Raw genomic sequence first — 72,089 nt, forward strand, 5'->3', positions numbered from 1 at the left:
TCATCTTAAGTATAACCCAAAGTAATTTTTATTTCCAAAAATATGTAACAATCTTGTTCTTAATGCTGCTTAGGATTCACACATTGTCAAATTTTTTGAGGTGTAAATACTTTGTGTTTTGACTTATCAATATTCAATATTGGTGTAAAAAAAATTTGAAGGTGGTTTAACTTGAAAGTGAAAGTCCTCCTGCTGCCTTGAAAATGCTGTTGAAATGCATTTTGTAGCTCAGATTTTAGTCATTTTCTCATCTTTGAATAAGAAAACTTTGAAGACAATGAACAGAACCAGAAACAAACACAGAGAAGCAACCTTCATTTATGCCACACAAATCTGTAATAAACTTGACAAATAATGAAAAATAGTGGGGATTAAATTTAATAAATAAAAACAAGTAATAACTATTTAAAAATGGTTAACAGGCATTTTTGGAAAATTATGATAACATATTTCTTTTTTTTTAAATTGCATTATCTTAACAAAAAACAATGAAAGTTATAGTGGCTGCCTGGTCTATTAGATAATAGACCAGGCAGCCACTATAACTTATGACATCCTGTGCACCGTCATGGAACCATGCTGAACATAATGTCACTCTGGAATTGTCAATATCTCATGTTGCCACTGTCACAAATATTAACTAATAAGTCAATATTAGTGAACTTACCCGGTTTAATAATCAATAGCATTATATTAAGGTCATTGTATGAAAATAATTATAATCCGGAATTGACAGGAGCTTGTCAGCACTGACATACCATGGCAACCGAGTGTCAGTTGTAGTGGTAGGTACCTAGTGGTAGCTATTATCAGCTGTTGCAGAAGAGGTCCCATCTGACAGTGCAGGAGTTGTCTTTCTCTGTTTAAGTCTGAACACCGGCTGTATATTTAAATATGTATGAGAATTATGTTGTAATTAAGATATATTTTATTTCTATTTGTTTGAACTAAAGTTATTCATATGCTACATTCTGTCTGAAACAGATAGAGAATGAGGTTAGCAGCCTGTGGCACTCATGGCCACCTTACTTGTGCCACCTTACCCAGTGGTAAGGTGGCACAAGTGGCACCTTACCCAGAAGCCCGTGGCACAAGTGACAGCTTATGGCAACTGTCAACATGTTTTCACTGAGGCTGTTTATTGGAAACTGAAATTTGAGACTGTATAAAAAATAGACCAGGGCATATTTGCTTTTTTAAGGGAACAGAATACTTAAGAGGAAATGCAATACTTTGTGACAGATCCACCATTATTTTCATTAATTATAAATTCATTCATATTAAATCTGACACAGAAGCTGTCACCAAAGAATATTCTATTCCTATTCTATTGTTTTCCCCACTAAGCATATTTAAATATGCTGAAGTATGTATAATACAATTTAAAATACTTTAAAAATACAACTGTTTATAAATATGGCTGCATGTATAAGGTTTCCAGTAACAAAACAGGGTATTATGAAAGATTAAATGTTCAAATACGTCATTGTGCCTGTTAAACATATAACGCTGAGTGGAGCGGTCGAACGCTATAAGATGGCCGCCCTAAATCTCGTCAGCAAAAATAGGCGAGAGCGGTCCGTGAGGCGTGGGAGGTGCCAGTATGAGGTCGTGGCAACCCTTGGAAGGTGCCGAAGTCAGCCGAAGTCAGCCGAAGTCAGTAGCAACACTGACAGCTAGACCCGAAAACAGTGGCACTAATGGCAGGTGTCAGCGGAAGTGCCAGTACGAGGTGCCGAGGTCAGCCGAAGTCAGCCGAAGTCAGTAGCAACACTTGACAGCTAGACCCGAAAACAGTGGCACTAATGGCAGGTGTCAGCGGAAGTGCCAGTACGAGGTGCCGAGGTCAGCCGAAGTCAGCCGAACGCAGTGGCAACTCTGGCAGCTAATCCCGAAAGCAGTGGCACTTGTGGCAGGTGTCAGCGGAAGTGCCAGTAAGAGGTGCCGAGGTCAGCCGAAGTCAGCCGAACGCAGCGGCAGCACTGGCAGCTAGTCCCGAACGCAGTGGCACTTGTGGCAGGTGTCAGCGGAAGTGCCAGTACGAGGTGCCGAGGTCAGCCGAAGTCAGCCGAAGTCAGTAGCAACACTGACAGCTAGACCCGAAAACAGTGGCACTAATGGCAGGTGTCAGCGGAAGTGCCAGTACGAGGTGCCGAGGTCAGCCGAAGTCAGCCGAACGCAGTGGCAACTCTGGCAGCTAGTCCCGAAAGCAGTGGCACTTGTGGCAGGTGTCAGCGGAAGTGCCAGTACCAGGTGCCGAGGTCAGCCGAAGTCAGCCGAACGCAGTGGCAACTCTGGCAGCTAGTCCCGAAAGCAGTGGCACTTGTGGCAGGTGTCAGCGGAAGTGCCAGTAAGAGGTGCCGAGGTCAGCCGAAGTCAGCCGAACGCAGCGGCAGCACTGGCAGCTAGTCCCGAACGCAGTGGCACTTGTGGCAGCTGTCACACCTGCCACCGGAAGTGCCAGTAGTAGGTGCGGTGTCACGATTTGCGCCTGCTGTCTCTCGGTGTATATGTTTCCTAACTGTGGCTAAAGCTGCTGCTAGCTGGTTTACTCATGATCGGAGGCTGGTTCCTTTGAATACAGTTGGAGAATGGTAAATTGACAATGACTAATAAGGGTTATCTAACACGTAAAGACTGTTTTATAAAATACAGAAAGTGAACCTCTAAATGTTACAGCACTGACAGAGTATATTTTTTCCTAAATGTGGCTAAAGCTGCTGCTAGGTGGTTTACTCTCCGATCGGAGGCTGTTTATTTTATACACAGTTAGAGAATGGTGAATTTACAATGATTAATAACAGCTATCTAACACTTAAATGCTGTTATTATTAAACTTACCTTTTATTATATCCTTAAGATTATGAGAATGCGGGAATTTTTCAGCTTGGTTCCCAAGGCAAAATCACACCGGAAGTAAAGATACCCAGTTTTGAGTTATGGCGGCCATTGTCTGACGTCACTGTGAAAAGGGTCTATTGGGCATAACAGGCCCCGTATGTGTCTGACACTACTCCCAGTGACTCCAAGCTTCTAATTTGAACTTCGCATTCATCATACAACTGTCTCATAGCACTCACATCAGAGGATTTCTTCACAGGAGTCAAATTCAGGAGCTTTGACATGTGAGCCTTTATTAAGTCCTTTCTTCCAAATCTGCTTTTTAGTATCTTAACTGCAGCATCATAGTTACTGTCTGTCAGAGTGAGCCCCGCTACAGCCTTTGCAGCTGTGCCTGTTAGGTAAGTCTTCATGTATGTAAACTTCTCTCGTTTACAAAGAGCTTCGTTACTGTGAATAGCCGTCTCGTATTGGCTCCAAAATTCTTGCCATAAACTAACATCTCCGTTGAATTTGTCAATTATTAGCTTAGGCAGCCTCACTGTAGCATTACTGTGCTGTGTGGAGTTTGCGTTGGTCTCACTCACTCGCGCCTGTCGGGGCTCTGTACTCACAGTTTCTAACGTCCTTATCACTCGTTTAGCACGTTCGTTTGTACTGATGATGCGGTCGTTATACTCCTCTGCGAGTTCGGTCTCCGTCTCCACTTCGTCCAGCGGAGTGTGCTCCTCAATAGCGCGGTTCAGCTCATTCAAACTGTCCCTCTTAGTCATTAACACTGCCAGCATTTCCCGCACTCGTCCGACGTCCGGGTCCGTCCTTTAATAATTCACTATCAATCTGATTCAGTAGTCGCGTAGTAGAACTTCGTATTGTCCGGCGCTTCATCCTTGTTCTTTCAATACGTTGTTCTCCACTGTCCTTACTGTCCTGTCGCTCCATGCCGTTTCCATCTCCGTCAGCCATGTCTCCTGCTTCCCGGGTTTCGGCACCAAAAAATGTTGAATATCCGACTGATTTAATGACGAAAAGGAGTCGGGTGGACTTTCAGATGAACTTTAGTGGATTAAGAATGAACGAAACATACATACATGACAGAGAGTCGGAACTCAGCTAAGATACAAACTAACTGCGGCTGTTAGAAAAAGAATTATCATCACCATGGAAATAGGTTCCCGAGCAACATGGGATACGGAGTCCTTTGCCATAGGCCTCAAATAGTCCACTTTTTAATCAGATACTAACTATAAAATGACAACTAAATCTATGAAACAATTGCAACTAAAATAGTTATATTAAATTATAATATCCCAAATAATAAGTCCTAAGCAAATTCTAGTTAAATCAAATTCTCAACAGCGTCAGTGAAAGAAAAAAAGGACGACCGCCGATTTCTTCCCCAAACTCTGTCTCTTTATTACAAATTCTTGAAATTATGAAATCATTAACATTTCTTAGTACAATCATATTCTTGTGTCCTTCTGTTGTTATCAAACAACCACATAGCATTCACTTCAGTAAATAGTATCAACTCCCACCAACTGTGACAGTATCAAATTGCCAAATTAAACAATTCACCAATTAATTTAGAGCGGACAGATGTACATAAAAAGAAAACATTTCTCAAATAAGAGGATTAATTATGTTAAATAATTTAACATGGACATGTTATAATGAACAAATATACTTTAAGCTACGGTGGCCCTGAGGTGCAAAGCACAACAACTTTAACAAAGCACAATTACAAATTACAAAATCACTACAACATTAACGAAAACACAACATTAACAAAAACACAACAACATTAACGAAAACACGACATTAACAAAACGGAAAAGGTAGGTCCCAGTGGAGACCTAAGAAATCGCTGATTCGACTACAGCTCATTTTACTTCTGAACCGGAAGTTTTTCTGGAGACCCTTTTCACAGAGCCGTAACTCGAAGAGGTGTATCTTTACTTCTGGTGTGATTTTGCCTCGGGAAACCTGACTGAAAAATTCACGGATACTCATTATCTGAAGGATATACTAAAAGGTAAGGTTAATTACAACAGCATTTAAGTGTTAGCCGTTATTACTCATTGTCAATCCACCATTCTCTAACTGTGTATATAATAAACAGCCTCCGATCGGAGAATAAACCAGCTAGCAGCAGCTTTAGCCACAGTTGGGAACATATATACACCGCTGTCTGACAGTGCTGTAACGTTTAGAGGTTCACTTTCTGTATTAACTTTAATAAAACAGTATTTAAGTGTTAGCCGTTATCAGTCATTGTCAATTTACCATTCTCCAACTGTATTTAATGGAACCAGCCTCCGATCGGAGAGTAAACCAGCTAGCAGCAGCTTTAGCCACAGTTAGGAAATGTATACACCCCTGCCCGTCAGTGCTGTTGTTAAGTTTCACTAAAATCACTGACATCTTCCAACAGTTGTTTAGAAAAGCATTTTAAATATTGACTTACTGGGAATTACTTAGCAATAGTAATTTGTTAGCTGGCTAACATTACGTAGCCTTTCTATTTTGGAAATAGAATGTATTTAGGCTCTAATCTTCATCAGATTTTTATAGTATAGACTGGGATTGCCACCTGTCACGTAAAATGCATGATCGTCACCCTCCTCACGTCATACGCTAGTTTCACCACCCTCTCAGTAGCGACATTACCTGTAGTCTCAAGTCCAAAACCTGACAGTTATACCAAACACCCGCTACTCCATCACGTCCTGAGAAGTCAAACTCTTGCTAAGATAAGAGTAGGAAGACGCTGTCTTAGTTAGTTAGATAGATAGATAGATAGATAGATAGATAGATAGATAGATAGACCTATTAAGCATTAGATTAATTTATTTTTTGCTAAATTAATTTTCGCAGATCTAGGTTATGTGAATGATAGATCTATTGTATATTTATTTATGTTTTTATTTTGCTTAGACCCTCCTCCTTGTCAGTCAGCCTCCTGCAGTGATTAACAGGCAGAAGCAGCTGCTGGGGTTGATCTGATTGTTTGGTGAAGGAGTGAGGAGTGAAAAGGTTTTTGTACCACAAATTAACGTTTATATTTGAAGTCAACTCGGACATTATTTTTTGTTACTTTTATTTTTTTTTCCAACATTATCTTTATTGGTTTTACAACAATGCTTTCAATAATATACGGGACATAAGTGTGCTCTCATATCAAAGGAAAAAGAGTAGTTAAATTATTGTCCATCATTCAACTCGCCTTTTTTGCCAGTCAAGACATTGAGATCTCTTAGAGCAGCACTTATTACATATAGAGTTTATAAGAAAAGCAAACCAACTCCCTTAACCCCCTACCCCCTGACAACCCTGAGAAAAAAAACAAAACACAACATTTACGGTAACAACGGTTTCCCTATTTTCAAGAGTTAGTCCAAATTATTTTAGTATTGTATCTGGGTCAGAAAATACAAACTTGAATGTATATTTCAAAGTAAAGAAATCAAGTATACAAATAAAGGACATTATCTTAGGACACTGCACTGCAGGGGACCAACTATCCTTCATCCGCCCATCCCCTCACATCCATGCTCAATATATATTGCATAAAAGGACCCCAAATATTTTGAAATAGTGATAGTTTCCCTTTTATAATGTAAGTAATCTTTTCCAATGGTAATGTTGTGGACATTTCTTTAACCCAGGTAATGAATTTCGGCTTACTGGTACTCTTCCATGAAAGTGCTATGACTCTCTTTGCCAGTAGTAAACATAAATCCACGGCAGTAATTATTTTTCTCGACATATAATGTCTATCAGGATACAAACCTAGAATGAACAATTTGGGGTCCAAAGCTAGTTTTATATCTAATATAGCCTCTAGAGCAGGGGTGTCAAACTCATTTTGGTTTAGGGGCCGCATACAGTTTAATCTGATCTGCAGGGGGCCACACAAGTAAACTCATTGCAAGATTAAATAGAACCAATAAAAGTGGACTTGTTGTTGATTTTTATATTAAACGAATTTCACTTTTACAAAATATATTATGAATAATCTCAGTTTTTAAGAAAGGTATCTGCAATTTCAACAATACTTTTACTCAGTTAAGCATTTATTTAAGTACATTATGCATAAGAACTGATCTCAGTGATTGTACAATGTTGCAAAACATTTATTCACAGTTTTTGGAACTTAAAAACACTGTCCTGCATCACAAAATACAACTGACAAAAACTAAGAAAAGATTTAAAATACATTTTCAACATCTGGGAAGCAATTTGAACAAATTATCTGGCTTCACACATTTGAAATCTTAAGTGTCAGCTGTTTTAAACAGACATTTGATTAAGTACATTTGTTGATGCATAAAATGCATACATATAGAAAAACCCCATATCTGTCCTTCCTCCTGCTTAACCAAACCTCTTCCTCTTCCTTATCTTCTTTTGCCTTGTTTGGTTCCTTTTGCCAGCTCTAGTCTGGCTAAACTCAGAGCAGCTTCAGGCCACACAGGGCAGGTGAGCCTACAGCTCTGTGTGGCTTTTTGTTCCCTCTGCATGTGTCACTGCTTGCCTGTCTGTCTCCAAAATCTGAACTCATTTTGTTTCCTGTGGGTTTTACAAGTAGATCAGACGTGTTGCACTGTATTATTCATCCACTTTGGGGGGTTTTTATGCCATTCCAACAAACCACAAAGGATTTTTACCATGGTGAAAAAGAAGATAATTTACTTCTAAATTATTTTCTGCATCTTTTAATTCAAAGATATTTTATTTGGAATTATTTTTTCATTGAAAAATGCCTTGATTTCAGGAAAATGAGTGTTAAATGGAATAACTAATCAGCAATTTTACTGGTTTATATCAAAAGTTATGCCTACAATTGATGCATTTACCATAATTCTAATGCTGGTGCATTTTCGCTGTAGGTATCGGGAGCTGGAGGAGAAACTGGATTACCTGCAAAAGAGCTCCGCTCAACGGGACAGGACCTGATACAGGTTAAGAAGTATCAGGTTACTTCTTAACCTGATACCAAACCAAGATCATATTTCTGAAAAAAGGGTTTTTTGTCCTTTTTTTAGTACTCTGATTTTTTCTGAGTAAATGTACTGGCTCTTCGGGAGAGATACAGAACAATTTTCGATATTCACCCAAGGCAAGAATGATTTCTCTGTAAAGTAATACATCATAGTCCTCAATTGAGCTGCCCAATAGTACCAAAGTGGATTGGGGCACCTGAGGCCACCTCTGTCGTACGGTAGGTACAAAAGTGATAAACGTAACCTTGGTCTTCTAGTATTCCACAAAAAGCGTATGAAAATCTTTTTTATTGCCGAGAATAAATTGGCAGGAGGCGGCAGTGGGATGTTCTGGAATAAATACAAAAGTTTGGGCATTATGTTGGATTTAAGAACATTAATTCGTGCTATAAGTGACAAGGGCAGGTTGTTCCATCTGTCCACAGAGGCAGTAATTGAGTCTATCATGGGGTTATAGTTAACTGAGATATTCTTCCAAATGTGTTTATTAGATCTAACAAGGCTGGAATAGAATCATTCAGTTTTTCCAAAAAAAGAATGACATCGTCAGCAAATAAAGCAATTCGATGTTCCTGTTGGCCTATTGTCAAACCTGTTATGTTTTTATTAGACCGCACCGCAATGGCAAACGGTTCTATTGCTAGAATAAATAATAAAGGGGACAGGGGGCACCCCTGCCTACATCCTCGCTTAATTTTGAATGTTTTAGATATAACTCCATTTGTTACTATTTCAGCATAAGGCTCATTGTATAAAAGTTTAACCCACCCCACAGCCAAATCTTCTCAATATCTCAAATAAATAGGGCCATTCAACTCTATCAAAAGCCTTTTCGGCATCCAGTGATAACAAAGCTGTTTTTTCTTCCATATAATAAATAATATCCAACACTCGTCTCACATTATGAAATCCCTGTCTTCCTACACAATAAACCCATTTTGGTCACAAGTAATTATTTCAGGCAATATTCTCTCCAATCTTCGAGCCAAAATTTTACATAGGATCTTTAAATCGACATTAAGAAGACTTATTGGTCTTAGATTTTCACATTTATTACAAGATTTACCAGGTTTGGGCAGCAGAGTAATCAGGGCTCCTCTTAAGGAGACAGGAAGAATTCCCTTTTCAAATGAGTCCAAGTACATGTCAAAAAGGGGGTCTAGCAGTTTAGCTTTAAATTTCTTATAAAATTCTGTCGGCAGCCCATCTGGGCCTGGGGCTTTATTTGTTTTCAAATGATCTATTGCTATGGATATTTCTTCTTTAATTATAGCTGCACTGAGATCTGTACTCATTAACTCTGAAATATTGGTAATTTGGAGGGTATCTAAGAAAACATTTTGCTCTTCTTCCTTATACGTTATGTCTGAGCTGTATAATTTTTCAAAAAAGACCTTAAAAATTCCATTGATTTCTAATGGGTCAGTAACAATCTGACCCTCATTGTTTTCAACTGAGGTAATATTTTTCTCATTTTGTAATTGTCATAGTTGCCATGCTAATAATTTCCCTGACTTTTCCCCTTGATCATAGAACGACTGCTTAAGACGTAGAAGTTGTGAGGCGGCTTTAGAGGCAGAAAGTTCGTTATACTGTGTTCTTAGTATTAGAAGTTTTTTATGGATGTTTGGGCATAGCGTTTGATAATAATCCCTCTCAAGCAGCTCAATCTCTGCTGCCAACTCTTTTGTTTTTTGATAAGTTTGTTTTGCCTTATAACATGTAAAGCTAATTATCTGACCCCTTATATAGGCCTTAAAGGCTTCCCACCTTAAGGAGGGTGATGTTTCATTTGTGTTGATTTCAAAATAGATGTTAATTTGATTATCTATGAAAGACATAAATTCTGGGTCTAGCAGCCACTTTTGTTTAAATTTCCATCTAGGAAGGTCTCTCCTTAGTCTTAAATCCTCATAAATTAGAGAATTTGGTGCATGGTCAGATATTAAAATGCTATCATATTGACAGTCTCTTATTTTATGTCTCAGGATGGATGAAATTAAAAAGTAGTCGATACGCGAATATGACTTATGTGTATTTGAATAGCATGAGTATTTCAAGCTCTTGGGATTCATATCCCTCCAAATATCAATTAAATTAAGTTCCTTCATAAAGTGTTGAATTGTTTGTCTGCTTTTAGAATGAGAATTGTCAGTACCTGAACTTCTATCCATTTCTGGGTTCATTGTGCAGTTAAAATCTCCTGCTATAATACAGCTGCCAGACAGTGAGGAAATTGTAAGAAAAAGATTTTGAAAAAACTTTGGGTCATCAACATTTGGGGCGTAAATATTTATCAGGTTTATTTTTTCTGTGATAAGTGTGCCCTGTAGAATAATGTACCTCCCAGCCTTGTCTTTAATAACCCTTGTCACATGAAATGGTATAGATTTATGAATCAAAATCATAACCCCTCTTGCCTGAGAAGTAAAGGGAGCTGAATATATACTGCCCTGCCACCTCCTGCCAATCTTCGCCTCCTGACCAGACAACAAGGGAGTTTCTTGAAATAACACAATATCAGAGCGCATAGATTTCACCCTAGTCATTATTTGTTTGACTTTTTTTTAGTTTTTGTAGTCCCCTGCAGTTCCAAGAAGACATTTTAATTCTTAACCCACAAGACATGCCGTGTAACACTTAATGGGCTTCCTAGTGCGTTAAAGTTATTCAAAGACAAAGAAACCAAGAACCCCTGGATGTTAAAAACTACATCCATAATAATAATGAACATTGAACAGCGTACCCCTTTAGACTTCAAACTCTGTTGCCCACCCTCCTCCCCCTTTAATACTCTGGTACCCATCTAACAGCTGGAGGCTGTTCCACACAAAAAGTGAGGATCAACCGACTGTGTCTGAATATTTCCCCCATCCTGCCCCACCCCGCTACCTAAGAAACTCGTTACTGAATGGATCCAAAAAATAAGAAATAAGTAAACAAAAGTAGGCTATTGGTTGTGAACCTCTGGGATAGCATGCATAAAATACACTGCTCAAAAAAATAAAGGGAACACTCAAATAACACATCCTAGATCTGAATGAAATATTCTCATTGAATACTTTGTTCTGTACAAAGTTGAATGTGCTGACAACAAAATCACACAAAAATCATCAATGGAAATCAAATTTATTAACCAATGGAGGCCTGGATTTGGAGCCACACACAAAATTAAAGTGAAATGTTCCCTTTATTTTTTTGAGCAGTATAATAGGCAAATTATTTATCCTTATTTATTTTTGCTTCACTCTAGAAACCATAATTGTCCATCCCCGTTAATATGTTGCGATGTAACGGTGTCGTCATTGTCTCACCCAGATCCGCCTTCTGTTTTCAGAGTCCTTACAAAGTTCTCTGCTTCATCTGGTTGGTTAAAGATGCGAGACTGACCGTTGTGTGTCACCAGCAGTCGAGCAGGAGGAATCATGCTGTATCGTATCCCCATGGCCCGGAGTTGTTGTCTCACGCCATCAAATTCTTTGTTTTTTGTGCACACCGGCTGCGAGGTCCTCATAAAATCTCACCGGGTGGTTCTTGAATAGGATCTATCCCTTCGTCCTGGCAGCTCTTATCACAGTTACTTTATCCTTGTAATTTAAGAACTTCATAATAAGAGTCCTTGGTGCAACAGTGTTTGAAGTGCTTTTTTGGCCCAGTCGGTGCGCTCTCTCCAGTGTCAGAGTGGTGCGTAGCGGTGCCAGATTCAGAACCTCCGGTGGCCATTTTTCCAAAAAGGCGCAGGCGTCCCCTCCCTCCGCGCCTTCGGGAAGGTTAACCAGTCTCAAGTTTGATCATCGCGATCTGGCCTCCAAGTCCAACACTTTCCCTTCGAGGTCTTTGTTTTTATTTTCAAGAACCTGGACCCTAGCTTGAAGCTTGGTGATGTCATCCTCTGCTGCAGATATCCGCACCTCCGCCTCACCAACCCGCTCAACGCACTCATTAACATCTTTTTTCATATTCTCTATTGCTGACAGAATACCATCCAGTCGGGAGGAGAAATCCGATTTCAAATTTGCAATTGCAGCCAGAATTGCCTCTGAACCAGCCTCAACCGTGCTATGCTTCTCATTTATCTCGCAGTGTTCCTCCTCCATTGTCTCGCACGCGGTGGTGTTAGCCTCACTATTTTCACAGCTAGCTTCAGAGCTCACCTTAGAAGTGAAGTTAGAAAACTTCGATTGAGTCGGCATGCTGGAGTTTTTACTGGGCTTCCTTTGTGAGAGAGGCATCACAGTTGTTTTAAATGTCGCTAAGTGTCACTTGTAACAAGTATTTTCCAGGATTTCACAGAAAGGTAGTGGAGCCGAGGCGAGTACGTCCTCCTCAGCAAGCCGCCATTACCGAGTTAAAGAAACCCCTTTGAAACAGGAGAAGTCTCTGCGAGTGCTTTTTATTTTTTCTTTGAGTGAGTCGAAAACCTCCTAAAAGACTACTCTTGCATTTTTGGACTTTATTTTGATGCAAGAGTGGCCATAACAATATATATTAGCTCATTAACTTCACATTTCTCCAATGAATATTTATCAAAGGTTATGATTAGAAGGATACATTTCTTTTACTTTGTTTTCCTGCGGTTGTAGACTTGGCAGTAGAAAATCGATAATATAGGAATAACACCTTTATATCCCTTTTAACAGGTTACACTTGATTCTGCTGTGGTGCCTGTGGAAACGAAGTGCATGAAGTTTGTGCTCAGCTGGGAAAGCCTTGTGGATCACATGCTTCAAACTGCTCACTACAGTTTACCACTGCCTCTGTCACCCACCAGTTCACTGCAGACTGGCACCCGCCAAGGACCCTACATGGCTACATGGATGTCTTCTTAAATTGTAAACCCTGAGTAGATAATGTTGAAATAAAATTGATATACCTTTTGTAAATAAATTTTCTCTATCAATGACTTAAATTGTTAACTGTGATAATTATGTTTGTGTAATGTAATAAAAAAAATTTCCTTCTCACCCTCCGCGGGTGGTCTCTTTTTCATCCTCTGAGCTCGGGTCCTCTACCAGAGGCCTGGGAGCTTGAGGGTTCTGCGCAGTATCTTGGCTGTGCCTAGAACTGCACATTTCTGGACTGAGATGTCTGATGTTGTTCCTGGGATGTGTTTTAGCCACTGCTCCAGTTTGGGGGTGACTGCCCCGAGGGCCCCGATGACCACAGGCACCACTGTGGTCTTCATCTTCCAGGCCTTCTCCAGTTCCTCTCTGAGGCCCTGGTATTTCTCCAGTTTCTCTTCCTCCTTTTTCCTGATGTTGTAGTCACTTGGTATTGCTACATCCACCACAACGGTTTTCCTTTGTTCTTTATCCACCACCACAATGTCCGGTTGGTTCTCCATTACCATCTTGTCTGTCTGGATCTGGAAGTCCCACAGGATCTTAGCTTGGTCATTCTCCACCACTTTGACCTCAGGGCTTCCAGTCCATATTCGCCACAGATGTTCCTGTACACTATGCCTGCCACTTGGTTATGTCGTCCCATGTACGCTTTCCCTGCCAGCATCTTGCACCCTGCTGTTATGTGCTGGGCCTCCTTGCACAATCTACACCCTGGGTCTTGTCTGGTGTGGTAGATCTGAGCCTCTATTGCTCTGGTGCTTAGGGCCTGTTCCTGGGCGGCCAGGATGAGGGCCTCTGTGCTGTCCTTGAGTCCAGCTTTTTCCAGCCATTGGTAGGATTTCCTGATATCAGCCACTTCAGTTATTTGTTGGTGGAACATCCCATGTAGGGGCTTGTCCTCCCATGATGGTTCCTCCACCACCTCATCCTCTGTTCCCCATTGTCTCAGACATTCGCTGAGCACATCATCCGTTGAGGCTTTGTCCTTGATGTATTTATGGATCTTGGATGTTTCATCCTGGACAGTGGCTCTCACACTCAGTAGTCCTCTGCCTCCTTCCTTACGGCTTGTGTACAGTCTCAGGATGTTGGATTTGGGGTGGAACCCTCCATGCATGGTTAGTAGCTTCCGAGTCTTAACATCCGTGGCCTTTATCTCTTCCATTGGCCAGCTAATTATTCCGGCAGGATATCTGATTACTGGTAAGGCATAGCTGTTTATTGCACGGATCTTGTTCTTGCCATTGAGCTGGCTTCTCTGGACTTGCCTTATTCGTTGGAGGTATTTGGCTGTGGCTCCTTTCCTTGTGACCTCATCGAGGTTGCCATTTGCTTGTGGTATTCCCAGGTACTTGTAACTGTCAATGTCTGCTATTGTTCCTTCTGGGAGTGAGACCCCTTCTGTGCGGACGACCTTCCCTCTCTTTGTGACCATCCGGCCACACTTCTCTAGTCCGAATGACATCCCAATGTCAGTGCTGTAGATCCTGGTGGTGTGGATCAGTGAGTCAATGTCTCGCTCGCTCTTGGCGTACAGCTTGATGTCATCCATGTAGAGGAGGTGACTGGTTGTGGCCCCATTCTTGAGTCGGTATCTGTAGCCAGTCTTGTTGATGATTTGGCTGAGGGGGTTCAGGCCTATGCAGAACAGCAGTGGGATGGTATATGCCACATTTGATGGACACTTGTGCAAGTGGTTTGCAGTTGGCTTCAAGGGTGGTTTTCCACAGCCCCATCGAGTTTGCAATGAAGGCTCTTAGAGTCCTATTGATGTTGTACATCTCTAAGCATTCAATGATCCAGGTATGTGGCATTGAGTCATAGGCTTTCTTGTAATCAATCGAAGCGGTGCACAGGTTGGTGTGTTGGATTTTGCAGTCTCGGGCAACTGTGTGGTCTACAAGGAGTTGGTGTTTGACTCCTCTGCTGTTTATGCCGATGCCCTTCTGTGCCGTGCTCATGTATTTATCCATGTGTCCGCTTATCTTAGCCGCTATGATGCCTGATATGAGCTTCCATGTTGTAGAGAGACAGGTTATTGGCCGATAGTTGGATGGGACTGAACCCTTTGAGGGATCCTTCTGTATCAGTATTGTGCGCCCTTCAGATAACCATTCAGGGTGAGTTCCATTTTGTAGCAGCTGGTTCAGTTGAGCTGCCAGTCGCTCATGGAGGGCAGTGAGTTTCTTCAGCCAGTAGGCATGGATCATGTCAGGTCCTGGTGCTGTCCAGTTTTTCATACCCGAGATTCTTTCTTGGACATCTGCCACAGTGATGGTTACCGGGGCTTGTTCATGGAGGTTGCACTGTGCATTGCTGTTGTGGGACGCCTCCCTTTCCCATATGCCTTTCCAGTATTGTTCAGTCTCCAGCCTTGGTGGGTCTGCTCTGTTGTTAGTACCCTGCCATTGAGAGTACACTTTAGCTGGTTGGGTAGAGAAGAGCCGGTTAATCCTCCTGACTTCATTCTCTCTTGTGTATCTCTTTAGGCGGCTGACCAAGGCTTGGAGTCTTTGCTTGGCAGTTTCGAGTGCTTCAGGTATGGGCATCTGGCTGTACTTCTCAGGTACTGATCTTTTCATTGCACCCCTTTGGAGCTCTGACAGTTGGCTCACTTCCCTCCTTGTTATCTTGATCTTAGCCTCTAACCGTCTTTTCCATGGTGGATATTGGGTCTCGTGGTTGCTCTTATAGCCAAGCATCTCAAGGATCACTGATGCTGAGTTTTATATCAGCTCATTGGTTTCTGTTATGGTGTTGGTAGGGATCGTTCTCAATGCTGCATTCACATCTTCAATTAGACTTTCTGATGGTACTTCACTCAGCCGCTGTAGTTGGCATCGGGGTTGTCTGGTGTTCATTCAGGCCATGATTCTCTCAGGTCAGCTGCTGCCTCGATCAGCTTTGATGGTTCGTTCATTACTGGGGCTACATACCCAGTCTCTGGGGTAGTTGTAGTTAACTCCCCCCTTTCCTGACATCCAGACTCCTCCCCCTTGCCGTAGCATTTGTGTTGTACCTTGTCAATCTCAAGTTGTGATAGCAGTTGCCGTTTGCGGATGTTGGAACACTGAGCTACTAGTTGTTTAGCAGTCATTGTAGACTGGGGATGTTGAACTAACCATGTTTCCCTCATTCTTTGCATGGAGCCTCTCTGGCTATGGTTACTTGAGTAGTAGCATTCCAACAGATCCAGGTTTTCACCTCTCGCCCATTTCCGTCTTGTTCCAGTAGCCCATATATATATATATATATATATATATATATATATATAAATCCATGTACAGTGTTTAATATAATTATTACATAGATGTTTGCAAGAAACGGCCACAAACCTTCTTATGTCTTTGTTCCACAATGGCAGCTTTAATTTTAACATTTCCTCTCCCCCACATACTTCATTGCCAGATGTGTAAAATTTACAAAAAGAAGCAATTTAAATGTAAAAGTTGCAGATATGTAGATTACTCAAGAGAAGCTATTTACAATAGTTTTTACAGAACTCTACACAACATCAATTTATTAATAGATACACATAGATATTAATTAAAGGATAGATACACAAAGATTTAATTTCTAACACAGCTGCAGTATTGAGTGTTCATCCAAGAAGTGGGACTTGCAGGAGCAGGGAGGCTCTGTACTGGTTTCTCCTTTTAAATCAAGAGGCCCATGATAGTTTAACGTTAGGCAGCAGATGTCCCACAGTTGATTGACTGAACCTGCCATGGACAGAGGAAAAAGACCATCCCAGATATGGTAGGTTAGGTCGGCCACTGTTGAGAAAGATGAACAAAACAATATGAGAAATTATGAATCACATCAGAATATGTAAATTATTTGGCAGATAGCGCTTAAGTCAATATTTAAAATGCTTTTCTAAACAACTGTTGGAAGATGTCAGTGATTTTAGTGAAACGTAACAACATTGCACTGAAAGGCAGCGGTGTACGTGTATGTTTCCTAACTGTGGCTAAAGCTACTGCTAGCTGGTTTACTCTCCGATCGGAGGCTGGTTCCTTTAAATACAGTTGGAGAATGGTAAATTGACAATGACTGATAACGGCTAACACTTAAATACTGTAGGGGAGAAATAGTGACGTCTATAATAGTAATAATAATGATAATATTAATAATAATAATTCCCTTTGAACAGATAACACAAAATAACGCATGTTAGGGTACCATTATTTGATCGGGGAGTGGAACGGAGCTAAAAGATACATGTAGCGATCTTCAAAACGGCCGTTATGTACCACGGTAAAGCTAGCCAGCTCTGCGTCCAGCCGGCCCAGCACACGATCTACAAGCGCGCGGTAGCTCAAGACATTATGGTAAACCCATTTACGTGCTGCTTTCACAATAAAAGCGCACACCCGGTCCATGTTTGAGCTACTCAAAATAGGTTCCCAGCCGCTTAATTTGCAAACAGAAAATAATATATTCTGAGAAACTAATACAAAATAAAATCTAATATCTCCCTCTCTTTATATATCATATAATCCATATATATATGAGAGAGAGAGATCGTGTAGATCGTGTGCTGGGCCGGCTGGACGCAGGGCCGGCTAGCTTTACCGCGGTCGTTAACCGACCGTTGTAGCCAAAATGTAGCTAACTGCGATCCTAACAAATCACTCTTTTTTTTTTCTTTTTTTTTTTTTTTGAATGTTTGAGCACGTCTATGTATGAAATTACGAAATCAGATCCAAATTAACTTGTTACTCCACATTTTTAGAGGGGGGACAGCCCTCACCAGCTTCACATTACTAACCTGTAACGATGAACAGCGTCAGTGAAAGAAAAAAATGGACGACCGCCGTCTTCTTCCCCAAACTTTGTCTGAAGAGCAAGGGGCGGGGCTCCTCACTTCCGGTCTCCTGGTCAGACGTTGCCCGAACCTTGGTTACCTTTTTTGTTTTCTTTTTTTATTTAACAGGGTATTTTGGTCAATTTTAAGTGTAAAAAAACACACATATATAATAAATTGCAATACTATTAATTTATTTGGTGGCTTATATTCTTAAACAGATTTTCTGGTCTATCAACAAGTGATGATTAAATTTTCCCATTTTATGGTGTATCATAAATGGAGTAACTCCATGTTAAAGAACACGATGATAACTTACATGCTTTTGACTACATGTTAGTTCACTTTAGCATTGCTGCTAATTTTCAGCATTAGAACGCTGGTTTCCAGCCAAGAGGCACACTTTAGCTTGTCCATTTCAAATTTCTTCAGGGATTTTGTAGTTTAAGGCTTGCGATACTTAACTTCATTTATTTTTATATGTTGCAATAATATATACATTTTTTAGGATATTGAGTTATATGTGATAGTAGGGATTGACCAGCAAGGTATCCCATGATGCATTGTGCCACCAGCAACAGCAATTAAACCATATTTTTATTTGTCACAAAAAATTATTTTAAGATGGTAAAGGTAAAAACATAGACTCCAAAGCTTCATTATGCAATCAGTTCATCAAGGAAGAGGCTACTTTCAGCTAATTGAAGCATGTATTGACTAGTTTTTAGCATTTACATTTTAATATATTAAAATGCATCATGAGGGAGTTGCATGCAAATGACTGTTTTACAAAAAAACAGTGAACAAACTATCACTGCTCTCCATATTTTCTGTTGAAGTTTGAGCAGAGAAACAAATAACAAGCAGGAGCAGGAACTGTTTCAAACAAGGATTTTCTTTTTATTTAAGTAGTTTCTAGTTTTAAAAAAATACTTCTTTTTTTTACATGCAATTGCCAAATTAAAATACAGTAATCAGCAAGAAATCAGGACATTGGTATTGACCAGTAAAAGTCTGATCAGTGAAACCAATAAAGAAAATTATAAAGTTACTACAGAATGGCATGCATAAAAAAAAAGGATTTTAACACAGAAACCGATATTCTAGTTTTATCAGTTTCTTGCAGGATCTACACTCTTCTAGTCACAAAGAATAGAATCAGGACATTGTTGTAAAACGCTAAAGCAGTGCAATTATTTTTTGAAAACTTAGTATATACTCCTTGACAGAAAGTAGTCTTCTTTTAACTCCTTGAATTCCGTAAAATGTTTGTTTCTCCATGTTGAACATACTGTTTTCGTCCACAAGGTGGAGCTAAATTTAATGAAATTGTCTGAGTAAATGTAATTTGTCTTAAGAATTTAAAGTGTGCAGCTTTTTAAAATGGTAGTTTTAGAACTGTATTAATATGCGACAAGAAAAATAATGTTACTACCTTTTCAGCCTTATAAAACTGATCAGGAGTTATTTAGCAGGATGATCGTTCATTTAATTACCCATTTCTGTTATTAGCTGTACAGCTGGAGATTTTACACAGGCAAATGTGATAGTGCACATGCCAGTGTTGTTTATAATCTGGACATATTTAGACTTACTTTGAACCACTGAGGAAGTGAAATGTGTTCACTTCCCCCATGGGGAAGACAAGACAGCAACTTAGGCAAAGTTGCTCTAAGGCGATACGACAAAGACCACAACATGTATGCTTCACTTCACAAAAGTACAAATTTTCCATTTCTCAGTTCACTGACTCCAACTGAACCTGAACTACTCCTTCCAGAAGAGGAACATAAAGTCTATCTCTCTTTAGCTTGAAATGTCACACCATTGCACAATCTCTCTCATGGTGTGTTGAGTATAGTTCTGTTCCTCACTTTACACCTTCAAAAAACAGATAGATTACAACTTTGCATCAGTTCTTCAATTTGCAAAGTTTCTGTAAGTTTTTAAGTCCATTAACTAGACTATATCTAGAAACTAATTTAGCAACAAGAACATGTTCTTGTTGCTAAATTAGTTTCTAAGCAAACAACAACAATAAAAAAACCATGGTCCCTGATTGGTTCCTGGAGTGAAAATCATTAATTAAAAATGAATGAAAAGCTTTTATTGTGCTTAACACAAAAGTCGTAAAAAAAACTTCAAAGAAAAAAAAAAGCTTTTAAAAATAAATAGCATTTAGGTGAATCTCCTAGTTCATTCATATCTAGAGATTTTAGAGTGCTCCTTGTCTTTCATTTTAGTTTTGCATTGACCTTGGTTTTGTAAATAATGACAGACTGTAGTTGGTGGTATGTATTTTTGTATTAATTAATTAAAAATAATTTTAGAATCTGGCATTCTGGCATTTAATTCATTTATATTTTAAAACTCTTGGATAGAATATGACTATATCTAGAATAGAATAGAATATGAATATAACAGAATATACATACTCAGAAGTGGACATCATATAAATATATATATATTGGAAAAGCTTTAAGCATTTTAAAGTAAAATATAGATAATAAGTAAAGTACTAATACTTATTTTGTATTTGTGCTTCCTTCTAGAATGTCACATTTGATTTTATTTCGATTTTGAAACTTTGGTTTTTTAATCATTTTATTGTTTCTGTTTTGGTTCTGCATCTTGTTCTTGCATTTCGCATGTAACAACAAGATTAGGACAGCTTCCTGCAACCACAATCATCTTAGTCTACTGCAACAAAAAATAAATAAATTCATATTATTAAGAATTATATTTGTAATGATGTATTTTGACTACCAATCCAAAAATGTCTGTATTTTAGTTATTGTATTTTCTGGAACTGAGACAGCAAAGCATATTTTTTTTATGTTAGCTATGTGAGAGAGATGTTCTTTATTTCTTGTATCGCTGACATGTTGGTCAGTGGGCAGATTTTAAAAAAAAGGAAGTAGAAAAATAAAGTTGTTAAGGAAGTTGTTGAAATGAGGAAGCCTAAGAACTTATACGTAGCACTTAGACAGAAGGTAGTTTACTCCTGTTGGACCACACTGCCAGGATCACCTGTAACTTACTCACATTTTTGGAGGGTTTATTTTGATATTCTTTATGTTTTAGGACCTGGATGAACTTTGTACTTGGATGACCTGTTCATATGATTAACATTTCTCTGTAAGCCACTGAAGGATCGAAAGAACTGAACTGGGGAAGGACCTGTCTCTGGAACACGTTCTGGTTTTCAGTAAGTGCGTTGAAGCAATTTTCTTTGCCAAAAATGTGTATGACTTTACTGATACTGATTCAAAATGTTCTCAAAAATAATTTCTTTATGAAGCAAGGAAAAACAGCACCAGAACCAACCTATTTGCTCTAAGTGTTGTTTTTATAATCTTAATAAAGGATACTGTTGACAAAATGTCTGAAAACACAGTAAGATTTCTAACAAGTGTTCATATATATATATATATATATATATATATATATATATATATATATATATATATATATATATATATATATATATATATATATATATATATATATCTTATAATATATAATATATAATTTCTTCCCTTTAGCCGTCAAACTCCAGAACTCAAGCTGCACCAAATACAGCTTCATAGCTTCATCCCATAGATTATTTGCACACAGACACATAACTATATATATATATATATATATATATATATATCACTTAAATTACCTTATTATTTATTTATTTCCTGTAGTAAATTTCTTTTGGGACTCAAATCCAAATTTTGTACCACAAACTAGCAAGGTGGTATAAAAATATCCTTGAATCCTTGATACAGTGTCTGCTGAATGTTGAGCGTGTGTTTTAGATCTGAGGTACTTTTTACATCTTAATTTTATTTACTCTGGTGTTTAGGAAGTGTGATGTGGTGGTTAAAGTCTTCTTAGCTCTGCTGGGGGAAAGATATTGAGCAGATAAAAATCAAATGCATGTTTATTGAGATTAAATTAGTTTCAATATAAAATGCATCTTTGAGCTAAGCATGGGTGAGTTTCAAAATGATCAAATTCAAAATGGTCATGTTCAGAGGAAAGTACCCATGTTAATTTGGATGTTTGCATTGATAAATCCAACAACTTCATAGTCTTCACTTTTAAAAGTGTTGATTTACATCCTGAAACAGAAACCCTTGATAAGTTCAAAGTTTAGACTGAACATAAATGTGAAATTATTTATTTGGGAAACTTCAAGAAGCTTTTTGCTGTTACATAAAGTCACATAGTCAAAGCTTCCTATAGGTTTTTGGGACGTGTTATTAGGTTTATTGGTTGCTGGAAACAGAAATGATTACATACAGGAAGTCAAACTTGCCCACAAGATGTATTTCATACCTTAACATAGCTCATAGCGTAGCTAGGTTTTTACATAGGTTTCTTCTGTCTCAAAGTAGGAAGTCACTTTATTTTGCTTGAATAGTTTTTAAAATATGCTCCCTGTCTATTCAATTAAGTTTTTATGGTTATTTTGCCATAATGATAGTAATAGAAATTCTCCTTTCAATTCATATATTGTTTTAATTGCTTTTAAGTACCATATGCATTATTTTAAAAAAGCATTAAATATAAAATTAATTCTGAACTATTTTACTCCTGGTTGAAACAAGACCAAGCACTGAAATTTGCTGATTGAGAAACTCTGATTTTCTGGTTCTTGTACACTGCTAACTTTGTCAACGTGGCTCACAGCATTCTATTGTTTTAGCATTGCTAAGAGTTTAAAAGTTTCAGTGGTTACACTGATTTTAGTCGTAGCCAACAAGTACCTCCATTTGTGCATTTGTGTTTGCATTTGTCATGGTTTATGGAAAGAGTTTTGAAAATTCAAGCTTCGCTTGTAGAAGTGTTGATTTTTTTTAACTGGTGTAGTTTCCTATTGGAGGCAACTATGCTTTTATTCTAGCTCTAGAACGACCTTTAACTTCTTAAAGGTTAAATTCAGTCATTTAAAAACAAGTATTATTAGTTTTAATACTCTTCAAACTAAGTTAGTTTGAAGATTTTTAGGCCATAACAGAACATGAGGTCACTACGAGGTTTTAAAATCCACCTCAGATTGACTAAATGTTGATATAATGATGTAAAACTATCATTATAATTTTAATTTGCCAGTATTTCCTTAACAGCTCTCAAAATGTCCTACGTTTCAACTGGACTGAGAGATAGATTAAGATTCTAACAAGCAAACATTTTCTCCATGATCTCCATGTTCTTTTTTAAATATTAAATTACATTTAAACTTTGTTGATTCTCATGCTCATTCACATAAGAGCAAGAGAGACAAACGGCCAATGTCAGAGTATGCCAGTAGTCATCAGGTAAATCTCCCATTTAATTTGGGCATGTGTTAGCAAGTGAATTATATATTTTAACATCCAGTTTGCTGATTGAAAGTGAGATTGTTAAGTCTACTTTGGAAAGTTTTAAAGTTTTACATTTTTGAGATTAACTTTGTGGGTTGAAGTTTAAGAAAGCCAGTTGTTACCAGAGGAAAAATCTTTAAAACAGGGAAAGTTTCTTCCATCAAATATGCCATTTAAATGAGTTATTCCTTCATTGTTGCATGTTGAAAAGTCAATGACCCTTTTATTTTGCACAATGTCGGGGTTGTTTGAAATATGTGTTGGTCTACATAAGAGAACTGAAGACCTATTCATTTTGTGATATTCCCACCAGGCTGATACAGAAGCATGTTATTGATGCTTTTAAAACAAAAGACAACTTTTTAAAGCGCTCCTTACGTAGCTTTTATATGATGTCTACCCCTGGTTTGTCTAATGGATTTTTAAAAATCCATTATAAGATATATTTTAATCCATTTGAATAGTTACATTTACAGACGTTTTGAAGTTCCAAGCCTCCTAGACATTAGTAAAGTAATGTGTAAATATCCATAAAATGATGGAATCTAAGCTTTTGAAGCAGTTCTGTGGTGGTTTAACTTGAGAAAATACAGTTTATGACAGAGAGAAGTATCATTTTAATAGCAGACACTCTTTCCTCGAGTCAGAAAGGGAGACTTCTCTACCATGTGAGGTCCTTTTCTACTAATATGAGTATTTAGATTGGAGAAATACTTTTAGTTGCAGCTGCCAGCTGCCATTGCCTGACAGGGGCAGACATTTCTTGTATGTTTAGACATCAGTTCATTAAAGTTTGTAATTCTTTGCAGTGTTTTTGGCTGTAGTTCATTTTATGGACTTATTTACATTAATCTCACTTAATTCAGTTGGTTTAGTGATGGCAATTAACATTTTTGAGATCAAATAACTTAAAAATTACAAATCTAGCTACTTGAAGGAACTTTTTGCTTTGACTTTATTTGAAACAATTGTGTTCAATGCCAGTTTTGTATCCTACATCTGACCAATTCACTAAGTTTATCTGACTCAATTTACTAAGTTTTTATAACTTAATTCATTAAGTGTGTTTAACATGACAAACTTAAGTCACTCTTACTCAAATAATTTATTTCTGTCTAATAAATAATTCAGATTTCTTTTATTAAATTCTACAGAAAATCTACTCAAATTTTGAAGTTGTTCCAAACTAAAAAACTAAAATATACACAATTATATTCTCACTCACATTGTACTTAAAGTGCAACTAGAACTTAAATGTATGTTTTAACATGTTATTTAGGTTTGTCAAAGATCCTTTATGCTGAAAAAAGAAAATAGTGTATTCAACTTAATTTATTAAGTTGATTTAACTTAAGGGCTGCACAGTGGCGCAGTGTTGCCACTGTTGCCTTGCAGCAAGAAGGTTCTGGGTTCAATTCCCAGCCTGGGGTCTTTCTGCATGGAGTTTGCATGTTCTCCCTGTGCATGGTGGGTTCTCTCCAGCTTCCTCCCGTAGTCCAAAAACATGACTATCAGGTTCATTGGTCTCTCCAAATTATCCCTAGGTGTGAGTGTGTGTGTGCATGGTTGTTTGTCCTGTCTGTCTCTGTCCCCACTAAGGGACAAGAGTGCACAGAAGGTGGATGGTTTAACTTAATAAATAAGAGGGGGAAGACATGCAGTGATGGCCATGTCAAGGACAAAGACCACTGCACCACCACAGCAGATATAGATTCTGTCCCTGGTGGAGCTTGTGTCACAGCATCAGATGGAAGATACAAACATAATTGTTTCAAAACAATTAAGTTCAATATTGCTTCATCAGGAACAGATGAAGCAATATTGGGTTAAGCACCTTGACACCTTGACGCAGCCGTTGCAAGTTCGTTTCCTACCAGATGACCTTAGCTGCTTGTCTTTCCTCTCTGTCATTACCCACTTTTCTGTCTAACTGAAGTAAAAAAGCGATCATTTATTAGTTTCCTTCTTTATTTGAAATAGACTAAATGATCTGAGTAAGACTTATTTAAATTTGTCATTTTAAACACACTTAATGAATTTGGTAAAGAAAAAAAAATAAATTGAGTTGGATGAACTTAATGAATTGAGTTAGCTGATCGTAATATATTGAGTTAGATATACATAACTTAAGTTGGTTAAAATTAATAAATTAAGTTTAGTAAACTTAATTGAATTACTTGTTACCAATTGAAACAATTCAGTTAAGTTTGTTCAACTAATTTCTTTTCACAGTGCATGCAGTTCTGTCATACACTGCAATTTCAAAAACCTGACGAAAAATCTAGAGCAAGTATGATGGAAGATGTCAGATTGTAATTTTTCTGGCACAACTGAATCATACCAGGAAATATCACACTGAAATATCGGTCCAAGCCTAAAAGAAGTGAAACTTTCAGGTCTCATGGAGTCAAACTCTGAAAAAGGGGGAAAGAGGATGAGGAAAATCAGACAGTTATTATGATTGTGGCAAAAAAAAAAAAGGAAAAAAAAGGATAATAGGAGATCAGTTGAACCAGTAACAGATACATTACTGGTTCTACAATGTGGTGGACCCAGGTTGTAGTGAAATTCTGCTTTTAATGAAGATAAACACAAAATCCAGGTAGCATAGGTGAGCAGTAAGGCTAGGAGCTCAGACACTGGTACCAACTGGAAATACACTAGACTGGAATCAATCAATCAATCAAATTTTATTTGTATAGCACATTTCAGCAGCAAGGCATTTCAAAGTGCTTTACATAATTTTAAACAGTGAGAAAGAAAAAGAAAGTAATAAAAAGATAAAAAGAAAAGATAAAATCACAGCCTAACAGGACAAGGCCTCCAGCCTTGCAGCACCAGGCTCCGTCCGCCTGTTTCGCGAAAATTTTGCGCTAGGACTTTCGCTGTCCTACGCGGATTTTGTGCATTAATTGGTTACCTGTTAGTCTAGAATTTACAGGGTTTTATATACGCGCAATGACTCCCAGTCACTCGCAAATACATAGAAGGCATCAATTGCCATAAGCAACTGTAAACAGGTGGGTTTTAAGTTGAGATTTAAAGGCACCCAGTGTTTCAGCTGTTTTACAGTTTTCTGGAAGTTTGTTCCAAATCCGTGGTGCATAGAAACTGAATGCTGCTTCTCCTCGTTTGGTTCTGGTTCTGGGGATGCAGAGCAGACCAGAACCAGAAGATCTGAGGGGTCTAGATGGTTGGTACAGCAATAACAGATCTTTAATGTATTGTGGTGCTAAACCGTTCAGTGATTTATAAACTAACAACAGTATTTTAAAGTCTATTCTTTGAGCTACAGGGAGCCAGTGTAGGGACTTTAGAACTGGTGTTATGTGCTCTATCTTCCTGGTTCTAGTGAGAACGCGAGCAGCAGCGTTCTGGATCAGCTGCAGCTGTTTGATTGATTTATTAGTCAGACCTGTGAAGACGCTGTTGCAGTAATCAATGCGGCTAAAGATAAACGCATGGATGAGTTTCTCTAAATCGTGCTGAGACATTAGTCCTCTAATCCTGGAGATGTTCTTCAGGTGATAGAAGGCCGACTTTGTGACTGTCTTTATGTGGCTCTGAAGGTTCAAGTCAGAGTCCATCACTACTCCCAGGTTTCGGGCCTGATCCCTGGTTTTCAGTTGTAATGAGCATTGATTCTAGTTCGTTCCTCTTTAGGCCCAAAGATAATAACTTCAGTTTTGTTTCTGTTCAGCTGGAGAAAGTTTTGGCCCATCCACACATTTATCTGATCTAAGCATCTGTTCAGTGATTGGATGGGTTCAGAGTCACCTGGTGACATCGTGATGTAGAGCTGTGTATCATCCGCATAGTTATGGTAGCTAATCCTATTTCCTGTTATAACCTGAGCCAGTGGGAGCATATAAATATTGAAAAGAAGGGGTCCTAGGATTGAGCCTTGGGGTACCCCACATGTGACCTTTGACCTCTCTGATGAGAAGTTTCCAATTGAAACAAAGAAATTCCTGTTCTTTATGTAAGATTCAAACCAGTTGAGCACTGGACCAGAGAGTCCGACCCAACTCTCCAGTCGATTCAGTAAAATGTCATGGTCAACAGTGTCGAAAGCTGCACTGAGGTCCAACAGAACCAGCACTGTGGTTCTCCCACTGTCTGTGTTTATATGGATGTCATTGAACACTTTTACAAGGGCCGTCTCCGTGCTGTGGTGAGCACGAAAACCAGACTGGAAGGAGTCAAAGCGATTCATTATTGTTAAGAAGTTATTTAATTGTTTAAAAACTGCTTTTTCAATAACTTTGCTGATGAATGGGAGGTTGGAGATCGGCCTGTAATTCTGCAGTAGTGATTTGTCTAGATTGTTCTTTTTTATCAGTGGTTTGATAACTGCTGTTTTCAAAGTCTGGGGGAAAACACCTGAAGACAACGATGTGTTTACTATATGGAGCAGATCATTAGCAACGACAGGCAGGACTTTCTTAAAGAAATGTGTGGGTAGGACATCCAGACAGCAGGAACTGGAGCTTAATTGACTTATAATTTCTTCTAGGGTTTTATAATGAAGTAGTTGAGCTGACAAACACATCACATAACATCAGAAACCTCAGAGCACAAACAACACATGAATTTACCTGAGAGAGAAAAAGACAAAAGATGGAAGCGACAAACAAAAAGCAAAGACGTCTTTGGAGAAGTTGCAAGCGCAAAATCTAATGTGTTACTTCTGTGTAGAAAGTTTTATCCTCTTGTATTTAATTTATTCAAATAAGGCGTATCTTTGCTCATCCAACCAGGAGCTATCTCTGACCCTCTCTCAAGCCAGAAACCCCTGCCGTGTTTACGGCCTTTCACAGATGAGTGTGAAAAGCTACAACTTCCACTGTATTGTTTTCCCACAGACAAAAGGCAATTCAAACGATCCTAGCAAACCATCTGCTGTAACTACAAGTAAAATAAAGGTCAATAGGCCAGAATAAGTCACTGATTTAAAACCACAATTTAGGCCATTTGAATCAAGACATGTTTAGTTTTAAAACTAGCTTATTTTAAATTTATTTTCTCAACAAAGCAAACTAACATTTCAAAACTATATTTTTATGGAAGTCCAATCATGGTCTTTTGATTCTTATGGAGATACAGTTAAAGCCAAAACCTCAGTCTGCTTCAAATTTTCACACTGAAACTGAAAATTGAATGAGTTTGAGCATGTATTTTAGTTTTCTGTGTTTATTTTTAGTTTCCTTGTCCAGTGAGTCTCTGTGTTGTTCTGTCTTCCCCCTTGATTGTTCCTCTGCTGTGTCTCGTTCCCTGTGATTACCTTCTGTGTATTTAAGTCCACCTGTTGTCTCTGTGTTTGTCGGATCCTTGCCGTGGATCCGACAGAGACAAGTCGTATGTATGAGTCGTTAAAGTCGTACTGACTTGTCCTGTGTCGGTGTTGGCTCTCATTTTTCAGTTCTGTGTTCAGTTGCTACCGGTGCTGAGCTTTAGCCTTCCGCTCTGCCATGCTGCCTGCTTCCTGGACTGTTTTTGAGCTATTTATCATTAAAACCACCATTTTTCATCCACAACCTGGGTCGTCTGCGTTCTGCCTCACCTCCACCACACCACTTCATGACAGAGCATTTGTATCTTGTGAATTTCATGCTCTTTTTTGAGACATGTTTTAGAGTTGTGCATTTTAAATAATAAAAATATATTTAGCAATTTACTGAATGTGTGTCTTTAAGACTATCACTGCTCATTGTTTTATTATTATTATTATTATTATTATTATCATCATTTTTGTTGTTATCATCTCTTGTCTGAATTTTTGTGTGCTATGCTGGGACAAAAAAAGTACCCTCTGTTTGGGGATCAATAATATATTATTTTCTTATTATCTATTATTATTTTATCTTTGTGACAGAACTTTCAAAAAGAAGCTGCCAAGAAGTCAAGATGGCTGACAATGTGTATGCATTGCCATTCTTCTACGGCAACATAACCAGAGAGGAGGCAGAAGTCTATCTGAGACAGGCAGGAATGAACAACGGCTTGTACTTACTACGGCAAAGTCGAAACTATCTTGGAGGCTTTGCACTGTCTGTTTCTAATTCAGGTCGCTTCTACCACTACACAATTGAAAGACAACCCAATGAAATGTATGCTATTGCTGGTGGTAAGAGTCACAGGTGCCCAACAGATGTGATAGACTATCATTCTCAAGAGATGGATGGTCTTGTATGTCTGTTAAAGAAGCCTTGCAACAGACCCAAAAATATGCAGCCAAAGGTTGGTCCTTTCGAGGACTTAAAGGAAAGACTGATCCGGGAATATGTGAAGCAGACTTGGAACCTGCAGGTCAGTTTGAGCTGGACTCTTTAAATAGTAAAATTGTCTTTATTTTTATGTAGAACAACCATGTTTGTAGCGCAGTAATTACTTACTTGTGACATATTAACCAAAATATCAGCAGTAAAATAGCTAAAGTAGGAAAGTAAGCTGAAATATTTTAATCGTTGTTTTGCTGCTTTACTGGTCATTCATGGCAACCTTACATTTCAGAAACTTTGAAACATGAATAAAATGAAAATTTGTTCCATATTTTCAATATAAATCCATGGTTAATAATTAACATTTGGGTTTCTTAACAACTCTGAAACTTACAGTTTTTGTTGACAAGAAAAATGAAATGACCAGAAAAGAACCCAGTCTGCATTGCTTTCCCTGAACTCCAGTCCATTTATATAGAAAGTCATTTGAGGTGGTGTGAATGCGCAATCAAACTCCAATGAGGACCAAAAGGAGCAAAGTCTGGTCTGCCTAAAAACCTAGGTTCAATTGAAGCAAACTCTGGTGCGGTTCAAATGCATATATGGATGCAAGAGGACCAGAGGCCACCCCAACAACAGGAAGTGAACTACAGTGCAGGGCGTTCTCAGTAAATACAACCAAAACAAATGCGCTAGTCTAGTATCAGAGGGAGAAATGGCTTGTGGTCTTTTACCAAAAACAAAAGAGAAATCCTACAACCAATAAAATCTCATAATTGCTACTCAATTTTTATTTACATTTTGTTAATAAGTTGCGCTTATACAAAGTCCGCTAGGGAACATGGGAGAATTTTTTTCTTTTGCATCACCTCGTAATAAGTTTTGCGTTCCCTCGCAATATGCTTACTGCAATATTTGCTGGACTATTTTGCATACAGTCACATTGAATTTTGAATCTAAAATTTCAAATGTATACATGTTTAAAGAGCCTCAGTGAAAACGTTTTTATTAACTCTTTTGTGCAAAAAACTGATTGAAAATCGATTTATTCACTACATGTTTATGTCTGCTTGTTTAAGGCTGAGATGGAACTGCATAGGAAAACGTCTCTTTAAACCATTCAGACTACCAATACAAAAAAATCAAAACTGTCAGATGACTCATTATCCTGTGATGATAACTCAAAAATAATCCAAATAATTTGGATGTATTTTTTATTTCTTTCCTTTTTATGGAACGTTTCAGTTTACATTATAGGTTTGTGGTGCATTTGTATCCTAAAGAGAAAGATATAAAACTTTAGATATTTCACAACGAGATACTAATGTACATGGAAAAAAACCTTTCGAAAACTTTCTATTATAGCAGAAAGTGCCGCATGAACTGAACAGTACATGATTGCGAGAGAATGCAAAACTTATTGTCAGGGAACGCAAAAGAAAGAAAAATACTCCTGTCCCCTAGGGGGCTCCGTAGCTTCTGTCTTCCTTGGAGGATTTTTTTTTTTTTTTGTCATTTCCATCAGTAATTCTTGATTCTGTGCCCTGTACCAAGGGGAACAGGTTTTTCAACTAGTTTGGATCATTTGACACAGTGCAGTGTGAAAGAGAACCACAACAGCTGAAAATCTAACAAATGTTGCAAATTTGGTCCCCACTAGAACCGAGTTCACCAAATTATCAGGTGTGAAAACACCCTTAGTGTGAGGCATGAGGCTTGACAACTCATTCCTGGTTTATATCTTCTCCTTATTTTAACTTTGATCTTAAAATAAGTCTTGTATGCACATAGGGTCCAGCCCTTGAACAGGCTATCATCAGTCAGAGGCCTCAGCTGGAGAAACTCATTGCCACCACTGCTCATGAAAAAATGCCCTGGTTCCATGGAACAATAACGCGAGAGAACTCTGAGCCCAGGCTTCAGAATGGTTCCCGAACAAATGGAAAATTCTTGTAAGTATTTGAAAATTACTCAAGACCATGTTTATAGAGAATCTGCAGAAATAATAACATCAACACTTCAATATTTTTGAAAGCATATTTCAATCATTTTTACTTGACAGCTTTTTCACTTAAAATTTGTTCTTTTTGATTCAGGTCACAATCAGTCTAATTAAAACAATATTTACTTTCATTCATTAAAATTTTTTAATGAATTAATAAGTTCGAATTATTCTAATTACATAGTATCACTACTTCATGTATATGAAGGTCTTATTTTGAATTTTGACATTGGAGAAGTTGGAAAAAAAAAGTAGTACAAAAAAGTCATTTACCACTCTGTCGTCATATCTATTAGTTTTAAATTTATCTAATTTATGTGTGATATTAACTTTTATTTATGTTTAAACTTCAAAATTTAAGCGGAGGGTGTCAGTGCATGTGTTTTAGCTCAAACTTTAAGAGGCAGAAGTGGTCTAGGCAGAGGAGTCGCATGATCAGACACAGGCACACACGCGCACACACACTCATGCACGCGCACACACACATTCTCTCTGTCTCTTTCTCTGTGGTTTCCGCTTTGACAGTTTGCAAAGGACTTCCTGAAGTAGCCATGTAAAAAGAAGTCTGAGAACAGGGTAAAGTGTGACTGCCCCTTTTTTCGTGAAACATCTTACAGGAAGTGGCCTTTTTCCTCTGAAACATGGCCTCAACTCCATGACATGTTTTATTTTAGAAAGCCATTGCAGTCCTTCTGTGTCTATGGCAAGTATATTTATAGTTATTTTGAAAATATAACTTTAAATATACTTCAAGAAGTAGCGTGTTACATAAATTTAGCAACATAAATTACAGTTATGTATGATGCACAACAAAATTACATAATGGTCTGTCTTTCCTGTGCACTTTAAATGTAATTTTGGGAACACTACTTTTCTCAGCATAACACTGGACATTTATTTGAGTTGCTGTTTAGTTCCTGGTTTCTATTTATGTCATGATGTCTTAGCTGGTTCCTTTTGGCTTCCTGAGCTATGAAAATAGCTTTATCAAGTCACAGCTGTCACTTTTCACAGTTCACATGCTGTGTGGTAACAGGTGTGGTTAAATACTGTTAAAACTAAAGTAAAAACATTTTACAAAATGAAGGACTTGTACTGAACTTTTTAACAAATTTGAATAGTAATCTAAATAAATAAATGAAATTATTGACTATTAATGATTCAGTTAATAGTCAATACTACTGAATAAACTGCATTAAACTACTAATAAATTAGTTCAAAAGGAAATGTAAATAGTAAGGTACTCTGATTATTGTCCAGTTTTTAAAGGAACATTATTCTGAGACATTAGTTTAGAACAGGGTGGCTCAAGTCCAGTTCTCCCAAGCTGCCATCCTGTAACTTTCAGATGCTTGCCTTCTCCAACACCCTTGAATTAAATGAATGGCTCGTTCAGTGAGGGAATTCAGTCAATGGAGAAGGATGCATCTAGACCAGGGGTGCCCAGGGGTGCTAGACCAGGATGCAGGGGTGCCGGCATCCTGCATGTTTTATTTCTCTCCCTGGTGGTAGTAACAACCTCCTCAGCACGTCAATGTTCTCCTTAGGCCTTCTAATGAGCCATCATTTGATGCAGATGTGTTAAACCAGGGAGAGAACTAAAACATGCAGGATGCCGGCCCTCCAGGACCCACTTTGGACACCCCTGATCTAGACGTTGCAGGATGGTAGCTCTCGAGGACTGTACTTGAGCACCCCTGATTTAGAATAAAACTTAATCTAAATGCAATATGTTTGTTGCAATATTACATTAAACTGTATAGTTTTTACCTTGTATTTAGTAGGACATTAAGTTCCTAATTTTAACAAATAAAGTCCCTGTGGTTAATAAATTGATCATTTCTCTTATCTTCCTGTAACAAAATAGATTCAACCTGACAAAATGACAAAGTGAAACAATAGCATACAAATGTTTAATGCTACATTATCTCCTTTGTTTCTTCTGTTTACATGTGTAGAATTCGACAGAGAGATCAAAATGGATCATATGCTTTATGTTTACTGCATGAAGGTCAAGTGATGCATTATCGCATTGACAGAGACAGCACCGGAAAGCTCTCCATCCCTGATGGAAAGAAATTTGACACCTTGTGGCAGGTTACCAGTTTTGTTTTTTTTGTTGATTCTGTGTTACTTAAATTCTATTAAATTATAAATATAAATATGATGGCCAGCATTAGCAGCTTAGTAGATGATGTAGCTTTTGTGACATATTAATTTCTTACAGTCCAAGAATGTAAAGACTTTTCTAGAGCTAAAATTATTTAGAATCAGATAAATTGTTTCTCTGGCATTTGTTGTTTTAATTTATGGTAAATAGTTAACTTTAACCCATAAGGACCCATGGTGACACCGGTGTCACCATGGGTCCTTATAGTGACATCTACTGAACATCTTGATTCAGTCATGTGACTAGGGATTCTTGGTAATGAAGGCACCATTTTCAAATTATCAGTGCACATGGGCAGCTAAAGTGACCAGAAGGCTGATTTGGGAAACTTTGTTTTCTCTTAACAAAGGTGAGTTTTCACTGGTTCAGCAATTCTAATCTTCAGATAAGACATCTTTTCTCACATATGAAATGGTTTGACAGCATTTCTAAAACTATTTAATATAGAATAGATCTGTCAAATATTGCTGCGACACCTGTGTCACATTGGGCATTAAACTCCACATTGTTAAAAAAAACAAACTAGAGACCGTTTCAAAAGCAGGAAGTTAGCAACAGTATAAAACTTTCTGCTCTGCGGGTTAACAAAGACATTGTGTCGGTTGTAATATCAACGGGTCTGCCGACATAGAAAGCGAGGGAAAACAGAATATAAATTGTTTAAAGTTGTTTCATCTGTTTGTGGCGCTCTGCAGCTGCTGTAATTTTTTAAACCTTTAATAAATGACAAAAACGGGACTAATTGCCTCATCTGTTTTAACATAATCATCAAATAGGATGGAGGAATTTGCTTAGTCCTCTCTTGCATCTTGATAGAAACCAAACTGTTTGTAGATTTATATCAAGGGAGAATACTTACAAACATCAGCAACGTTCTCAGCTTTAATTTAAGCCATGTTTATAGAAATCGGGTAAGAAATAAAGGCACTGCGATCATGTTTGTGATTCCTGCTCATCCCGCATTGGAACAGCCTGGTTTAGTGGACGCTGACGCTAAAATCTGACACTGCTCTGTTTTTGCTTACTTTTTGTGAAGAAGGAAGTTGCGCTGCCCTTCTTCAGAGGTTTTGTGTCGATTCCTTCAGTAGTTTTTGGTGCAGCGCCCCCACAAGCGACGGGGGGAACAAGTTTTTCTGTTAGTTTTAGTCGTTTGACACAGTGCAGTTTGAATGCTAACTAGAGTTCTGAAAATGTAACAAATTTTGCAATTTTAGTCCCCAATCGAACCGAGTCTACCAGACTATCCGGTCTGAATACACCCTATAATCACTAAACAAAGCTCGACATAGACTCAGACATACAAGAATAACAGAACCAAGAGTAACTAAAGAATAAACTTAACTAGAAATACTATAGGATTGAAAATAAGGAAGGTAATAACAAGACAATTCTAATAACACTAATTATCTCAAGTAATAAAATCAAAAGGACCATGAACCTAAAGAGAACTAAGACATAATGATAAATAAGATTAAAACCAAACAATAAAGAAACCCAGAGACCTGAAACTGTGGAGGTTGTAACATTTTTGTCCAGAAAGATGTCATACATGTTAGGAAGTTGTAAATAAAAAGTTAATTTTGTGTTAATAAGCAAAAAAAAAAAAAATCTTAGGGAATTAATTTCCTAATATGGAAAAATGTTACCATATATTATTCCCAATGTGACATATATGTCCCAATTCAGATCTGTGCCAGGGGTGGTGCTATTTAAAAAAAACACCTTCAGATAGTGCTACATCTGATCCATTTGATATAATATGTAACTCCCGTAATTTTACTAAAAGTGGAAATAGGTCTAGAGCTAAAATTATTTAGAATCACATAAATTGTTTCGCTGGCATTTGTTGTTTTAATTAATAGTAAATAGTTAACTTTAATTAATGCTATAATTTATGTTAAATTATTTTATTTTTATTGCTTTAGTTATTGTCTTGGAGTTGGGTAATGATAGCTCAAACTTAATTTTTTTCAAGTTTTAGTAAAAATAGTAAAACTATTTTTATGATGCTACTATGTGGTTATTATTTATATTCATTCTTTCTATTAAGACTGTGCTGTCTTAGTGTTTATTTTCAGTTACAAAACATTTTAAACAATTTCTCTTCATATGACAGTTGGTGGAGCATTACTCCTACAAACCAGATGGCTTGTTACGAGTACTCACAGAGCCATGTCCAAGACCTGATGGTGAAACTGGTAAAGACAGACACAACTGGTCAAAATTTGTCAAGATTAGTCTAACCCAAATTGATCCTCATGTTTCAAATTTCTTGTTCACAGTGCAAATAGGACGACCAGTACCTCCACTGAACCATCCTGGATTAGGTTCTGCCATTGTAAGTTATTCATGAAAAAGTTATTGGATAAGCACATTTGATACAATTGTCTTTATGGCCCAAATTTCCAGAAAGGATAAAAGAAAATCCATACTCTTCCAGGTCTCATAACTTGTTTTAAGTTTTTATCACCTTAAAGTAGGTTTAGTAAATAAACTATTTTAAGAGTTTGGTTCATCAGCAGTCATCAACACTCAGGAGTGATCACAAGTTCTTTGACTTGAATGACCATGAAAAGACCACAGTATCTTTTACAAAAACGTTTTTGACATCTTTCATTCCTAGCAAAATGCAGCAGATGGTCTTCGCTCCATGCTTGGTCAGCTCAACATATCTGGAAAAAGGGTAAATACATTTCACAAGCTTAATAGTTACTTCAACAAGCATCAGTGCTCTTACTGCCATCTTACATTTCGAGATGTCTGCCTTGGTCTGATTGATAGATGTAACTGAAAATTTTTGCCAAAAAATATTCCTGCATGTCAACTGGCCTTTGCATGTTCACCCATGAGGAGGTTACCATTAGGATATAGTAAAGATATAGATAGTAAAACAGGTACCTATAATGTCACTGTAGAGGTTATATAGGTTCCCCAGTCAGGTTTAAGTCATGGTTCCTAAAATGTGCAAGACCAACTTATTCCGGTGATGTAGTGAGTATAAAATATTGAATTAAATTGGTGCTGCATGACTGGCATTATTTTCACTTAATCAAATTAATCAATCAAATGTTATTTGTATAGCACATTTCAGCAGCAAGGGATTTCAAAGTGCTTTACATCAGTGTTTTTCAACCACTGTTCACTAGTGTACCGTGAGTGATCGTCAGGTGTGCCGTGGAAATGATCCAATTTCACCTCCCGTATTTTCCGGACTATAAGCTGCTACTTTTTTCCTTTTTTACTTTTTTCTTTTTGAACACATGTTCAAAGTGTAGGACTTTGAACACTTTGAAAGTCCTACACTTTCAAAGTGTAGGAAGCCGCATGGCTTATATGTGGATTTTTCTTCAACCACCAGGGGGCTCTTTAGCAGGAAGTGAATCTTTGGAAGTCAAAATTGAAAATCAAATAAGAACGCGCTAATTTTCATTTGGAACAAGCACATGCTAGCAGCAGGCAGGACGTAAAAATGTTTTCAAACTCGTATGATGCAGCTTCTAAGTTGAGGAGTATCAATCTGGCAGTACAGGAGGGAAATAAAGCCGCTGCACTTAAACTCGGCGTGAACAAAACCGGATTTGGAGACGGGGAACTTAATATATCCAGCAGTTATTAGGACGCAGCCCTCTGCTGCCCTCTGCTGGGTCCGAGAGCGGCAGAGATACCAGCTGCTTATTGCCCTGTGCGGCTGATATGTAAGTTTCCGGGGGGGTTCAAAAAATTTGAAGGTACGGTTTATAGTATGGTGCACTTATAGTCCGGATAATACGGTAATTGGTCTTAAAAGATTTGTTGAAAACCAATTAATTATCTGCAAATAATACCATCTTTGAGTGTCTTTGCTGTAGTAGTAACTAGCGGCGTAATCATGTAATTTTATTATCACTAGATGGCAGTAGGTACCAGAGCATTTTACATTAAAACAAGAGAATTAGTAACATTCACGCATCACACCACAGTGTTGTGGCTGTTCAGGTGCTCAGGTGTATTTTTGAAGTGGACATGTTAAGTGCAATTTGAAATAAGAAATGCAAAATATGATAAAAACAAATGTTTGTGTTTATTTGATTCCTATTCAAGACACTTTGATAAGAATGTAGTATAGGCAGCTACAGAGTATCTTTGTTTACATTTTTGTTTGGTGGTGTGACTAGTGATTTTTTCAATTACAACAATGTACCTTAGCTCAAAAAAGGTTGAAAAATACTGCTTTACATCATTAAACACAAAAACACAGAGTCATGCAACATTGAATCAACAATCAAAAACATTAAATTTCCTGCCGAAATAAAAAAAAAAAAAAAAAAAAAGGGGGGGGACTCCAACCCACTCTTACATTTAATTTTATGATACAGAAATTCACAAGCGGTTCCACATGCATTTCTTGTCATCAACCGTCCAACAATGTCATCATCAGTCACTTGGCAACAGATTGCAGACTAGATGGAGCTTTTTTTTAAAAAAAAAAAAAAGGTTTTATTGGTTCTAGTGGCCTTTATTTGATAGTTAACCCCTGCGCCACCACAGCACGGATGTGCTTATAATGAAGTGAGTGGGACTTCAATATAAGCACAAAGAAAGGAAAAAAGAGAAACCAAGTTACAAAAGCTAGACGCACATTTTGTTCATCTCAGTAGATGAGCTGGACTTTTTTGTTCGTAGCAATTCAGGCCTGCCAGCACAGCCAGAAAGCCGGGCTATTTACAGATAGCAATACTAATTATTATTCATAACATGTGAGTTAGATATAGACTGTTAATGATTGAAAATTGTAGTGGCCCTGCCGCCGAGCTTGTATCCCCTTTTCTCTCTTGGTGATACAGCAGTAATGTCAGGGACTGACACGTTTTTGAAAATCCGCGTTGAACACATGCGAGCCAAGAGAGCGGTACGGTGTCTAGGCATACGTTGGAGCATCCTGAAAGAGCACCTTCCAAATTGTACGAAGCTGAAGTTGGTTCAGTGATCCAGCTTCCGATTTGGGAAATGGCTAATGGGCGATTCCACCTAATTTTTCACTACCTTCTGCATCTTTAATCGACTCTAGTTCAAAAACTACAACACCTAGACTCTTCAAACCTGCACTGGATTATTCTGCTCTAATAGCAGAATATTTATAACCATGTTTGGGATTTCTGAAACCTTTTTCTGATTGTGAACTGCAATAAAGGCAATTTTTACTCCTTTTTTTCGGTCTCGGTCACACGAGATCTGCTCTAATTCCAAATCTACAACACCTAGACACTTCAAACCTGGACCATATTATTTTCAACTTGTAGCAGAATATTTAAAACCATGTTTGGGATTCGTAAAACTTTTTTCTGATTTCTGAAACTTCACTTCACTTAACAGACCGCTGCAGATGGTCTTTCTTTCCAACAGCCATCACCGTCTACCAGGGGTCCCCAAACTTTTTCCTGCGAGGGCCACATAACTGTTCCCTTTTCTGGTCGGGGGCCGGTCTTAGTTATTCGAGAAAGAAACCTTAGAAAACTTTTGTTGACGGGGGTGGGGGGGGGCTGGATTACTGCCGACGACATATTCGTGTTTGTAGATAGATTTTTACCCAGAATGCAAATGGAAAAAAACCGTGAGCGAAACGGTGACTGGTACTGACTAGTATATATTCCATTGAGGGAAACTAAGTTTCACATCTGCTCAAGAGCCCCCCTGGTGGTTGAAGAAAAATCCACATATATATGAAAAACAACACTGAATGCTCTCCGGCATTGTTCAGGGGGCCGGACCAAATGAGGAGGCGGACCGGATCCGGCCCGCGGGCCGCAGCCTGGGGACCCCTGCCGTCTACAATAACCCTTTGAAGAATTGAGTTACACCAACATTTAATTTCCCATTGGGATTAATAAAGTGGTTTTGAATTAGCATTGAATTTGAATTAGAAAAAAACTGCATGGAACAAGTGTGAATCGTCATCTAAACTTTAGTGAAGTTTCACAAATCACATAAAGGTTTTACAAATCCCAAACATGGATTAAAATATTCTGCTATTAGAGCAGAATAATAATAATATAATCTAGGTGTTGTAGTTTTGGAATTGGAGCAGTTTTAATATGAGCTAGATGCAAAAAAGGGTAAAAATCGCATTTTATTGAAGTTTCACAAATCAGAAAAAGGTTTCTTAAATCCCAAACATGGCTCCAAATATTCTGCTACTAGTTGAGAATAATTTAGTCCAGGTTTGAAGAGTCTAGGTGTTGTAGATTTGGAATTAGAGCAGATCTCATGTGACCAAGATTTAAAAAAATGGTAAAATCATCCTCTTTTGAAGTTTCTCAAATCAGAAAAAGGTTTCACAAATCCCAATATCTAAATATTCTGCTACTAGAACAGAATACTCCAGTCCAGGTTTAAAGTGTCTAGGTGTTGTAGGTTTGGAGCTGGAGCAGTTGTAGTGCAACCCAGATGCAAAAAAAGTGGTAAAGTCGCTCTTCACTGAAGTTTCACAAATCACAAACACGGTTATAAATATTCTACTATTAGAGTAGAATAATCCAGCGCAGGTTTGAAGAGTCTAGGTGTTGTAGTTTTTAAACTAGAGTCGATTAAAGACGCAGAAGATAGTGAAAAATTAGGTGGAATCGCCCGTTAGCCATTTCCCAAATCGGAAGCTGGACTCGGAAACCAACTTCAGCTTCATCCAAATTGTCCAGATTGGGTGTGAATGATGGCACATGGTATCTGCATAGAGATACAAAAATCCAGAGATGCGCGAGGCGCTGCGACAGTCAGCTAGGCCAACGTAGGGGCGGGGACGCCGCGCACTGCCACTCATCCTGTTCAACGCATCAGCTTGTAAACCTAGCTTCAGCAGTTGCTAGCTGCTCCAAGCTCCAAAGTGGATGTCAAAATGATCCTATCATTATCCATGGTGCTGAGCTACTTTGAATTCGTGTTGTTTCATCATTAGTGACCATGTAGCCTGATTTTGTTGTTCTCTTGATTTGTTATTCTTCTTGTTCGTTTGATGAATTTCAAACAAACAAGGTGTGAAAGCTTATAAGCCCTACTGTTGTTGGCATGTACATATATGTTGTAAAATTATGTTATCATGAGCTTTATTAATTGGGTATTAAGAGCCCGGTTATTAGCACCGCCTGCAGTCCGACTGATTTGTTCCACCAGTGATAACGCTCACAATATTTTAATCCAAAGCAGGCCTTTTTTTTAAAACATATTTTACAGCACTTTGAGAAGTCGCTTATTTCCACATTCTGTTCTCTTCCTATCTTCAGAGTCGTAGACGAATCGGCAACACGGACCTTAATCCCTATGAAACTAGGATGTCCAAAGGTAAGCTCTGGAAACGCTCAGTTGAATTAAATTCACAAAACATGTTTTAAGAAAAATGTCTGAAAATAAATTTATTTAATCATAAAGAGACATTCCAGTTCAACAATGCAGTCAGTTTATTATTCAGACTGCATTGTTGAACTGTTAAAAAACTTTTAATAATAAACATGCATACATTCTACAGAATGTGAATGTGTGTGTGAAGGGGCATATCACTGAATGTAGTGTTAAGCACTTGGAGTTCTCTGTTCTTGATAAAGTGCTGCACAAGTACAAGCAATGTTTTTTTGTGTGGTTTCACCACCATCATCACACATCATGGTCCCCACTGTCCAACCATGATGTGTGCTGTGCTTGTCATGTTAGATTCTAATTTTCTTACCCACATCCAGAACACAACTCAGAACACTGGTTTTAAATGCGAGAGGTTTATTGCAAAGAAACAAAACAGGAAGGTGAGTGACAGAGTTTTGGTCCAGGATCTCTTCAACGGCACACACCAGATATCTGAGCACAGGAGGACAGGTATGGTTAGTTCAAGCTTCAGACTAGGGAGAAGAAACAGAGTCAGGTGGAGCTTATGTGGTTGGGAGTGGGTCCGGACCAGGGGGAAAGGCGTCTGGGGGTGTCCAGGGCTTGATGGGAGAAAGAGGCTGGAGAGGCGGCGTTGGAGGGTGGACAGGTAAGTGGGGGAATCCACTAGTTAGACGCACAGGTAGCTCGGGTTTCTTGTCAGCGTCATGAAGATCAGGGTCAGAAAACCAACCGTCTGACTTGATTTCAGGATGGTTCACGGCATCTTGAAGGTAGCACCTGAGGAAGAGGCACACAAAGATTCACTAGGAGAATTCTTGACAAGGTCAGAACAGAGAAGAAAACTCTGGGGCCTGAAGTACCAAACATAGGTGACACTCTGGCAGTGAAGTGATGGCGACTCCCTCCTAATATAGGAGCTGACGAGATTAGCAGCAGGTGCGCTGGATCAGGAGCTGTAGACCAACCCTCCAGGCAACAGCCTCAGGACCCCCTCTGGTGTATAAAAAGTGAGACAGCAACCCCACCATCCCAAAACCCTGGGCCCCAACAGTGCTCCTCCTGAGCATTGTGTTAAGACTGCGGCAGGGTTAAGAAACCCAGAAGATTGCATTAGGTCATTGACTTTCAGCAATCACTGTAGCGGTTCTCAACGTGGGCGGTACCGCCCCCCAGGGGGCGTTCAGAGGACGGCAGAGGGCGCTGGCGGACATTTTTACAAAAGGGGGGCGCTGGGATGCCTTTGGGGGGCGTTTGGTAGAAGGTAAGCTTTACACTTTAAATGCACAACAATGCCAGTTTAGACTTTGAGCAACTTGGTAAAACTGTATTGTGTAACATTAAACCATGCTTGGCTGCAACAATATACATGGCAGCTCTTCTTCTACTCAGTGTTTGTTAGCTTCTGTTAGCTTCTTGGCACAGCTCCGTTCTCCTGCTACTGGTAGCTAAAATCATGATCACTGTGTCTCTGAAAAATGAACCCATTTAAATAAAGAAATCCCTCCATAGTGATACCACGATAGAGGGCGTTCATTTCATAGCGATAACACCGGAGCTGTAAGTGGTCCTGTATGAAACTGGGGGTGATGGAACAACACAGCACTTTTAAATTTCAATAATCAGAATACCGAAATTGTTTCCGTTGTTTTAAAAGGTTTATGTCAGTCTGCCTTTTCCCGACCGCCCTGCACCACAGGGGCTTAAAAAAAAAAAGACGCGCACATTGCGCAAAACTCTGAAACAGGAGAAGCGGGACATAAAACGGAGCGACGAACTAGATGTGAATTATGGCATAAAAACAGAGAATCCGACGCTGAACAGTGAAAAGTCAACACATGATGTGAAACATATAATGATTAGGCGGCGCAGCAGGTGATGAGTGAAGATTAATGATGGTGAGAGTCAATAAATAAAAATAAATCTAGCAACAGGAAATAACTAAAGTGGACATAGCAATAAACCAAGAGAGGATAATACTAATCAAAGGAAACTAAATGGAAATGAATGAAGAAGAAAATGCAAGAATAAACTAAGAAACTAAAGTAAATACGGAGGAATAAACTGGTATGGCAAGACCTTTCGATCAATAATTAATACAGAGGAGAGTATGGCAAGAATAAACACACTATTTCCAGATAAAAAGTAAAACAATATTGTTGAAATGTCATGGGTTTGTTGAGACCACATCTAGTACTGAGAATAAATATATCTTACAGATCATAACAGTAAATAACTTATCACTTATTCATGTTTTTAATTAGATTTGATTAAGAACCAGATTTGTTCTTTGTAATTTCTGTCCAGTAAAACTATTAATCTATAAATCAATAGAGAGGTCTATATAAGGATATAATCCATGTTTCTGTCTCATATTTCTATGGCATTAAAGGACCTGGAACTTTTGTTTTTCCACTGAAAGCTCTGGTTTGCACAATAAATGCCATGTGGGTGAAATTTTATGGATGATGCTCTGATGTCCCATTCTCCTGAAGGCAGCACAGAGCTGCACCTCCAGAAACCGACAGAAACACTGAAGAGAAGAAGAGTTATGATTAATGTAGTTACAGATCTATCCATGTTTTAATGTTGCAGAGCTCAGTTGTTTTGCAAATAGATCAAAGTTTAAACTGGCATGTTGAACATCTTTTATCTGATCATTTTGTGGAATATTTAACAACTAGAAAATGGCACAAAATAAGAACATTTTTTCCACTCTGATTGGCTGCTGTTAGGCCTACCAATTTTAAGTTGAATGTTCATTGCATTTTTTTGTAGGGACCTGTGAAAATAATTTCTATTCCCATGGTTTTTTTGTTCTCTGGGAAATTATTTTTGATGATAAATACAGAAACAAGCATAAAAATCAAAACATCTACAATAGTGATAGTAATATTAATGATAAAATAATGGTCAGTGCAAAGTAGCCTGCAAATTTTTTTGGTGGAGGGGCGGTGAGGGACCTGGATAAGGGCTAGGGGGGCGCTGGCCCAAAAAAGGTTGAGAAACACTGGTTTAGAGAAAGTGGCATTGCTTCTTTGGCTTTGAAGCAATCTCTCCTACTGAGCATGCACATAGTGACAGTTGAAAAGAAATTTTCCCCTGACCATGAAGAAACCTCAAGCAGAATGTTTAGGTCCAAAGGTAAGCTCTCAAGCAGAACATTTATAGGAATTTTTACAATTACAATTCCTTTTCATCAACGTAAGAAATAAATGAGGTAGTTTTGGGAATACGACATTTCCAATTCTAGCAATACTGTAAAGGTGATAGAAAAAAGTTATCAAAGTTTGTTGCATTATTACTGGAGGTCAGGTTGATGCTAACTAAACAGTTTTTTAGATGTTCTAGTCTAATAGGGAAAGCCTTCTGTTTTGCTTGAGGTTAAAAGCCAAAGTATAAATACTATCCAAGCTTCAAAACATGCCGGTGATCTATCCAATATGGGACAATTGTGGCGATGGTGGTAGGAGTTTGTCCTATAATTGGTGGGTTGTCAGTTTGATATCTGTTCTGTCTGCCTTCATTGTTGGTAAAACAGATCATCCACATTCAACTGTGGATCACACTGTTGGCTTCCTAAAATGCTGGTGGCTTTAGTTAGTTAACAAAAAGTTATAGTTTTTCCATCTTCACCTCACTCAAATTGCTTTCTGCCTTGGTGAAATTGTGGTTTTTTTTCCTTGTGTTTCCCATGGTTACCATTGTTAATCATTAAATAAGATGATCTGCTCAGTTTGTATTTATGGTTAAATGTGGGCATGTAGAGGGAAGAGCCTGAGGTGGTATCTTGTACGCAAACTTTGAGGTACAGCTGTGATTTATAAAGGCAAATCTCTTGCTGGTACGCATGTGCATGGTTTTATAAATTTGGATTTGTTTTTGGCATATACCCCATTTCTGCATATGTACATTTTAGTATGGATCTGCAGTCCTTCATAAAGGAGACCCCAGAACACTAAACATTGGAGGTTTCTTCCATGTAAGAAAAGGGATTGGTAGAGTGCCACCTCAGGCTGAAGCAGCATGTTAGATGTTTTACTTCTACATTAGCTTCATGGGTTCTTGGGTTCAGTGGTGGTTTATGTGTAAATTGCCACCCTGGATGCTATGTTTACAAATTATACATTTTTTAAAATGTTCAATCTTAACAAAATATTAACAAAATAACACATCACATATTAGTTTGATTTTCACATCCTGTGCTTTTTAAAGTCTCTTTAAGTTATAACTATTTTACTAGATGTCTTCATGGTGAGCATTAGTAGTACAGCAAAGAATTACACATCTCCATAAATACAGTGCCATGTTATTTGAAAATAAAGGCAGATTAATTCTTACATGTTGCTCTTAATAGTATTTACATATTATGCTTCCAACTTTGACATATAATTTCACATTTATTGTAGGGCTAGGGTCATCTTAGAATAAATGTAAAAAATATATGGGGTAAATATGAGTTTAATAATTCAGTTCTTCCCCACATGACAATAATTTCCCTTTAAAAATACACTTAAAGGTGAGTTTTTACATTTGTGATATTAATAATTCAAACTTTTCTTAATGAACTTTAAGTTGTTTGACTTTCTTTAAAATATGTGAAGTTACTCTAATGGATGAGATGACACTTATCAAAGGTATAAAAATGTGACTTGTTTTATTACATGTTAGAGAGCTGTTTTAGCGTTATTAGAGCTCTGTTTTCATTTGAATTTTCAGAGGCAATGCCAATGGACACAGAGGTATATGAAAGTCCTTATGCAGATCCTGATGAACTGAGGAGCTCCACCGTGGATCGCAACCAGCTTTTCTTGGAGGATGGAGAATTGGGCTCAGGAAACTTTGGCACTGTCATGAAAGGAATCTACAAAATGAGAAAGTATGACACAGCACTTTGGTACAAACAACAGCACTCCTGTCTATTTATTCAGAAAACCATGATTAATTACAACCTTCAAATATTCACAAAGTGTTCAGTCAGCACTTTGTCATCACAAATCATTCACTCAAATGAAAAGTCATGGAAATCTTACAAAACCCATCCTTGATCCAAATCAAGGTTTTGCCATAAAACTGAAGCAAATTTATGGAAGTTCAATCAATCAATCAATCAATCAATCAATCAATCAATCAATCAATCAATCAATCAATCAATCAATCAATCAATCAAATTTGATTTGTATAGCACATTTCAGCAACAATGCATTTCAAAGTTCTTTACATCACAAAAACACAAAGTCATACAACATAGAATCAACAATTGAAACATTACATTTAGTCAAGTGCTTAAGATTCTTAATCTATTACGTTTCAAATGCAACTCCAAACAGGTAGGTGTTTAGTCTAAATTTCAAGGCACCGTGTTTCAGCAGCTTTACAGTGTTCTGGAAGTTTGTTCCAGATTTGTGGTGCATATAAGCTGAATGCTGCTTCTCCTCGTTTGGTTCTGGTTCTGAGGATGCAGAGCAGAACCAGAAGACCTGAGGGGTCTAGACGGTTGGTACAGCAACAACAGATCTTTAATGTATTGTGGTGCTAAACCGTTCAGTGATTCATAAACTAGCAACAATATTTTAAAGTCTATTCTCCGAGCTACAGGGAGCCAGTGTAGGGACTTTAAAACTGGTGTGATGTGCTCTGTCTTCCTGGTTTTAGTGGGAATGTGAGCAGCAGCTTCTGGATCAGCTGCAGCTGTTTGATTGATTTATTAGTCAGACCTGTGAAGACGCTGTTGTAATAATCAATGCGTCTAAAGATAAACGCATGGATGAGTTTCTCTAGATCGTGCTGAGACATTAGTCCTCTGATCCTGGAGATGTTCTTCAGGTGATAGAAGGCCGACTTTGTGACTGTCTTAATGTGGCTCTGAAGGTTCAGGTCAGAGTCCATCACTACTCCCAGGTTTTGGGCCTGATTGCTGGCTTTCAGTTGTAATAACTGAAGCTGTGCATTGAAGCTAGATCGCTCCTCTTTAGGTCCAAAAATAATAACTTCAGTTTTGTTTCTGTTCAGATGGAGAAAGTTTTGGCACAATCCACACATTTATCTGTTCTAAGCATCTACTCAGTGATTGGGTAGGTTATGAATCACCTAGTGACATCATAATGGAGAGCTGTGTATCGTCCACGTAGTTATGGTAGCTAATCTTATTTTCTGTTAGTGAGTGGGAGAATATAGATATTGAATAAGAGGGGTCCTAGGATTGAGGCTTGGGGTATCCCACATATGACTTCTGTCCTCTTTGATGAGAAGTTTCCCATTGAAACAGAGAAATCCCTTTTCTTTAAGTAAGATTTGAACCAGTTGAGTTCTGGACCAGAGTCCTACCCAACTCTTCAGTTGTTTTAGTAATATGTCATGATCAACAGTGTCAAAAGCTGCAATAAGGTCGAACAGAACCAGCATCGTTGGACCTTCCAGTCTGAGTTTATATGTATGTCATTGAACACTTTGACTAGGCCAGTCTCAGTGCCAGACTGAAACACATCACAGCATTTTGTTATTGATAGGAAGCTATTTAACTGTTTAGGCACAGCTTTTTCAATAATTTTGAATGGGAGGTTGCACATCGGCCTGTAATTCTGAAGTAGTGATTTGTCCAGATTCTTCTTTCTTATCAGAGGTTTGGCAACTGCTGTTTTTGAAGCCTGAGGAAAAACACCTAATGAAAACATTGAGTTTATTATTTGGATCAGATCATTTGTAATGACAGGTAGACCTTTTTAAAAGAAAGTAGTGGGTGGATATCCAGACAGCAGGAACCAGGACCAGGAATTTCTTTTGGTCTTTTATAATTAAGTAGTTGAAAATAGGTAATTTTTTATGCATTTGTTATGTTTGGGTATAGCATTGGTGCTGGAATTAGTAAGGATGTTCAGATTAATTATATTAAACTAAGAGGATAAGCCCAGCTCCTAAAAAACAACCCCGCACTATAATCCTCCCTCGAAAAATCTTCACAATTGGCACAACACAATCAGACAAGTACCGTTGTCCTGGTAACTGCCAAACCCAGACCGTCTATCAGATTGCCAGACAGAGAAGTGTGATTGGTCACTCCAGAGAATGCGCCTCCACTGCTCTAGAGTCCAGTGTCAGGAGTTTTACAAAACAGCATCTGACGCTTTGCATTGCACTTGGTGATGTATGGCTTGGATGCAGCTGGTTACCATGGAAACCCATTCCATGAAGCTCCCTTCACTGTTGTTGAGCTAATCTGAAGGCCACATGAAGTTTGGAGGTCTGTAGTGATTGACTCTGCAGAAAGTCATACTATGCGCTTCAGCATCCACTGACCCCCTTCCCCCCTCCGAAGGACGGTACGTCAGGGTAAAGGAGCGTAAAAAACATATGCTCGCTCTACCCCCCCCAAGACAAAGACACGTGAAAGGTAAAACTCACGACATTTACCCCGTTATGTGTGTGAGGTGAAGGAACGTAAGGGCGCGCTGAAGTGTATGCGAAGACATCATCGGCGCGCCGCCCCCTCCAGACGGGGTTTTGACATCCCCTCTGGTGCAGCGCCCCTATGCGTTGCATGCGCTGCATACCCACTTTTTGTGCGAATGCTTCCAGGTTCTTATAATACAGCCGACAGTTGACTGTGGAATATTTAGGAGCAAGGGAATTTCAAGACTGGATTTGTTGCACAGGCGGTATCCTATCACAGTTCCACACTGGAATTCACTGAGCTCCTGAAAGCGACCTATTTACGAACATTCACAAATATTCTTAAAAACAGTCTGCCTGCCTAGGTGCTTAATTTTATACACCTGTGGCCATGGAAGTGATTGGAATTGCGCTAATTTGGATGGGTGAGAAAATATTTTTGGCAAAATAGTGTATATATAATTAAATATTACAGAAAAGTAATTTTATTTCAGTCTCTGAATTTTACTAATAAACATATACAGATTAAACACACACACACAAACTATTTGGTTTCAAGCATATATTTTTGTTAATTGTGATGATTTTCTGTCTACATCAAATTTCAGAAATATGATACAGGATGATTGAAATCATCCTGTATCATATTTCCATCATCCTGTGAGAAGAAGAGGATGTTGTAAAGGAGTGTGAATATCACCTGAACAACAAAATGGACTGGGAAGTCCAACAACCAGTCCAATAACAGTGAAGTCTAATATGAAGATGGTTGAAGCAGATTGTACTAGTAAATGTAGTCCAGACGGTCAATTTGAACAGAACAAAAAAGAAGCTGTATTCAGCTTCTTTTTTGTTCTGTTCAAATTGTCAACCCCCACAGTGGCGGGTGCGTTGCTCCAATTTACACACCTCTTCATACTTTTACCCACATTTGGCCAGTGGCGGGTGCTAATTTCCACCCTAGTGTAGTGCAAGAAGTTAATTTTAAGTAATTACTAACAGCAAACTTTAACTACACAACCCTAACATTCTTGCAGTCATTTTCTATGTTGACCATTTCCACATTTTGGCTTCGTCACCAGATACCATTGGGGGAGTTGTAGCCAAACTACAACCAAAGTTTGGCTACAAGTCTAGTCTTTAGACCAGGAGTGTCCAAACTACGCCCCACGGGCCAGTTTTTATTGCCCCGCAGCAAATTCTGAAAATATAATTGAATATATAATTGAAGCTTGAGCTCAACTCTGTTGGACTTCTCGGTTTCAACACTAGATGGAGCCAGCCACAGAAACAAAATTAAGTGAAGAAAAACTTTTACAGTTAGTCACCAGAAATGGCAGCACCGAAGAAACACAAAATAGCAAGTGAGTGTAAGAGATTTCAAACACGGTGGGAAAATGAGTATTTTTTTCAAAGAAATCAACAGAAAGTGTGTCCGTTTGATTTGCAATGAAGATGTTGCTGTAATGAAAGAGTATAATGTCCATCAGCACTATGAGACCAAAATCAGAGCTACACTGACACAATCCACAATGATGGATGCAGGGACTGAGCAGTAAATACGGGATCAGCTTTTTCACAGTCAAACAGGCCAGGGTGAGAGCCAGGGAATCCAAATCCGGGTCAAGCGGTTCCTGATCTCAGGGTCAGACAGACAGGGGGTCAAAGCCAGGAGGTCCAAATCCAGTGAAGTAGGTCAGGATCGGGGACAGGAAGGGCCAACTGGACAGAAGGGAAGAGACAGACAGGTTAGTAACCAGGCAAATCGCTTAAGTAGCTACAGCAGGCCTGAAGGTGTTACCACTGAGGGTTTCACAACAATCTGACGCCATGCAGGAGGAGGATTTGTCCTTATATGGCAGCAGCTGGAGATCAGGGTGATGATGATCAGGTGTGAGTTGTCACACCTGATCCTAGCACAACTGTTTTGCTTAGCATTTTACTGCACATCATATCTCAACCCATAATCAGAGAAGATATTCAATAGCTGCTGAAAACCAGCACTGCTGGGTGAGAGGACAGCCAGGTCATCAGCATACATAAAGTGATTGACCAGAGTATCACCAATCATGCATCCAGTTTTACAGAAGTTAATTTCTTTTGACAGGTCATCCATGTACAAGTTAAACAGGGCAGGTGAAAGACGGACACCGTTACTCACACCAAAAGAAGCAGAGATGTTGTTACCCCATTTTACATGCATTTTCTGGTTTGAATACCAGTAAACTAAAATTAGTATAATATCTGGAGCACCTCTCTGTTTTATTTTATCAAATAACTTGTAGTGATTGACCTGATCAAAGGCCCTAGAAGCGTCAATAAACCCAAACAGATTATTTTTTTCTTAGATATGCTTTTGCCGCCTCTTTCAGGCTATAAATACAGAAATCAGCTCCCAACTTGGCTTTGAAACCAAATTGATTTGTTGTACTAATAAACTGATTAAGACAATCAAGCAAGATTTTTTTCTAACACTTTAGATAATATCACCCTAGCTAAAGCTATTGGTCTGTAGTAATCAAGGCAATAGTCACCACTAATTATATATTTTCCAGGAATGGTCGGTATGGTAAAAAAGAAATTCCTAGAAAAGGAGTGGTTGTCCTGATTAGCTCCATAAATGTTGACCAATGTGATCTGGGCTTCTATTGTTCCCTGCAACATAGTATATTGAAGCTGAACGCTTTGTTATACTTAAATCTGTAAATAATCAACAATCCTGGGTTGTATTAATGATCTGTATGTCAGAGCAAAAACCCTAAAAAAAAATATTTGAACTATACTAATTACAATCACTGGAAAAAGGCTTTCATGAAAATTTTTTCTCCAGCTCTGTCTGTGAGACATGGAAGTCTTTGTTGAATGAAATATTTCCTGTACTGCTGATGAAATTGATCAGTATATATGACCTTGTCATTTTATTGAAGAGAAACTGTATAATGTACTGCATTGAAATATTGTACATTGGCTTTTTTGTTGTTGCATGTTGTCTGAAATCATCCTTTCGCTCTTATCTTTTATGTGATGTGAAACAAAACATTCTAAGGCTAACCTTTCTGTGTTCTAGAACAGAGAAACCAGTTGCTGTTAAAATTCTGAAGAACGATGATAACAACCCGTCGGTGCGTGAGGAAATGTTGCGAGAGGCAAATGTCATGCAGCAGCTGGACAATCCTTACATTGTTCGAATGATTGGTATCTGTGAGGCAGAAAACCTCATGCTTGTCATGGAACTGGCTGAACTGGGACCTCTGAACAAGTTCCTCCAGAAAAACAAGTATGTAATTTCCGCATAGTGGGACAATAAAGGATATTTCTATTCTATTGTATTCTACAAAGGAATGGTTCACAAATAAACGTATAAACGTGTTAGAATGGCCAAGTCAAAGTCCAGACCTGAATCCAATCGAGAATCTGTGGAAAGAGCTGAAAACTGCTGTTCACAAGCGCTCCCCATCCAACCTGACTGAGCTCCAGCTGTTTGCAAGGAAGAATGAGCAAGAATTTCAGTCTCTTGATGTGGAAAACTGACAGACAAACCCCAAGTGACTTGCAGCTGTAATCGCAGCAAAAGGCGACGCTACAAAGTATTAACACAAGGCGGCCCAATACCTTCACTGTATGTGGGTAAATACACCTAAATTTAAACAAATCTTTGATTTGTTTTGCTTTTTCTAGCAAATGTTCAGAAGGTGAACATTCAATTCCTTGTGTTCATTTCTATAGTTAAAACAAATCTCAGAAAATAAACAGTAACTGAGAGTTTGACATTTCAAAAACTGCAAGAGCTCAGTTTTATTGTGTTCCTAAAGTCATATTAGATTCCTAAATAATAGTATAAATCTGTTTGTATTGTAGCAACAGTTGATGAAACTTTCAGCTTCAGAATACTCAGCATTGATTAATATATGACTATACATCTTCTAGGTGTAAATATAGAGGTGTTTTACAGATACTGGATGAAAAGTCATATTACTATATTCTCATTCAAATTGTCTGGATGCAGTGGCGGGCCGTGCATTTCACACCTAGGCCTTCAGTAGTGCCCGGTCTGAATCAATCCAACCCTCAATAACTATTTTATGGCTAGAAAACTTCTACTGCAGGTACAGCTGCGACACACATAAAAAAGCATCAAAAATAACCTGATAAAATTGCAATATTATTTAGGAACATAGCAACATTCTACTCACCAAAAATCCTGATTATTTGTACACAAAATCCATCCTCCTTTCTTTCCTCAAGAAGATTTCAATTACTCTGTTGTGCAGATTATCCGTGCGTTTCAGTTCCATCAAGAAGTCCTTTTCTATCACCATCGAAGCTAATGCTGAAAGTCGAGCCTGCCCTGTCGTATTTCTGGCATAAGTTTTAATTAGTAGACTGAAAGTGGCGGACAAATCCTTTTCCCGGTTGTGACAGGCTTGCTAGCTTCGGAGTTGCCCGACCTTGCTTAACAATGTCCAACTTTTCTTGAAAAGTCCGTCTAGAAAATGGCTTTGACAGTAAATCTCCAATCAAATCCATTTCTTCTCCTCCTTCAGCCATTGTGGGTTGACAAAACAGCTATTAAATCAACACAATATCTTTGCTTGTGCAGCTCGCTACAGATGCCGTTTGCTAGCTCTGGCCAATCACAGCGTGTGAATACGCTGACGTTTCCGTACGCCTGCTAGAGGGCCTTGGTGTCGCCAACTCAAAATCTGATTGGTTGAAGCAACAGTTTGATCGACATTTATTTTATGCTACATGGCCCGCAGAACTGATTGTGAAGGCCTCCAGGCAGATTTCTTTGACCCTGGCAACAAATAGTGGCTGAAATGTGATTGGTTCAATGCTTAAATATGAAAATACACGTCTGGAAGCAGCGCAGCCAGGGGGCGAGCAATGAAAGGAAGCGGATAGACCATTGGGAATTACTTAATACGTATTTATGGACAAAATATAATTAACATCAGTCTGTGATTCAGATATTTTTAGGCCAGCAGAGAAGGCCTTGCAGGCCCTGACGGCCCACCACTGTCTGGATGGTTCAAACCAGTTTATGATTTTACCTGAAGCTTTCTTTTAACCCTAAATTAACTTTCAGTACTTCAGATCCAAGCTGAACATTTTTCTGCTTAAATTTCAGAAACACATCAGTAAAGAACATCACAGAGCTGGTTCATCAGGTGTCTATGGGGATGAAATACCTAGAAGAGCATAACTTCGTTCATAGAGATCTTGCTGCCAGGAATGTACTGCTGGTCACACAGCACTATGCAAAAATCAGTGATTTTGGACTCTCGAAAGCTGTTGCAGAAGAGCAAAACTACTACAAGGTAATGTCAAGACTCTAGGATGTTGAGTTTTTTTGGATGGATCTCTCTTTCTTTTTCTGTGTTTGTGTGTGTGTGTGTGTGTGTGTGTGTGTGTGTTTTCTTGTGTGTGTATTTAGAACTGCCTTGTTTCCCACATTCCCTATATATTTTGAAGGCCATTTCTCCCATTTCTTCAGTTCAACTTCAGTTACTTCCTTTCTCTCATAGCTGAGCCTTGTTTATAATTACTCCTTGTTCACCACCCAACTCTCCTGCATGAATATCAGTCAGACAGCTCAGGTTACCCTTTTTTAGAAATTCAACAACCAGTGTTCAATTTCTAACAAAATTGAATGTACAGATTTAAAACCAGGGGACTAAGAGTTACTTTTATATGGATTCCCTCACATGTAGGAATAAAATATTCCAAACAAGCAAATAAATACAGTATTCACAGCGCTTCACTTTTTCCAATTTTTTTTTATTCCAAAATTTGTTAAACTAAACACTTTCCTCAAAATTCGGGGTTTCCCCCAGAAAACTTTCTAAGCCTGGTGGTCGGACCGCTGAGGCGGTCCACCGTGTTTTTGTATTAAAAGATGTTAAGTAGACAGGAAATATAAAAATATTTCTAATTATATGTTATGGGAAAACATCGCCAGTGAAACGCTATTTAAACCCACAACTAGTCTTAAAAACAACAAATCAAAAAGAAAATGAATATTAATTATTTCCACTTATTTAATCCAAATTATGTCAGCGGCTTCTTAAGGCCCCAGGGCTTCAGGAGCCCATAATGCTAATATTTTAACACAGACCAATTGTTGTTTGAGATGATCAATGCTGTTAAATTTGATTCAATGATTTCATCATACAAAAATTAAGACTTTAAACTGATTAATATTTACATGTAAGATTTTATGGAGCTGGCAAGTTTTGTAGAAGTTGAAAGAACAATGTTCATAGTTAGATTGTTTTGTGACAATTTGATGCTGTGAGTTTAATCTTTGAGTTTGAGCTCTGTTTGTTCACAAATACAAATGAATAAACTGAAATTAGAACTTATTGCTTTTTAGGCTGGCCAGTTAAACTACTCCCTTCTCCCAGATTAAATCTAACACAGAAGCTGTTAGAGATGCTGATGGTTTTAGCATGAAGAGTCGCCCCTAAGTCAAATTCTGCTCAAGGCCTCATACAGCCTTGGACCAGCCCTGCATGATGAGTTAAATCAGTAATGATTAACCAAGAAATCATTACTGACATAAATTTGTTATAAAAGTATTACTGATTGCAGTTTAAAAATTAGGTAACTTTGTTATTGAAGGTAAAGTTTAAACAGTAATGATTTCCTGGTTAATGTCAAGTTGTCATAAAAGACATTTTTAATAATGTCAACTTTGTATTAAAAGTGTCATAATTTACCGAATGACGCTTTATGACAACAGTCATATATTCATGAAGGCTTATTGATGTTCATAACAGGTGTTATGTCATGTTTATGACAGGTGTTATGTCATGTTCATGACAGGTGTTATGTCATGTTTATGACAGTGTCACGACAGTCTTATTCACCCCCCTTCAAATAAAGTGTTACGAAAATCTGATGAACTAGGAGAGAAAGACATGAGGGAAACCATAACAGAACCTAGATAGAAACAAGGCTGATCTAATAATAAGAACTAAGGAACATAGAGCTAGAGAAACTAGAATATCTGTACAAAGAAATAACCTAACTAGAATTACTAAAGAAAGACTAACTAAACCTAAAATGACAAAATAAGAACTAGAAACACTACAGGGGGGAACTAGAAGGATTTAATAAGTTAACTGGAACTACTAAAGAAAGGTATACCTAAATTCCATGTGTTCATCTTTAATCCCTATCCTGACTAGCAGACCCAACTCCAGAGGAGTTGGGTCTGCTAGTCATAGCTGGGAGGGGCTATGGCTTATCTTGGAAAGGATTGGGAGAGGGTGGGTGGACAGTTATCAGGCGTTTTATTTAATAGTACATGTTTATTTAAAATTAATTACTCATGTTGTTTACTAATACAATATTAACAAAAATGATGTATCATTGCATAAGTCACCACAAAATGCTGAGTAGTTATGCTGAGATTTGCATAAACTTTAGCCCATACATTGCAGAAACTATCAATCTCTGAACTCTAAGTGCAAAATCAGACAATGATGTCTGAAAAATAAGATAATAAAATAATCCTTTATTTTTCCAAAGTGAGAAATTTAAGCTGTCAGGGCATAAAGTGGACAAGAACAAGAGAAACAGAAATGGAAAAACAACAAAATAAAAAACATTAGTGTAGGAGAAATCATACAAGCTAAACTAGAAATATCAATTTATATATAAAAATACAGATGTATATATGTAAATATATATATACACACGCATGTTTGCGTGGTTATCTTTGTGGTGACTTTCCACTGACTTCCCTTCATTCCTACAGCCTAAACCTTGCCCTTAGCCCAGAGGTGGGCAACTCCAGGCCTTCATGGCCGGTGTCCTGCAACTTTTAGATGTCTCTACTTCAACACACCTGAGTCAAATAATGAGGTCGTTAGCAGGACTCTGGAGAACCTGACTGCACTGAGGAGGAGATTCAGCTGTTGGATTAAAGCGTGTTGGACCAGGGAGACGTCTAAGAGTTGCAGGACACCGACCCTCCAGGACCAGGATTGCCCACCCCAAATACAGTGTTTCCTCTTGTGGGCTTCAGTCCCACAAGAAGCAGTGGGTTCCCACAATGTTGTATGTGTCAGAAAAATTGTCCCCACAAGGTGTTACAAACAAACTCACATTTACATTTACAAAACATATACATGCACATGCACTCATACATACATAAACTGTCAACAAGGGTAATAATGTGCTGCTTATGGTAGCTATACAGACAAAAAATATTTTGGAGTATGAATGAGAGTGATTCTGAAATATTTTGAAAACATTGTCCTGATAAACAGATATCTTTTTCTCAGCAAGTCATTATCCCTCCTTACCTGAGAAGACTCTGCTGCTTGCCTGTGGTCATCAGTAATCTCCCCAACTTTGCTCTTTCTATTTTGACATTCAAGATTTATTTTAAATATGTGAACAGAGTAATGCATTTCCAGTGACAACATGTAGTGTTTACTGTGACTTCAAATGGCCCAACAGGTCCAGCAGATAGAAAACAACATTAGAGCACAGCTGGTGTAAAACCAGATATCTGTAGCCCATACATTTTGGGTTAAAATATGCTTTTTCTTTCTGACTTGAAGTTTTTTGTATTGGATAGATTATTCAGAAAATATTCTCAAGAAAATATTCTTATATTACATTATATAACAGAGGCATACCAACAAGTTTGACTATGGGTGTAACACAACTCAACACAAGTAATGTGTGTGTATTGTCTTTCAGGCCAAGGGTCATGGGAAGTGGCCAGTGAAATGGTATGCTCCTGAATGTATAAACTACTTCAAATTTTCATCCAAAAGTGATGTCTGGAGCTTTGGTGTACTCATGTGGGAAGCATTTTCCTTTGGCCAAAAACCATACAAGGTAACTAACTAACTAGAGTCGGGACATAATAACATCAACTCACTTACTCATATCCTGCTTGTTGACAGTAATTTAGAGATGCAATTCAGAACATTTTCCTAGGGGTTACCAGGTTGAGATGTTTGGACACTCTCAGGTTCTTAACCTTTTTTGAGGTACAGAACCCACCACTTTCATATGTGCATTCACTGAACCCTTTTTTAGTGATAAATAAAATATGATTTTTTTTTCCAAATTCAAGACATAGGCATATGTTTTTTACTGGTGCACAATATGAGCCATGCATGAACATCACCTTGCTCAAAGATAAAAACCAACACAGTGCATGAACTCACAACAAATTACGGTATTACTTTATTCTGGTCCCCAAAAAATATTTTGGCCCCATAAAAGAATTTCAGCCCCCAAAAAATATATATTTTTTAGTATTTTACTAATTAAAAATAAATTTTGATTTTTTTTTTTTTAAAGAATTTTAATTTTTTTTTTTTTTTTTTTTTTTTTTTTTAAATCTTAAATTTTATTTGTTTTTGTTGTTTTGGGGCCAGAATAAAGCATTGCCCAAATTACATACCTGGAAATCAGTGTGACTTCTGTTGTTTTTGGGAGACCAGTTCAGATATGAATGGCTTCACCTTGGCAAGTGCTACTCTCATGTCATCTTCACAGCAAAGTCTGTTCCTTTTCTTCTTCTTTTGCTCGACATATTTAGTATGGATTAAAATGTTAAGAAAGAAATCACATGATGTACAACTACGACAGATGGCCAAGCGGGGCGTGTCTTCACGACTTTACACAAATGTGTCTTTACCATTTGTAAAGACACATTTGAGACCGACTCATCGAACCCCGAGGGTTCGATGGAACCCAGGTTAAGAACCACTGATCTAGGGGGAAGGGGGGCAACAGCTGATCAGTGTCAGATCAACTTCAGAACACAACATCCATATTTTACAAACAATCAAGTGAAGACAGAAAACATGTTCTTGGTGCAAATAAAACATAAACGTAAATTTATAAATAAATGATGTCTAAAAAATATAGATATATGCTCTTCTCTTCATAGAAACAGCCAATTTCTTGGCAGGGGTGACTGCTGCACAATCCTACCATGTGCAGGGCATTGTTTGAGCAATCCACTGGTCAAAGTCAATATAATAATTTGTCTGTTCTCTTATCTGTTGTTGAGGTTGCTATTTAGAAAATGCAATGTTAATAAGCAAAACTGCAGAAGGAGTATATGTTTTATGTTTTTATTTTTATCACTGTTTAAAACCATTTCAACTCGTATATGGTCGTCTTTATTTTGAATCATCTTCCACAGGGAATGAAGGGAAATGATGTTATGCAGATGCTTGAGAGTGGGAAACGCATGGAGCCACCAGCGAACTGCCCAACAGAAATGTATGACCTCATGACAACCTGTTGGACATACAAGTAAGTCTCATATCGCAATACATTCCTAGCAGCAAGATCTCTATAAGTATGTGTCTTATAACTGAATTAGAATTACCCATATAACTGTGATTCTTGGAGAAAATATATATTAATTATCCACCAGTTTTCTTCAATTTCTGCTATTGTCTTTCCTTACAGGGTGGAAGAAAGACCTGGATTTGCTGTTGTTGAGCCAAGACTACGAGAATATTACTACGACATTGCACAGTGATGTGACAGAATATGTCATTGTCAATGCCAACATGTCAATGACATATCTTCTGTGTTATTTGTATGACATTACTTGGCCAGGAGTGGGCAACTCCAGGCGTCAAGGTCTGGTGTCCTGCAACCTTTAGATGTGTCTCTACTTCAACACAACTGAGTCAAATAATGAGATCATTGGCTGGACTCTAGTGCAGCCACCTCCTAGTGTAGTAACTTCTGTTTCATTGAAGTGTGTTGGACCAAGAAGACATCAAAGAGTTGCAGGACACTGACCCTTGAGGACCAGGATTGCCCACCCCTGAACTAGGCTATAAAAAGTTTTGAAAAAGATGATTTGTCATGTATAAGCCATGTGAAGTAGAGCAGAGATACTGTCATCTTAGTGTATTTAAAGCCAGAAATACACTAAAATGTGTGGTTTAAAAAATGTGAGTGGTTGTACATCACAATCAGCTGTCAGTATTATAACTCAAGATAACATCTTAAATCCTGAAATTGTCTCTGATTGATTCATTCTTGATGACAGAGAAAAGAACTACAGAGGATAAGACCGGGGCAGACTTCAAGGGGTTGCATAAATGTATACTGAACAGGTGAATGTAGCTTTTAAGGTAAAGTTCTTTCTATGACAAAAGGTCAGAAATTTGGAAATTCTTGCAGCATAACATATTATGCATTCTTGACATATAATTTATAACTTATTTTTCTGTCTGATGTTGCCAGTCTTCTGTAAATCACTGTTGTGGACAGCTTCTTAAGACTTTAAATTGTCTGTGCTTCCTTATGAAAAATCTTGGAATGTAAATGAAAATATAATACAGTTTTAGTTTTATATTTATTACATGTCTTAAAGACAGTGTGGGATTGTTTTAGTATGACAGTGAAAATTTGCTTTATTTTACGTTAAGGTTTCTATTTTCATACTAATTCAATTACTGATAGTTAAACTGGAGAAAGGAGTGTGGTGGAAAACTACTATAAGTTAACATCTGCTGATCATGTTATATGAAATGCTTGTGAACTCTCACCAAAAGAACTATTTGGGTTACATGTACAAGGTTGGAAGCTGTTTCCCACAGCTGCATGAGAACCAAACTGTCTCACCCAATTCTTTTGAATTTCTTATCCGTGGTATAAAACTCATGTGTTGTCTCTGCCTGGCAGAGCTTTCCATCCAGACCTGCTTCATGATTGTTTGTCCTACGAACTTTCTGAGGTGTGCACAATTCATAAATAAACCTGATTGAATGATTTTATCTGAACAGTGCTTGGTAATAATTTTTTTCCACAACAGGAGAAAAAATATTCAATTCAAAATTGTGAAAATATTCTAAGATGTCTGGAGGAAGTAGAGGATCAATTTGAATTGTGTCCAATTTTCCTATATATACAATCAGACAGAAATATGCATAATTCTGTATTTCTGAAAAGCTGTCCTGTTGGACCCACCAAGTGAACTACCCAACAGAAATGTATGACCTCATGACAACCTGCTGGACATATTGTTTTTCATTAAAATATGTTAATTACCATATTTTCTAATTCTAAGTATTTTAAAAAATGTGTGATTCATTAAAACATTATCACAAGATTTCCAGATGGTCAGATCTAGAGATGTTGAATAGCTTTAATGATTTATCATGTCCATGAATTCAATAGCAAAATGTACCCTTGATTTTATCGCATAATGACACAAATTAACAAATGAATGAGAAACCTACAATTCATCAGTAAAGTACCAAAATATTCTCAGATGGTCATGTCTACACATATAAATATATTTTTTCACACAATGTCCCTAGAGGAAAAGCTTTGTTATCAGAAAACAGAAAATAACAGAATATAATTTATTGTCCCCTTCAGGAAATTTTCATGGACTAAAGGGTATATATTGCATACTAGCAGCTTCCCAAAAATAAACAACTAGAAATGTAGAACACCAAAACTAATACACATTTTCCAGGCCTCAACGTACAATCTATTTAAAATTTTGATTCAAAAGTTTGATGGAGGTGGTTACAAAAGAGCATTTAAAATAGTTCAATTTAGTAAATAAAAAAAAATATTAACTACCATTTTTACCATAACGACAAAAATTATGAAATAATTATACTGGATAGAGCTAAATAAATAAATTCATATAAAATCCATATATTTCACCAAGAAATTACCAAAATATCCTCACATTGCCAGGTCTACAACTGCAAAAATATGGATTTATCGCAGTGTCCCTAATACTAATACTTTTCCAAATGAATAAACTCTTATAAATATTACAAGCAATAGTAAAATTATCAAAATATTCTGATGATAAAATATACATGTGGAATCATGTATTTTTATGTCACACTTAGCCAAGTAAAAAAATGCTATAATTTATCAAAAAATACCAAAATATTCTCAAACTGCCAACTACATGTGGTATCATATACTTTAATCTTGATGTCCTTGATTCAAATGCTTTTTTAATGAAAACTTGTTGAAATCAACCCTGATACCCAGCTAAAACAAACAAAAAAATTATAAAAATTCAAACCTTATCATAGAATTACCCAAATATTCTCACATGACCATGTCTGTATGTGGAATAATATATATGCTTTATGAAATCTCTACACTCAGTAGATTCTGTACAAAAGTTAACATTCAGAGAATGGTTGCAAAACTGACATATACTCAGACATTTGTTAAAAATCCATAATGCCTAAAAAAATCTCAAAATATTCTTAGGTGACTCTTATTCTGTCCAACTACTTCCAAAAATGTTCAATCATAGTCTAAAAACTGCCACGTGTCCTAGCATATGAAAAGTATACACACCTGCTCAAATACCAGATTTTCATGATCTAAAAACATGACAGCAAGACAAATAATTTCACAATGTTTTCCACTTTTAATGTGATGTATAACCTGTGCAATTCATTTGAAAAACAAAATTAAAATCTTAAAGGGAAAAATTTAAAATAAAACACTTAAAATAACCTGGTTGGATAAATATGCACGCCCTAATATGTTGCAGCACCTTTGGATTTTAATAAAGTTCCTCTTCATCTTCTGCTTTCTAAAGGAAGGCTGAATGTTTTGTGCCAACACTGTCTGGCAAAAAATAAGGAAACAAGTTTGTGTCAAATTTTAATTAATCGAGTTTGATGGATTAAAATGCCACGCCCAAATCAAAATCGATGTTATCGCACACAAACACCTGTTAAATCTGCGTCATAAAATGCTTATTGTAATAAAAGCATATGCTTTGATTTAAATTAATTTATTATCAATAATAAAACAGGCAGCATTCTGGAACCTTCTCTCTTGCATCATATAAAATTAAATTCTTATCAAGAATAAAACAGACAAGATTCTGGAACCTTCTCTTAAATCAATTGGTTAAATACCAATCTTTGCTTTCGTCAACCTATAAAACATTGCTAATCATTTAACATCTTCTGCTTGAGACGGACAGTTCCCTCCTAGCGAAGCACCGCCTCATTTATAAGCTTATCAATTACAAGAGGTGAACTGTCTGTTGGTGAACATTAGTGAACAGATAGTATGTGCAACAAACATTGAAAGAAAAAAATACATATTGTTTTCATATTGATGTGCAGTGAAGACCATTTGCTGAAATCATGATTTAAACAGTTTGAACATTCCTTGATTTTCATGCTTAACTTATTTCCACACTTCATCAAGTTGAGGACTACAAAAATGTTCTTTGTGGAAAGTCAAACAGATGCAATTGAAAATAAACTAAACTGTTCACTGGACCCTTCCTAGCAGACAGAGTTAATACTTAAATCAAGGTTGTCAAAAAACATGTCTTGCAGGGTTTTTGTTGTTGTTTTTTTTTGGTCACCATCTTTTTGATTACACAACACAGAATTTAACAGTATGAATTCACAACATAGATGAATTTGAAAGATCGTACATTTTAGTAGAGAGAAAAAAAATACTTTGTTAGCGTAATGTTTGTGTTTCTGACTTTACTGCGATTACATATTGACGAGCAAAAAAAAAAAAAAGACTGTCAACTACTTTTTAAAAAATAACTTATTACTTGCAAAAGGGAGAAGGTAACAGATGAAAGTTTGTGTCCTGTATGGCTCGGGTCTGGCTGCAAGTAGATCCGTGCCCGTAAACAAAACATGTTCTTATTTCACTGATGCAAAAACTTACATTAGATGAAGCAGAAGGAAGTTTGCTGTGTGGTCATTAGCAGGTTAGGGTCTAATCAAAGTCCTGCCTCTGAGGTAATAAAAAACAATCTACTAAATAAACATTTCAGCTAAAGTGCCCAATCACCTTTTCATCCTAATGAAGTAAACTGTTGGTGATGACATATTGACTAAAGGGATTTATTATAAAGAATGGTTCACTTGTTAGCTTACAAGAAAAAACAATATGAAAATGATAAATGTTCCTTTTTGAAACTTTGTCTGTACTGATTTCAGTAATGAGAGAATTCAACGTGCTAAAACATTCAGACATTAAACTCGAGAGAAAAAAAAAGAAAGTAGAGGGCAGGAGCGTAACAAATGTAAGAAAGTAAATAACCACATATTTCAATATATTCCATTTTCCAATAGATTGACAATTATATGGGATACATGGTTTATAAAGTTAAGGATTAGAAGAAAAAAAAACATCTGAAAAGTGTGGTGGACTTGTGGATCTACTGATACAGTTTTGCTTCAGAATTGCATTTGGAGACCAGGTCTGAGTGGATTTGCTTCTGTGGTCATGTTTTCCTGTTTTTCTTTCCAACTTTTCTCCTTTCAGGGAGGTCTATTTCCTACAACACTTGATGCTAGTACATAACTGCATGCATGTTCCTGCCCCGGTGTTTTGAAGATGGCAGCCAGTAATTGAACCATAGATGGTACTAAATGGGTTTTAGGAAAGATATTGAGGAAAAATAAGGTTGAACAATTGAATAGAATCACTAACAGCATGGGCAATGCATTTTTTATTTATTTGATGGTTTTGCTGCCTCTCGGTGCATAATCACTCAGGATGATAAAAATCTTCCTCATATGTCTTGTGCAGGTTTTGGTAGTTGTGGCGTAAACATAGAGGTCAGGCATACAGCATGTTTCAGTCACAGAAAAAAGAAAAAAAACAACCAAATATTAAAATAGTTTTCCATAAACTAATATTAAATAACAGACTCTTCTCTTTCCTGTGTGTTTAAGCCTGACACACATGAACAAAAAAATCTTCTGATTTTTTAAAGCTGGTTCATTTTGGCTTACAATGAAATGGATAAAGCTAATCTTTAATTACGCATTTATTTTTTATATGGGCTCAGGTTTGACTAGAGGCCAAGCTATCAAACTTCCACTCAATCCTGTCATTCTTGTGCTCTGTCCTAATCTCTATGAAAAAGTATGCTCTGTAATCGTTTGCTAGTGCTAACGGTGTTTTTTTTTCTTTTGGTATCTCTAGATAGGAGAGGAGTTTAAAATGATAAATAGAAAACAACCTGACAGAAGGAAAACAAAACTAAAGACATGGTAAGCAATTCTAACTTAATTTAAAATGATTAACCTGTAATATTAATAATTTTGTGCATGTTTGATGGCTTAGTAAATACCTGTTGAGTTAGGGAACAGTAGAACAGGAAGCAGGACAGCGGCCCTTGAGGACTGGAGTTTGAGACCCCTGTTAACTACATGGAACAAATTACAGCAAAACTACAGATGAAAAGTGACTTCTTAGAAAAATGGTCCCCAATTCAAACACTCATTTTAAATCGTAGCTAAGGGAGATTAGGATCGGTAAATAGGAGATTTTCACATGTGTTTCCTTTTTTTCTTTTCCTCCCCTTTTTTTTTTCTCTCTCCTGACTGTGGACAAGCAAAGCCTTTTATGGAGCACAATATATGAGGCTATACAAGCAGCTTGTAAAATGTACTATATGTATGATGTGTGATGTATGTGATGTGACTTGCACTGGAAAATCTGATTAATTAAAAAGTTCAAAAAAAAAAAAAAAAACTAATTGGTATGGATTCTTGATTGGTTCCTTTGGCTTGTATTATAACATTCAGGGTTCTCCTTATGTTATTAGCACTATGTCAGTTTGGGATAAATCCCGTCTGGTCCGCGTTGTTGGACCTCGCTCTTGATTCGAGATTTTCACATTTAGCTGAGAGGTTAGTTTCTCTCTGTAGCATGTATCGCAGCACTGGATTCAAATATCCAACATATGTAAACAAAACGACAAGTCTTTGTAAATAAAATTGTCCTTCAAGAAAAGGACCAAAGCACCAATCTGAAAGCTTTTATCATACAGTTTGTGGTAGAAAGAGAGAAAAATAAAAAGAGAAACGATAAATTATGCCAATGGAAATTATTGAATTTGTTTTAATTTATCATGAGCACGGAGCTCGGTTCATTGTGCGCGTTGAAGCGGAAACGCAGCGCGGCTCGTGCACCTCTGGATCTTTGCAACTCGGTGCGGATCACGCGCGCCGCTCTCCCAGGCGGCTCCAAAGAAAACCTTAACTATAAACGCCACACCGCTGTCTTGGCTCAAAAAGTGCACTAAACCCGAACTGTTAAAACAGCGACTATAACTCAGCCTTCCAGAGAGAAAAAAAGGAGATGTAAGCTCGGCGGCTGGGCTGATACAGTTTATAATCAGCCTACAGTTAACTCACACTTTGTGAATAACATTAGAGTTGCTACCTGTATATGGAGTTAGATTTGTTTCACAATTATTCAATCAAAAAAAAAATCATGTCAAACAAAAAAAGTAGTATTCAATCAAAAAAAAAATCATGTCAAAGCAAAAATCACTAAGTTTTTTTTTAAACTTTTTTTTTTGTTTTTGGTTGAGTCTCTTTTTTTTGGTTGAAACTTTTTTTTTGGTTGAGTCTCTTTTTTTTGGTTGAAACTTTTTTTTTTGGTTGAGTCTCTTTTTTTTTGGTTGAAACTTTTTTTTTTGGTTGAGTCTCTTTTTTTTGGTTGAAACTTTTTCTAAGTTTTTGGTTGAATTCGTTTTCTTGCTTATACAACTTTATTTGCTTTGGGGAAGCTTACATGAACATTCTGGGCGGGGCTTAAGGACGAGCGATGTAAGACGTCTCCCTATTGGTTAACGCTGACTGAAGCGACAGACTCTGAGCTTTTCCTTCCCAGAACTTCTCCGCCATTTGCTTGCCGCTGTAGCAGAAAGCAAATTGTAAGTAATCTTCACAATATTACATTGATTAATAGCTACTAAGTGTCCATGCTTTATTCAGAGAATAACGTCTTATGCAGCTTATGAGGACAGTTGCTATATCTTTTGTGTGCCGCGCTCCCGGTTTAGTATATCAGGCTAGCTAATGTTAGCATCAGCTGAGGCGCTATAGGGTTGCCACCCAACCGGTACGGTACGCGATTTGTTCCATATTTCTATAAATGCCATATAGGCATGACTATCACAAACAGATCTAAACTAATTATAACAATATTGACAAAAAAAAAAGAGAAAGAAACACAGGAAATGTTACGGTCAGCTAAGTTGCTGTGGCGGGAGCTAAAGGACCCCCAGTACGCAGCCATCACGGTTGCCTAGAGACAGACATAATGCAGCCGTGTAGAAATAAAATACCAAAAAATACCAAATTTAAAAATACTAATTTTTTTCTGGACTAAGTTTGTGCTAAATAAATGCTATATAATCTCTCCGTGTCAATATGCGTGCATATATGAACGTGTAAAGTGGCTGTGAAGCTAAAGTGTGAAAATACACCGGTCCGCTGCACCATAAGTGTGTCATTGGGTCCACAGTAACCTATATCACACACGTCAAGTAGCTGTACAGTGATTATTTACCAATGCTGCAGGTGTAGGGAGATAATGTAACTCATATTTTGTCTTCCAGATCAACATAGACAATTACATGGACAGATCGGGAGCCGAGGTAGGGTGTTCACATAATCTGTCTTCCTTTAGTATGGCATTAGAGTTAAAGGGTCTTATATCCTAATTGTATGTTGTCACAATAATGTTTAAAGTAACCCCTGTTTCTCTTATAACGACAGTAGTTCAATTTTAGTGAAAGTGTTGCTGGATTCATTTTCGGGTTGGGGCAGAAGGATGCTTTGTCATTCTCCCTTGTTTTATAGTAATTCTGTTGAATGGTTTGTTATTCAGAAGTGACACCAAACAAAATGCTACTGAATGACTTTACCTTCTATTTTACACATAATGGAAAACAAAGTTGTCATTTCCAACACTTTTTTTTTGCTGCTGCCTAATTGAATTTGTACGTATTTACTGTGGTTAATACCTACTGTATTAATGCTTTATTACTTGCATGTACAACAGTAACACTGTTGGATGTCCAATGGTTATAACAATGTTGTATTGTCTTTTTTATTTTCTTTTTTTTTTTAGGAATCCATGCGTCATCAGCTTTTACAAAGAGTTCGGAGAAGGGTTGTTTCTGTTCTCAACAGGCAGCCCATTGACTTTGAGTACTTGGACTTAGTTTGTTCCCAGGAGTTGCAGTTTCTTATAGCCGGAGCGGCTTATATTGATCTGGAGGAGACAGTGTTAGAGAATTTTCAGAATCTGAGTGCAGTTGTACGTTCATATGCCTCAGCTAATGCTTCATCCCCAAGACTATTGAATGTAACACAGGTTGAATACAATGGGAATGTAGGGAGACCCAAAGTTAATATAGAAACTGAAACTCTCACTCATCTACTTAGTAGTGGTTTGCCATTGACTACCTTGTGTAGGCTTACTGACATTTCAAGGTCAACATTTTACAGACGTATGAAAGAGCATAATCTGTCTGTAAGAAAACTCTATTCCAGCATTTCAGATGCTGCATTAGATCAGAAGGTTAGGTCTATAAAGACCAGAATGCCAAATGCTGGCTACAGATTGGTGAAAGGGTCTCTTCAAGCAATGGGTGTCCGGATTCCCTGGAAGAGAGTGCAAATGTCTTTGCAGCGTGTGGACGGAGCAGGAATTATTTCCAGAATGGTCCAGCTGTCTTGCATTTCCAGACGACAATACTGTGTTCCGGCTCCGTTATCTCTTGTCCACATTGACACAATGTGGACAAGAGACAACCTGGTATTTAGATATCAGGTTTGTATATCTAAATACATAAGGAATCTACATATATTTTTTGTTTATGATAACAATGTGTATATTTCTAGGTACAACATTGTTATTTTTGGAGCAATTGATGGCTTTTCCAGGAAGGTAAGTTTTTTTATTTTATATTTCAAGTCTTTTCATCACTTGTGTCCATTTGATTTAACTTAATTCTAAAAATTGTTCTATAGATATTTTACTTGAACACGGCTGGCAACAACAAGGCAGAAACAGCGTTTTGTTTCTTCATGGATGGGGTTTGCAAGCATGGATGGCCATCAAGGCAAGTTAATAAATTATGTTTAAATAAGATATAACATTCTATGTAGGATGTTCTTGAATTACCTTGATTCCTTTCCAATGAAACTTTTTTGTGTTAAAACTAGGGCTGTTGTAAACGAATATTTTAGTAATCGAGTAATCTATCGATTATTCTTACGATTAATCGAGTAATCGGATAAAAAAAAATAATAATAAAATGAAATATTGGTAAATCTGGCATAATACCGGTGTTACTATCAGATATCAATATCAGTCCAATTTTTCATATTTGAGCATCCCTAACAGTTGCTTTTTTGTAGTTTAGAAAACTAACCTGTAACAATAATAGCTCACTTTCTAAGTTAACCAGGAGAAAAGTTATAGAAAAATCTGAAATTATATTGAATTTAATAACAAAGAGGCAGGCTCACAAATATGCTTATAAAAAATGTCTACAATCCAGCTTTTAGTTTATGTATTCATCTTCAGTGAGTTTAATAGATTAATTAAACTCACCTTGCCACCTAACCTGTCACGCTTTGGGTTTGAAAATACGGGAAATGCCGCCTGGAGTGGGAGGAGAGGGCGAATGAACGAACGTAAGATGGGGAGGAGGGGAGGAAATAGACCAGCGGACTGACGAACCGTTAGACCGGGGGACGAACACGGGGGGAAGCAATACGGGATATTTACGACACCTTCACTGGTCACACTCAGAAACTCATCTACCAGCCATGTACGATGCGCTCCGCCACCCGTTTCTTCAGACCGGGATATGAAATTTATTGTGCGGTTCGTCGGTAAAGCTACATTTACACGGTAAGCATCAGCTACTCAGCCGCCCGCCCTGTTCAGGCTATCCGCTCACCTCAGCGCTCTTCCCGCCGTTCGCTTTCAACCAGCAGCCCCGGAGGAGAAATGCTGCCGTACTCCAGGCATTCCCCCAGTCATTTTAAGGATGCTTATTGGTTCCCCAAAAACGATAAAAAGTCGGGCATTATCATCAATCAATAAAATCCCCACGGGCCAATCTTGAAGAATGGACTTTATGCCGCTGAGACTTAGCTTTTGTCAACAACTCAGAGGCGGAAGTGAGAGCTCCGCGCAACTGCAAATGAAGTCCCGGCCGGAACACGGTGCGCTAAATAATAAAACATAAATTAACGAAGCTTCGAGGCAGGTAAATTTTCCTCGAGGAATTTTAGTAATCGAGGTACTCGAATCATTCGAGGAATCGTTTCAGCCCTAGTTAAAACATAAACCTGCATGTTGATGGAGCGGAGTTAGGTATGTCCATGTACATAATGCCACTGTCTGCTTTCCTTGATTTTGGTTTGTCTTTTTCTTTTGTTGTCTCTTACCTTTGCGTTTTTTATATTTTCTTTTACATCTTAAACTTCATTCCACATTTCAAGACTGCTAGAGACCTCTAATGTGAGTTTGATGATGTCCTTATACATCAAACATGTATAAGGACATATTGCAGTGAGTGTTGCATGACATAATTTTCCATTTCCCTTACAGAGTTCGAGGGGATCACGGGGTTGAAAATGTGGACATTGCGAAGTGCATGTTTACGGTTCGAGGTACTGGACGTGGCAGTTTCATTGCTGGGAAAAGTGTTCATAACCAGCGGTAACGTACCAAAAAGTGTCTGTCTTTTTCTGCTATTTACAACAATAAAAAGCTTGATTCTTTTAATTTTGTTTTATAAAAAATATCTGCTACAATAACTTTATTTGGCAACATTTCATCATAAAACAATAATGACAAGTTGCTGTTATGCAAAAATGGATAGCAAAACAAGCAACCAAACAGGTTGTGAATGACCAGGGTTGTTCATGTTTTTGATGGAATTTACTGAACTCCTTTGTGGAAGACAATGTATCAACAAGAGAAACGCGTATCTGAAATATTGGAGTAATTTCCTTTTAATACTGACTGAATAATTTGTGTGGAATTACTTTTTTTTTTTTAACTACCATTGAAAACCAAATCCAAATTTCTATATTTGTGATTAGCAGTAGGAAGTAATATCCACTACAAAATTATTTCTAAATAAAGAATTTGACAGTTACAATGTTTTGTCTTCAAATATGTAATTCTTATGTTTCAGAATTGAACGCTTGTGGAGAGATGTTTGGAGTGTAACTTCAAAGTATTACAACATGCTCCACAGTTTGGAGGAAGAGGGTCTCATTGACCTGTCCAACGCTGTCCATCTGTTCTGTTTGGGGTACATCTTTGTACCACGACTAAGGAAAGATCTGCAGATTTTTGAGGACAGCTGGAATGCTCATCCGTTGAGAACTGAAAGAAACCTGTCACCGAACCAACTGTGGACAATTGGAATGCTGCAGGAACCAGTGCCAGAGCCCGACCTCGCAGAGGTGGTTTTTCCATGTTTTACTTGGCTGTAATTGTAACATTCAGATTTCATAGCACAAACATGGCATCACCACATGCATATGTACATCTTTATTTATTGAATTAGATGGTTGGATCGATCGATGTAAATGATTTGTCCTTGACTTTTGTCTAAGCAGATCCTGCAAGGTGCGGAAGGGCTGTCCCTAGATCAACAAAGTACAGAACACGGAATTAATGTTCCAGAAATCCAGTGCCCGCTGTCCACCGAGAGACTGTATGCACTGCAGGAGCATGTAAACCCTTTGGCTGAGTCTACATCACTTGGAGAAGATCTCTATTTCTTAGCTCTTGAGGTGGCCTCTGGTTGATCTGATAGAGCACTGTATATACATAAAACTGCTGGAGATGCACCAGCCCTCCTGGCAACCCTACAGGGATATAGATGTGCTACATAATAAATGGATCTTATTTTTATTTCTGAAGTCAATATGGTTTTTAGTCTGTCGATGTCTTCACAGTTTTGAAGAATTTACTGTAAGGAAAAGATTTACATTAAATAGAACATGCATTATTTGTTGTAAAATGTTATGTTTTTTTTAATAGATCCTGTACATCAGGGGTCCCCAAACTTTTTCCTGTGACGGCCACATAACTTTTCCCTTCTCTGGTGGTGGCCGAAGTCAGTTTGTAACAGAAGAAGTGTGACGATTGCAGGAGTGCCTAAATGTAAAAATGTACTGTTTTCCAGAAAGCACAATCAAATAACCCTCTCTGGGTTCTTCACAGAACAAAAGTCAGGAAATAACTTACACTATTAATGAAATAAATAATTAAATAACCCTCTCTGGGTTCTTCACAGAAGACAGGAAGGATTATAGTTTTTATTTTCAGAAATATGAGCCGCACCAGACTATGAGCCACAACCCCAAAGTTGTTTTTTTTGTTAAATAAACAGTAAACATACACATCTAAGCCTCAGATATCTCTGATGCTCCAGGTTTTCCACAATGATGCAGCAGAGGGAGATGGACACCCAAAATCTGAGTAATAACAGCTCGATTCAATATCACATTTTTTTTTAAGGTTGAAAATGAAAAAGGTGCAAAGTTTATATCTAACTGAACTGATTACGGTAGTTTCCGAACGGTAACTGGAACAGTCAAAGTGCTGATCGGTCGTGTCTGCTACTAGCATGTGCTAAATGAAAATAGGCACGTTCATCCGTTTCTTCTTCTGCTTCTTTAGATTTCAATGTAAGCTTGAATCCATTATTGTTGCACTACTGCCATCTACACGATCCTAATATCTATACCTCTAATTCTCATAATGATCGCATTATTATGTAATAAATAAATAATAAAAAAACGAAATATCTTTTTCCCTCAATGCTATTTAACTGATCAACAATATTACAATATTCTCACATTTCAATTCCCTATTAAAACCTAATTCCGTTTTAATGGGTGCTTTCTTATTTTATTTCCAATTTTGACTTCCAATGATTTACTTCCTGCTAAAGAGCCCCCTGGTGGTTGAAGAGAAATCCACATATAAGCGGCTTATAGTCCGGGAAATACTTTATATGAAAAAAGAAATCTAAATGCTCTCTGGTATTGTTGAGAGTGCCGGACCAAATGTGGAGGCAGGCCGTAGTTAGCTGCTGTACATTATATATAACTTCAAAATAACTTAAATTTTCATGTTCACAGACACAAAAACAAAATACAAAGCTATCTTTTGGAATATTTTTCTGTGAAAGTGGTTTTAAATTCCTGATATGTATGTATATGTATATATATATATATATATATATATATATATATATATATATAAAGCTGCTTCTTTGTG

At 37.7% G+C, this 72,089-nt stretch overlaps 3 protein-coding genes across 3 annotated transcripts; all 3 read left to right on the plus strand.

Annotated features, from left to right (window-relative positions):
* The first annotated feature begins 20,434 nt into the window (after positions 1-20,434).
* Positions 20,435-59,773, plus strand: syk (spleen tyrosine kinase). The gene is made up of 15 exons (XM_088011310.1): positions 20,435-20,494; positions 20,586-20,709; positions 28,737-29,170; positions 30,874-31,034; positions 33,043-33,181; positions 35,371-35,452; positions 35,537-35,592; positions 35,878-35,937; positions 40,508-40,565; positions 45,318-45,477; positions 51,055-51,264; positions 53,119-53,308; positions 56,706-56,846; positions 58,171-58,283; positions 58,443-59,773. Exons 3-15 carry the CDS (start codon positions 28,769-28,771, stop codon positions 58,513-58,515), a joined length of 1,845 nt encoding a protein of 614 aa, XP_087867436.1. The 5' UTR covers positions 20,435-20,494; positions 20,586-20,709; positions 28,737-28,768; the 3' UTR covers positions 58,516-59,773.
* A 4,881-nt stretch (positions 59,774-64,654) lies between these two features.
* On the plus strand, positions 64,655-68,260 carry LOC148156315 (uncharacterized). The gene is made up of 2 exons (XM_088011312.1): positions 64,655-67,718; positions 67,802-68,260. The coding sequence occupies exons 1-2, from the start codon at positions 66,903-66,905 to the stop codon at positions 67,925-67,927; spliced, it is 942 nt and encodes a 313-aa protein (XP_087867438.1). The 5' UTR covers positions 64,655-66,902; the 3' UTR covers positions 67,928-68,260.
* A 900-nt stretch (positions 68,261-69,160) lies between these two features.
* On the plus strand, positions 69,161-70,812 carry LOC106912038 (uncharacterized). The gene is made up of 4 exons (XM_088010666.1): positions 69,161-69,203; positions 69,362-69,506; positions 69,988-70,261; positions 70,418-70,812. Exons 1-4 carry the CDS (start codon positions 69,161-69,163, stop codon positions 70,607-70,609), a joined length of 654 nt encoding a protein of 217 aa, XP_087866792.1. The 3' UTR covers positions 70,610-70,812.
* Positions 70,813-72,089: the final 1,277 nt, after the last annotated feature.

This window comes from Poecilia mexicana, unplaced genomic scaffold, assembly GCF_051168715.1.
Source record: "Poecilia mexicana isolate PSO_F unplaced genomic scaffold, ASM5116871v1 scaffold_12, whole genome shotgun sequence".
NCBI lineage: Eukaryota > Metazoa > Chordata > Actinopteri > Cyprinodontiformes > Poeciliidae > Poecilia > Poecilia mexicana.

Bases quoted from the DNA above. Each gene is read 5' to 3' on its own strand.
- syk (XM_088011310.1), top strand. From the start codon at position 28,769: ATGGCTGACAATGTGTATGCATTGCCATTCTTCTACGGCAACATAACC. The intron at 31,035-33,042 runs GTAAGTATTTGA...TTACATGTGTAG, and splicing joins CGAACAAATGGAAAATTCTT to AATTCGACAGAGAGATCAAA. The intron at 45,478-51,054 runs GTATGACACAGC...TCTGTGTTCTAG, and splicing joins GGAATCTACAAAATGAGAAA to AACAGAGAAACCAGTTGCTG.
- LOC148156315 (XM_088011312.1), top strand. From the start codon at position 66,903: ATGCGTCATCAGCTTTTACAAAGAGTTCGGAGAAGGGTTGTTTCTGTT. The intron at 67,719-67,801 runs GTAAGTTTTTTT...ATTGTTCTATAG, and splicing joins TTGATGGCTTTTCCAGGAAG to ATATTTTACTTGAACACGGC.
- LOC106912038 (XM_088010666.1), top strand. From the start codon at position 69,161: ATGTCCATGTACATAATGCCACTGTCTGCTTTCCTTGATTTTG. The intron at 69,204-69,361 runs GTTTGTCTTTTT...TATTGCAGTGAG, and splicing joins GTCTGCTTTCCTTGATTTTG to TGTTGCATGACATAATTTTC. The intron at 70,262-70,417 runs GTGGTTTTTCCA...TTGTCTAAGCAG, and splicing joins CAGAGCCCGACCTCGCAGAG to ATCCTGCAAGGTGCGGAAGG.